This window comes from Colletes latitarsis, chromosome 8, assembly GCF_051014445.1.
Source record: "Colletes latitarsis isolate SP2378_abdomen chromosome 8, iyColLati1, whole genome shotgun sequence".
NCBI lineage: Eukaryota > Metazoa > Arthropoda > Insecta > Hymenoptera > Colletidae > Colletes > Colletes latitarsis.
The window spans coordinates 8,098,542-8,170,630 of record NC_135141.1 but is presented as its reverse complement, the minus strand read 5'-3'; positions in this window follow the sequence as shown (position 1 = coordinate 8,170,630).

Below are 72,089 nucleotides of genomic sequence, written 5' to 3'. Positions count from 1 at the left end.
GAGCGTGCTCACGGGATCCACCCATTTGGAGCTTTACAACCTCCATTTGGTGACCCGTCCGTGGCCAAGTCGCCCCCGACAGATACGAGTGAATTCTCTTCTGTTCAGGGCAAAAGTATCGCTGATAATTTCAATAAATAATTATCAGCGTACAAGTACAAATTTACAGTCCACTGATTCACGTTGAACGACAGCTGATTCCCCCCTCCCTGCGCACCGCTGGTCGCTAGGAGAGCGAGGCGAGCAGCTGACGAGCGTGTTTACGATACGTGTACGCACGTATTTAATCTGAACAAACCTTTGTTACAGCAACCAAGGTCCATCCCAACCGGGGCAACGCCGGTGAAGCCACACCCCTGGCTGGATTAAAATATAATTCTTTTTTTTGTAATTTATATTTTTTATTTTTTTCATTTTTTTTGTTAAATTTAAATAAACGGCTTGTCGCTTCGCGACAAGTGAAAATTACAAAATAAAAACTTATCAATCACTCTCCCTAGTATTTCCCTCGTCCGGACCCCGGTTAGAACCCTTAGTTTCTAACAAGGCATAATCAAGAGCCAGATGCGGGCATATCCCAGACGTAACACAGGCCTAACCGGTGTTATCCTATAAAATATTATTTGAAACCTGGTTTATTTGTCTGTTTCTGTGTGGTACCACATTACTACGCGATTCGAGCCAGATAAAACCCGGGATCTGACCAACAAGTATGCGGAAAAGGCAAAATCATGAGCCAGATGCGGGCATAACCCCGACCTAACCAAGACCTAACCGGTGTTATCCTATAAAATATTGATCGAAACCAGGTTTAATTGACTTCTTCAATGTGGTACCACATTACTACGTGATTGAAACCAGAAAACACACGGGATCTGGCCAACAAGTATGCGGGCAAGGCAAAATCATGAGCCAGATGCGGGCATATCCCAGACGTAACACAGAACTAACAGGTGTTATCCTTTAAAATATTCATCGAGACCAGGTTTAATTGACTTCTTCAGTGTGGTACCACATGATTACGTGATTCAAACCCGAAGAAACAGGATCTGGCCAACAAGTTTGCGAAAAAGGCAAAATCATGAGCCAGATGTGGGCATAACCCAGATCTAACCCAGACCTAACCGGTGTTATCATGTAAAATATTGATTGAAACCAGGTTTATTTGTCTGTTTCGGGGTGGTACCACATTACTACGTGATTGAAACCAGAACCAACACGGGATCTGGTCAAAAAGTCAGCGGACAAGGCAGAATCAGAAGCCAGATGCGGGCATATCCCAGACGTAACAAAGACCTAACCGGTGATATCCTATAAAATATTGGTCGAAACCAGGTTTAATTGACTTCTTCAGTGTGGTACCACATAATTACGTGATTCAAACCCGAAGAAACCCAGGATCTGGCCAACAAGTATGCGGAAAAAGCAAAATCATGAGCCAAATGCGGGCATGACCCAGACCTAACCCAGACCTAACCGGTGTTATCCTATAAAATATTGATTGAAACCAGGGTTATTTGTCTGTTTCTGTGTGGTACCACATTACTACGTTATTCAAACCAGAAAAAACCCGGGATCTGACCAACAAGTATGCGGAAAAAGCAAAATCATGAGCCAGATGCGGGCATAACCCAGACCTAACCCAGACCTAACCGGTGTCATCCTATAAAATATTGATCGAAACCAGGTTTAATTGACTTCCTGAGTGTGGTACCACATGACTACGTGATTCAAACCCGAAGAAACCCAGGATCTGGCCAACAAGTTTGCGAAAAAGGCAAAATCATGAGCCAGATGCGGGCATAAACGAGATCTAACCCAGACCTAACCGGTGTTATCCTATAAAATATTGATCGAAACCAGGTTTGATTGACTTCTTCAGTGTGGTACCACATTACTACGTGATTCAAACACGAAAAAACCCAGGATCAGGCCAACAAGTATGCGAAAAATGCAAAATCATGAGCCAGATGCGGGCATAACCCAGATCTAACCCAGACCTAACCGGTGTTATCCTATAAAATATTATTTGAAACCTGGTTTATTTGTCTGTATCAGTGTGGCACCACATTACTACGTGATCCGAACACGAAAAAACCCACGATCTGGCCAACAAGTATGCGAAGAAGACAAAATCATGAGCCAGATGCGGGCATATCCCAGACGTAACACAGACCTAACAGGTGTTATCCTGTAAAATATTGGTCGAAACCAGGTTTAATTGATTTCTTCAGTGTGGTACCACATGATTACGTGATTCAAACCCGAAGAAACCCAGGATCTGGCCAAGAAGTATGCGGAAAAAGCAAAATCATGAGCCAGATGCGGGCATGAACCAGACCTAACCCAGACCTATCCGGTGTTATCCTATAAAATATTGATCGAAACCAGGTTTAATTGACTGTTTCAATGTGGTACCACATTACTACGTGATCCAAACCCGAAGAAACCCTAGGATCTGGCCAACAAGTTTGCGAAAAAGGCAAAATCATGAGCCAGATGCGTGCATAACCCAGATCTAACCCAGACCTAACCGGTGTTATCCTATAAAATATTGATTGAAACCAGGTTTATTTGTCTGTTTCAGGGTGGTACCACATTACTACGTGATTGAAACCAGAACAAACACGGGATCTGGCCAAGAAGTATGCGGAAAAAGCAAAATCATGAGCCAGATGCGGGCATGAACCAGACCTAACCCAGACCTATCCGGTGTTATCCTATAAAATATTGATCGAAACCAGGTTTAATTGACTGTTTCAATGTGGTACCACATTACTACGTGATCCAAACCCGAAGAAACCCTAGGATCTGACCAACAAGTATGCGGAAAAGGCAAAATCATGAGCCAGATGCGGGCATAACCCAGGCCTAACCCAGACCTAACCGGTGTTATCCTATAAAATATTGATCGAAACCAGGTTTAATTGACTTCTTCAGTGTGGTACCACATGACTACGTGATTCAAGCCCGAGGAAACCCAGAATCTGGACAACAAGTTTGCGAAAAAGGCAAAAACATGAGCAGGATGCGGGCATGACCCAGACCTAACCCAGACCTAACCTGTGTTATCCTATAAAATATTGATTGAAACCAGGTTTATTTGGCTGTTTCAGTGTGGTACGACATTACTACGTGATTGAAACCAGAAAACACACGGGATCTGGCCAACAAGTATGCGGCCAAGGCAAAATCATGAGCCAGATGCGGGCATAATCCAGACCTAACCCAGACCTAACCGGTGTTATCCTATAAAATATTGATCGAAACCAGGTTTAATTGACTTCTTCAGTTTGGTACCACATGACTACGTGATTCAAGCCCGAGGAAACTCTGGATCTGGCCAACAAGTTTGCGAAAAAGACAAAATTATGAGCCAGATGCGGGCATAACCCAGATCTAACCCAGACCTAACCGGTGTTTCCTATAAAATATTGATTGAAACCAGGTTTATTTGTCTGTTTCAGGGTGGTACCACATTACTACGTGATTGAAACCAGAACAAACACGGGATCTGGCCAAAAAGTCTGCGGACAAGGCATAATGAAGAGCCAGATGCGGGCATATCCCAGAAGTAACACAGAAGTAACAGGTGTTATCCTATAAAATATTGGTCGAAACCAGGTTTGATTGACTTCTTCAGTGTGGCACCACATTACTACGTGATTCAAACACGAAATAACCCAGGATCAGGCCAACAAGTATGCGAAAAATGCAAAATCATGAGCCAGATGCGGGCATAACCCAGATCTTACCCAGACCTAACCGGTGTTATCCTATAAAATATTGATTGAAATCCAGTTTATTTGTCTGTATCAGGGTGGTACCACATTACTACGTGATTGAAACCAGAAAACACGCGGGATCTGGCCAACAAGTATGCGGACAAGGCAAAATCATGAGCCAGATGCGGGCATATCCCAGACCTAACACAGACATAACAGGTGTTATCCTATAAAATATTGATCGAAACCAGGTTTATTTGTCTGTTTCTGTGTGGTACCACATTACTACGCGCTTCGAGCCAGATAAATCCCGGGATCTGACCAACAAGTATGCGGAAAAGGCAAAATCATGAGACAGATGCGGGCATAACCCAGACCTAACCCAGACCTAACCGGTGTTATCCTATAAAATATTGATCGAAACCAGGTTTGATTGACTTCTTCAGTGTGGTGCCACATTACTACGTGATTCAAACACGAAAAAACCCAGGGTCAGGCCAACAAGTATGCGAAAAATGCAAAATCATGAGCCAGATGCGGGCATAACCCAGACCTAACACAGACCTAACCGGTGTCATCCTATAAAATATTGATCGAAACCAGGTTTATTTGTCTGTTTCTGTGTGGTACCACATTACTACGCGCTTCGAGCCAGATAAAGCCCGGGATCTGACCAACAAGTATGCGGAAAAGGCAAAATCATGAGCCAGATGCGGGCATAACCCAGATCTTACCCAGACCTAACCGGTGTTATCCTATAAAATATTGATTGAAATCAAGTTTATTTGTCTGTTTCAGGGTGGTACCACATTACTACGTGATTGAAACCAGAAAACACACGGGATCTGGCCAACAAGTATGCGGACAAGGCAAAATCATGAGCCAGATGCGGGCATATCCCAGACCTAACACAGACATAACAGGTGTTATCCTATAAAATATTGATCGAAACCAGGTTTATTTGTCTGTTTCTGTGTGGTACCACATTACTACGCGCTTCGAGCCAGATAAATCCCGGGATCTGACCAACAAGTATGCGGAAAAGGCAAAATCATGAGCCAGATGCGGGCATAACCCCGACCTAACCAAGACCTAACCGGTGTTATCCTATAAAATATTGATCGAAACCAGGTTTAATTGACTTCTTCAATGTGGTACCACATTACTACGTGATTGAAACCAGAAAACACACGGGATCTGGCCAACAAGTATGCGGGCAAGGCAAAATCATGAGCCAGATGCGGGCATATCCCAGACGTAACACAGAACTAACAGGTGTTATCCTTTAAAATATTCATCGAGACCAGGTTTAATTGACTTCTTCAGTGTGGTACCACATGATTACGTGATTCAAACCCGAAGAAACAGGATCTGGCCAACAAGTTTGCGAAAAAGGCAAAATCATGAGCCAGATGCGGGCATAACCCAGATCTAACCCAGACCTAACCGGTGTTATCATGTAAAATATTGATTGAAACCAGGTTTATTTGTCTGTTTCGGGGTGGTACCACATTACTACGTGATTGAAACCAGAACCAACACGGGATCTGGTCAAAAAGTCAGCGGACAAGGCAGAATCAGAAGCCAGATGCGGGCATATCCCAGACGTAACAAAGACCTAACCGGTGATATCCTATAAAATATTGGTCGAAACCAGGTTTAATTGACTTCTTCAGTGTGGTACCACATAATTACGTGATTCAAACCCGAAGAAACCCAGGATCTGGCCAACAAGTATGCGGAAAAAGCAAAATCATGAGCCAAATGCGGGCATGACCCAGACCTAACCCAGACCTAACCGGTGTTATCCTATAAAATATTGATTGAAACCAGGGTTATTTGTCTGTTTCTGTGTGGTACCACATTACTACGTTATTCAAACCAGAAAAAACCCGGGATCTGACCAACAAGTATGCGGAAAAAGCAAAATCATGAGCCAGATGCGGGCATAACCCAGACCTAACCCAGACCTAACCGGTGTCATCCTATAAAATATTGATCGAAACCAGGTTTAATTGACTTCCTGAGTGTGGTACCACATGACTACGTGATTCAAACCCGAAGAAACCCAGGATCTGGCCAACAAGTTTGCGAAAAAGGCAAAATCATGAGCCAGATGCGGGCATAAACGAGATCTAACCCAGACCTAACCGGTGTTATCCTATAAAATATTGATCGAAACCAGGTTTGATTGACTTCTTCAGTGTGGTACCACATTACTACGTGATTCAAACACGAAAAAACCCAGGATCAGGCCAACAAGTATGCGAAAAATGCAAAATCATGAGCCAGATGCGGGCATAACCCAGATCTAACCCAGACCTAACCGGTGTTATCCTATAAAATATTATTTGAAACCTGGTTTATTTGTCTGTATCAGTGTGGCACCACATTACTACGTGATCCGAACACGAAAAAACCCACGATCTGGCCAACAAGTATGCGAAGAAGACAAAATCATGAGCCAGATGCGGGCATATCCCAGACGTAACACAGACCTAACAGGTGTTATCCTGTAAAATATTGGTCGAAACCAGGTTTAATTGATTTCTTCAGTGTGGTACCACATGATTACGTGATTCAAACCCGAAGAAACCCAGGATCTGGCCAAGAAGTATGCGGAAAAAGCAAAATCATGAGCCAGATGCGGGCATGAACCAGACCTAACCCAGACCTATCCGGTGTTATCCTATAAAATATTGATCGAAACCAGGTTTAATTGACTGTTTCAATGTGGTACCACATTACTACGTGATCCAAACCCGAAGAAACCCTAGGATCTGGCCAACAAGTTTGCGAAAAAGGCAAAATCATGAGCCAGATGCGTGCATAACCCAGATCTAACCCAGACCTAACCGGTGTTATCCTATAAAATATTGATTGAAACCAGGTTTATTTGTCTGTTTCAGGGTGGTACCACATTACTACGTGATTGAAACCAGAACAAACACGGGATCTGGCCAAGAAGTATGCGGAAAAAGCAAAATCATGAGCCAGATGCGGGCATGAACCAGACCTAACCCAGACCTATCCGGTGTTATCCTATAAAATATTGATCGAAACCAGGTTTAATTGACTGTTTCAATGTGGTACCACATTACTACGTGATCCAAACCCGAAGAAACCCTAGGATCTGACCAACAAGTATGCGGAAAAGGCAAAATCATGAGCCAGATGCGGGCATAACCCAGGCCTAACCCAGACCTAACCGGTGTTATCCTATAAAATATTGATCGAAACCAGGTTTAATTGACTTCTTCAGTGTGGTACCACATGACTACGTGATTCAAGCCCGAGGAAACCCAGAATCTGGACAACAAGTTTGCGAAAAAGGCAAAAACATGAGCAGGATGCGGGCATGACCCAGACCTAACCCAGACCTAACCTGTGTTATCCTATAAAATATTGATTGAAACCAGGTTTATTTGGCTGTTTCAGTGTGGTACGACATTACTACGTGATTGAAACCAGAAAACACACGGGATCTGGCCAACAAGTATGCGGCCAAGGCAAAATCATGAGCCAGATGCGGGCATAATCCAGACCTAACCCAGACCTAACCGGTGTTATCCTATAAAATATTGATCGAAACCAGGTTTAATTGACTTCTTCAGTTTGGTACCACATGACTACGTGATTCAAGCCCGAGGAAACTCTGGATCTGGCCAACAAGTTTGCGAAAAAGACAAAATTATGAGCCAGATGCGGGCATAACCCAGATCTAACCCAGACCTAACCGGTGTTTCCTATAAAATATTGATTGAAACCAGGTTTATTTGTCTGTTTCAGGGTGGTACCACATTACTACGTGATTGAAACCAGAACAAACACGGGATCTGGCCAAAAAGTCTGCGGACAAGGCATAATGAAGAGCCAGATGCGGGCATATCCCAGAAGTAACACAGAAGTAACAGGTGTTATCCTATAAAATATTGGTCGAAACCAGGTTTGATTGACTTCTTCAGTGTGGCACCACATTACTACGTGATTCAAACACGAAATAACCCAGGATCAGGCCAACAAGTATGCGAAAAATGCAAAATCATGAGCCAGATGCGGGCATAACCCAGATCTTACCCAGACCTAACCGGTGTTATCCTATAAAATATTGATTGAAATCCAGTTTATTTGTCTGTATCAGGGTGGTACCACATTACTACGTGATTGAAACCAGAAAACACGCGGGATCTGGCCAACAAGTATGCGGACAAGGCAAAATCATGAGCCAGATGCGGGCATATCCCAGACCTAACACAGACATAACAGGTGTTATCCTATAAAATATTGATCGAAACCAGGTTTATTTGTCTGTTTCTGTGTGGTACCACATTACTACGCGCTTCGAGCCAGATAAATCCCGGGATCTGACCAACAAGTATGCGGAAAAGGCAAAATCATGAGACAGATGCGGGCATAACCCAGACCTAACCCAGACCTAACCGGTGTTATCCTATAAAATATTGATCGAAACCAGGTTTGATTGACTTCTTCAGTGTGGTGCCACATTACTACGTGATTCAAACACGAAAAAACCCAGGGTCAGGCCAACAAGTATGCGAAAAATGCAAAATCATGAGCCAGATGCGGGCATAACCCAGACCTAACACAGACCTAACCGGTGTCATCCTATAAAATATTGATCGAAACCAGGTTTATTTGTCTGTTTCTGTGTGGTACCACATTACTACGCGCTTCGAGCCAGATAAAGCCCGGGATCTGACCAACAAGTATGCGGAAAAGGCAAAATCATGAGCCAGATGCGGGCATAACCCAGATCTTACCCAGACCTAACCGGTGTTATCCTATAAAATATTGATTGAAATCAAGTTTATTTGTCTGTTTCAGGGTGGTACCACATTACTACGTGATTGAAACCAGAAAACACACGGGATCTGGCCAACAAGTATGCGGACAAGGCAAAATCATGAGCCAGATGCGGGCATATCCCAGACCTAACACAGACATAACAGGTGTTATCCTATAAAATATTGATCGAAACCAGGTTTATTTGTCTGTTTCTGTGTGGTACCACATTACTACGCGCTTCGAGCCAGATAAATCCCGGGATCTGACCAACAAGTATGCGGAAAAGGCAAAATCATGAGACAGATGCGGGCATAACCCAGACCTAACCGAGACCTAACCGGTGTTATCCTATAAAATATTGATCGAAACCAGGTTTGATTGACTTCTTCAGTGTGGTGCCACATTACTACGTGATTCAAACACGAAAAAACCCAGGGTCAGGCCAACAAGTATGCGAAAAATGCAAAATCATGAGCCAGATGCGGGCATAACCCAGACCTAACACAGACATAACAGGTGTTATCCTATAAAATATTGATCGAAACCAGGTTTATTTGTCTGTTTCTGTGTGGTACCACATTACTACGCGCTTCGAGCCAGATAAATCCCGGGATCTGACCAACAAGTATGCGGAAAAGGCAAAATCATGAGACAGATGCGGGCATAACCCAGACCTAACCCAGACCTAACCTGTGTTATCCCATAAAATATTGATTGAAACCTGGTTTATTTGTCTGTTTCAGTGTGGTACCACATTACTACGTGATTGAAACCAGAAAACACACGGGATCTGGCCAACAAGTATGCGGACAAGGCAAAATCATGAGCCAGATGCGGGCATATCCCAGACGTAACACAGACCTAACAGGTGTTATCCTATAAAATATTGATCGAAACCGGGTTTAATTGACTTCTTCAGTGTGTTACCACATGATTACGTGATTCAAACCCGAAGAAACCCTGGATCTGGCCAACAAGTTTGCGAAAAAGGCAAAATCATGAGCCAGATGCGGGCATAACCCAGACCTAACCCAGCCCTAACCGTTGTTATCCTATAAAATATTGATTGAAACCAGGTTTATTTGTCTGTTTCAGGGTGGTACCACATTACTACGTGATTGAAACCAGAACAAACACGGGATCTGGCCAAAAAGTCTGCGGACAAGGCATAATCAAGAGCCAGATGCGGGCATATCCCAGACGTAACACAGGCCTAACCGGTGTTATCCTATAAAATATTATTTGAAACCTGGTTTATTTGTCTGTTTCTGTGTGGTACCACATTACTACGCGATTCGATCCAGATAAAACCCGGGATCTGACCAACAAGTATGCGGAAAAGGCAAAATCATGAGCCAGATGCGGGCATAACCCAGATCTAACCCAGACCTAACCGGTGTTTCCTATAAAATATTGATTGAAACCAGGTTTATTTGTCTGTTTCAGGGTGGTACCACATTACTACGTGATTGAAACCAGAACAAACACGGGATCTGGCCAAAAAGTCTGCGGACAAGGCATAATGAAGAGCCAGATGCGGGCATATCCCAGAAGTAACACAGAAGTAACAGGTGTTATCCTATAAAATATTGGTCGAAACCAGGTTTGATTGACTTCTTCAGTGTGGCACCACATTACTACGTGATTCAAACACGAAATAACCCAGGATCAGGCCAACAAGTATGCGAAAAATGCAAAATCATGAGCCAGATGCGGGCATAACCCAGATCTTACCCAGACCTAACCGGTGTTATCCTATAAAATATTGATTGAAATCCAGTTTATTTGTCTGTATCAGGGTGGTACCACATTACTACGTGATTGAAACCAGAAAACACGCGGGATCTGGCCAACAAGTATGCGGACAAGGCAAAATCATGAGCCAGATGCGGGCATATCCCAGACCTAACACAGACATAACAGGTGTTATCCTATAAAATATTGATCGAAACCAGGTTTATTTGTCTGTTTCTGTGTGGTACCACATTACTACGCGCTTCGAGCCAGATAAATCCCGGGATCTGACCAACAAGTATGCGGAAAAGGCAAAATCATGAGACAGATGCGGGCATAACCCAGACCTAACCCAGACCTAACCGGTGTTATCCTATAAAATATTGATCGAAACCAGGTTTGATTGACTTCTTCAGTGTGGTGCCACATTACTACGTGATTCAAACACGAAAAAACCCAGGGTCAGGCCAACAAGTATGCGAAAAATGCAAAATCATGAGCCAGATGCGGGCATAACCCAGACCTAACACAGACCTAACCGGTGTCATCCTATAAAATATTGATCGAAACCAGGTTTATTTGTCTGTTTCTGTGTGGTACCACATTACTACGCGCTTCGAGCCAGATAAAGCCCGGGATCTGACCAACAAGTATGCGGAAAAGGCAAAATCATGAGACAGATGCGGGCATAACCCAGACCTAACCCAGACCTAACCTGTGTTATCCCATAAAATATTGATTGAAACCTGGTTTATTTGTCTGTTTCAGTGTGGTACCACATTACTACGTGATTGAAACCAGAAAACACACGGGATCTGGCCAACAAGTATGCGGACAAGGCAAAATCATGAGCCAGATGCGGGCATATCCCAGACGTAACACAGACCTAACAGGTGTTATCCTATAAAATATTGATCGAAACCGGGTTTAATTGACTTCTTCAGTGTGTTACCACAAGATTACGTGATTCAAACCCGAAGAAACCCTGGATCTGGCCAACAAGTTTGCGAAAAAGGCAAAATCGTGAGCCAGATGCGGGCATATCCCAGACGTAACACAGGCCTAACCGGTGTTATCCTATAAAATATTATTTGAAACCTGGTTTATTTGTCTGTTTTTGTGTGGTACCACATTACGACGCGATGCGAGCCAGATAAAACCCGGGATCTGACCAACAAGTATGCGGAAAAGGCAAAATCATGAGCCAGATGCGGGCATAACCCAGATCTTACCCAGACCTAACCGGTGTTATCCTATAAAATATTGATTGAAATCAAGTTTATTTGTCTGTTTCAGGGTGGTACCACATTACTACGTGATTGAAACCAGAAAACACACGGGATCTGGCCAACAAGTATGCGGACAAGGCAAAATCATGAGCCAGATGCGGGCATATCCCAGACCTAACACAGACATAACAGGTGTTATCCTATAAAATATTGATCGAAACCAGGTTTATTTGTCTGTTTCTGTGTGGTACCACATTACTACGCGCTTCGAGCCAGATAAATCCCGGGATCTGACCAACAAGTATGCGGAAAAGGCAAAATCATGAGACAGATGCGGGCATAACCCAGACCTAACCGAGACCTAACCGGTGTTATCCTATAAAATATTGATCGAAACCAGGTTTGATTGACTTCTTCAGTGTGGTGCCACATTACTACGTGATTCAAACACGAAAAAACCCAGGGTCAGGCCAACAAGTATGCGAAAAATGCAAAATCATGAGCCAGATGCGGGCATAACCCAGACCTAACACAGACATAACAGGTGTTATCCTATAAAATATTGATCGAAACCAGGTTTATTTGTCTGTTTCTGTGTGGTACCACATTACTACGCGCTTCGAGCCAGATAAATCCCGGGATCTGACCAACAAGTATGCGGAAAAGGCAAAATCATGAGACAGATGCGGGCATAACCCAGACCTAACCCAGACCTAACCTGTGTTATCCCATAAAATATTGATTGAAACCTGGTTTATTTGTCTGTTTCAGTGTGGTACCACATTACTACGTGATTGAAACCAGAAAACACACGGGATCTGGCCAACAAGTATGCGGACAAGGCAAAATCATGAGCCAGATGCGGGCATATCCCAGACGTAACACAGACCTAACAGGTGTTATCCTATAAAATATTGATCGAAACCGGGTTTAATTGACTTCTTCAGTGTGTTACCACATGATTACGTGATTCAAACCCGAAGAAACCCTGGATCTGGCCAACAAGTTTGCGAAAAAGGCAAAATCATGAGCCAGATGCGGGCATAACCCAGACCTAACCCAGCCCTAACCGTTGTTATCCTATAAAATATTGATTGAAACCAGGTTTATTTGTCTGTTTCAGGGTGGTACCACAGTACTACGTGATTGAAACCAGAACAAACACGGGATCTGGCCAAAAAGTCTGCGGACAAGGCATAATCAAGAGCCAGATGCGGGCATATCCCAGACGTAACACAGGCCTAACCGGTGTTATCCTATAAAATATTATTTGAAACCTGGTTTATTTGTCTGTTTCTGTGTGGTACCACATTACTACGCGATTCGATCCAGATAAAACCCGGGATCTGACCAACAAGTATGCGGAAAAGGCAAAATCATGAGCCAGATGCGGGCATAACCCCGACCTAACCCAGACCTAACCGGTGTTATCCTATAAAATATTGATTGAAACCTGGTTTATTTGTCTGTTTCAGTGTGGTACCACATTACTACGTGATTGAAACCAGAAAACACACGGGATCTGACCAACAAGTATGCGGAAAAAGCAAAATCATGAGCCAGATGCGGGCATATCCCAGACCTAACACAGACATAACAGGTGTTATCCTATAAAATATTGATCGAAACCAGGTTTATTTGTCTGTTTCTGTGTGGTACCACATTACTACGCGCTTCGAGCCAGATAAATCCCGGGATCTGACCAACAAGTATGCGGAAAAGGCAAAATCATGAGACAGATGCGGGCATAACCCAGACCTAACCGAGACCTAACCGGTGTTATCCTATAAAATATTGATCGAAACCAGGTTTGATTGACTTCTTCAGTGTGGTGCCACATTACTACGTGATTCAAACACGAAAAAACCCAGGGTCAGGCCAACAAGTATGCGAAAAATGCAAAATCATGAGCCAGATGCGGGCATAACCCAGACCTAACACAGACATAACAGGTGTTATCCTATAAAATATTGATCGAAACCAGGTTTATTTGTCTGTTTCTGTGTGGTACCACATTACTACGCGCTTCGAGCCAGATAAATCCCGGGATCTGACCAACAAGTATGCGGAAAAGGCAAAATCATGAGACAGATGCGGGCATAACCCAGACCTAACCCAGACCTAACCTGTGTTATCCCATAAAATATTGATTGAAACCTGGTTTATTTGTCTGTTTCAGTGTGGTACCACATTACTACGTGATTGAAACCAGAAAACACACGGGATCTGGCCAACAAGTATGCGGACAAGGCAAAATCATGAGCCAGATGCGGGCATATCCCAGACGTAACACAGACCTAACAGGTGTTATCCTATAAAATATTGATCGAAACCGGGTTTAATTGACTTCTTCAGTGTGTTACCACATGATTACGTGATTCAAACCCGAAGAAACCCTGGATCTGGCCAACAAGTTTGCGAAAAAGGCAAAATCATGAGCCAGATGCGGGCATAACCCAGACCTAACCCAGCCCTAACCGTTGTTATCCTATAAAATATTGATTGAAACCAGGTTTATTTGTCTGTTTCAGGGTGGTACCACATTACTACGTGATTGAAACCAGAACAAACACGGGATCTGGCCAAAAAGTCTGCGGACAAGGCATAATCAAGAGCCAGATGCGGGCATATCCCAGACGTAACACAGGCCTAACCGGTGTTATCCTATAAAATATTATTTGAAACCTGGTTTATTTGTCTGTTTCTGTGTGGTACCACATTACTACGCGATTCGATCCAGATAAAACCCGGGATCTGACCAACAAGTATGCGGAAAAGGCAAAATCATGAGCCAGATGCGGGCATAACCCCGACCTAACCCAGACCTAACCGGTGTTATCCTATAAAATATTGATCGAAACCAGGTTTAATTGACTTCTTCAATGTGGTACCACATTACTACGTGATTGAAACCAGAAAACACACGGGATCTGACCAACAAGTATGCGAAAAAAGCAAAATCATGAGCCAGATGCGGGCATAACCCAGACCTAACCCAGACCTAACCGGTGTCATCCTATAGAATATTGATCGAAACCAGGTTTAATTGACTTCCTGAGTGTGGTACCACATGACTACGTGATTCAAACCCGAAGAAACCCAGGATCTGGCAAACAAGTTTGCGAAAAAGGCAAAATCATGAGCCAGATGCGGGCATAAACCAGACCTAACACAGACATAACAGGTGTTATCCTATAAAATATTGATCGAAACCAGGTTTATTTGTCTCTTTCTGTGTGGTACCACATTACTACGCGCTTCGAGCCAGATAAATCCCGAGATCTGACCAACAAGTATGCGGAAAAGGCAAAATCATGAGACAGATGCGGGCATAACCCAGACCTAACCCAGACCTAACCGGTGTTATCCTATAAAATATTGATCGAATCCAGGTTTGATTGACTTCTTCAGTGTGGTGCCACATTACTACGTGATCCACACCCGAAAAAACCCGGGATCTGACCAACAAGTATGCGAAAAAAGCAAAATCATGAGCCAGATGCGGGCATAACCCAGACCTAACCCAGACCTAACCGGTGTCATCCTATAAAATATTGATCGAAACCAGGTTTAATTGACTTCCTGAGTGTGGTACCACATGACTACGTGATTCAAACCCGAAGAAACCCAGGATCTGGCCAACAAGTTTGCGGAAAAGGCAAAATCATGAGCCAGATGCGGGCATAAACCAGATCTAACTCAGACCTAACCGGTGTTATCCTATAAAATATTGATCGAAACCAGGTTTGATTGACTTCTTCAGTGTGGTACCACATTACTACCTGATTCAAGCCCGAAGAAACCCAGGATCTGGACAACAAGTTTGCGAAAAAGGCAAAAGCATGAGCCAGATGCGGGCATGACCCAGACCTAACCCAGACCTAACCTGTGTTATCCCATAAAATATTGATTGAAACCAGGTTTATTTTTCTGTTTCAGTGTGGTACCACATTACTACGTGATTGAAACCAGAAAACACACGGTATCTGGCCAACAAGTATGCGGACAAGGCAAAATCATGAGCCAGATGCGGGCATATCCCTGACGTAACACAGACCTAACAGGTGTTATCCTATAAAATATTGATCGAAACCAGGTTTAATTGACTTCTTCAGTGTGTTACCTCATGATTACGTGATTCAAACCCGAAGAAACCCTGGATCTGGCCAACAAGTTTGCGAAAAAGGCAAAATCATGAGCCAGATGCGGGCATAACCCAGATCTAACCCAGACCTAACCGGTGTTATCCTATAAAATATTGATTGAAACCAGGTTTATTTGTCTGTTTCAGGGTGGTACCACATTACTACGTGATTGAAACCAGAACCAACACGGGATCTGGTCAAAAAGTCAGCGGACAAGGCAGAATCAGAAGCCAGATACGGGCATATCCCAGACGTAACAAAGACCTAACCGGTGATATCCTATAAAATATTGGTCGAAACCAGGTTTAATTGACTTCTTCAGTGTGGTACCACATAATTACGTGATTCAAACCCGAAGAAACACAGGATCTGGCCAACAAGTATGCGGAAAAAGCAAAATCATGAGCCAGATGCGGGCATGACCCAGACCTAACCCAGACCTAACCGGTGTTATCCTATAAAATATTGATTGAAACCAGGGTTATTTGTCTGTTTCTGTGTGGTACCACATTACTGCGTTATTCAAACCAGAAAAAACCCGGGATCTGACCAACAAGTATGCGGAAAAAGCAAAATCATGAGCCAGATGCGGGCATAACCCAGACCTTACCCAGACCTAACCGGTGTTATCCTATAAAATATTGATTGAAACCAGGGTTATTTGTCTGTTTCTGTGTGGTACCACATTACTACGTTATTCAAACCAGAAAAAACCCGGGATCTGACCAACAAGTATGCGGAAAAAGCAAAATCATGAGCCAGATGCGGGCATAACCCAGACCTAACCGGTGTCATCCTATAAAATATTGATCGAAACCAGGTTTAATTGACTTCCTGAGTGTGGTACCACATGACTACGTGATTCAAACCCGAAGAAACCCAGGATCTGGCCAACAAGTTTGCGAAAAAGGCAAAATCATAAGTCAGATGCGGGCATAAACGAGATCTAACCCAGACCTAACCGGTGTTATCCTGTAAAATATTGATCGAAACCAGGTTTGATTGACTTCTTCAGTGTGGTACCACATTACTACGCGCTTCGAGCCAGATAAATCCCGGGATCTGACCAACAAGTATGCGCAAAAGGCAAAATCATGAGACAGATGCGGGCATAACCCAGACCTAACCCAGACCTAACCGGTGTTATCCTATAAAATATTGATCGAAACCAGGTTTGATTGACTTCTTCAGTGTGGAACCACATTACTACGTGATTCAAACACGAAAAAACCCAGGATCAGGCCAACAAGTATGCGAAAAATGCGAAATCATGAGCCAGATGCGGGCATAACCCAGATCTAACCCAGACCTAACCGGTGTTATCCTATAAAATATTGATTGAAACCAGGTTTAGTTGACTTCTTCAATGTGGTACCACATTACTACGGGATTGAAACCAGAAAACACACGGGATCTGGCCAACAAGTATGCGGAAAAGGCAAAATCATGAGACAGATGCGGGCATAACCCAGACCTAACCGAGACCTAACCGGTGTTATCCTATAAAATATTGATCGAAACCAGGTTTGATTGACTTCTTCAGTGTGGTGCCACATTACTACGTGATTCAAACACGAAAAAACCCAGGGTCAGGCCAACAAGTATGCGAAAAATGCAAAATCATGAGCCAGATGCGGGCATAACCCAGACCTAACACAGACATAACAGGTGTTATCCTATAAAATATTGATCGAAACCAGGTTTATTTGTCTGTTTCTGTGTGGTACCACATTACTACGCGCTTCGAGCCAGATAAATCCCGGGATCTGACCAACAAGTATGCGGAAAAGGCAAAATCATGAGACAGATGCGGGCATAACCCAGACCTAACCCAGACCTAACCTGTGTTATCCCATAAAATATTGATTGAAACCTGGTTTATTTGTCTGTTTCAGTGTGGTACCACATTACTACGTGATTGAAACCAGAAAACACACGGGATCTGGCCAACAAGTATGCGGACAAGGCAAAATCATGAGCCAGATGCGGGCATATCCCAGACGTAACACAGACCTAACAGGTGTTATCCTATAAAATATTGATCGAAACCGGGTTTAATTGACTTCTTCAGTGTGTTACCACATGATTACGTGATTCAAACCCGAAGAAACCCTGGATCTGGCCAACAAGTTTGCGAAAAAGGCAAAATCATGAGCCAGATGCGGGCATAACCCAGACCTAACCCAGCCCTAACCGTTGTTATCCTATAAAATATTGATTGAAACCAGGTTTATTTGTCTGTTTCAGGGTGGTACCACATTACTACGTGATTGAAACCAGAACAAACACGGGATCTGGCCAAAAAGTCTGCGGACAAGGCATAATCAAGAGCCAGATGCGGGCATATCCCAGACGTAACACAGGCCTAACCGGTGTTATCCTATAAAATATTATTTGAAACCTGGTTTATTTGTCTGTTTCTGTGTGGTACCACATTACTACGCGATTCGATCCAGATAAAACCCGGGATCTGACCAACAAGTATGCGGAAAAGGCAAAATCATGAGCCAGATGCGGGCATAACCCCGACCTAACCCAGACCTAACCGGTGTTATCCTATAAAATATTGATTGAAACCTGGTTTATTTGTCTGTTTCAGTGTGGTACCACATTACTACGTGATTGAAACCAGAAAACACACGGGATCTGACCAACAAGTATGCGGAAAAAGCAAAATCATGAGCCAGATGCGGGCATATCCCAGACCTAACACAGACATAACAGGTGTTATCCTATAAAATATTGATCGAAACCAGGTTTATTTGTCTGTTTCTGTGTGGTACCACATTACTACGCGCTTCGAGCCAGATAAATCCCGGGATCTGACCAACAAGTATGCGGAAAAGGCAAAATCATGAGACAGATGCGGGCATAACCCAGACCTAACCGAGACCTAACCGGTGTTATCCTATAAAATATTGATCGAAACCAGGTTTGATTGACTTCTTCAGTGTGGTGCCACATTACTACGTGATTCAAACACGAAAAAACCCAGGGTCAGGCCAACAAGTATGCGAAAAATGCAAAATCATGAGCCAGATGCGGGCATAACCCAGACCTAACACAGACATAACAGGTGTTATCCTATAAAATATTGATCGAAACCAGGTTTATTTGTCTGTTTCTGTGTGGTACCACATTACTACGCGCTTCGAGCCAGATAAATCCCGGGATCTGACCAACAAGTATGCGGAAAAGGCAAAATCATGAGACAGATGCGGGCATAACCCAGACCTAACCCAGACCTAACCTGTGTTATCCCATAAAATATTGATTGAAACCTGGTTTATTTGTCTGTTTCAGTGTGGTACCACATTACTACGTGATTGAAACCAGAAAACACACGGGATCTGGCCAACAAGTATGCGGACAAGGCAAAATCATGAGCCAGATGCGGGCATATCCCAGACGTAACACAGACCTAACAGGTGTTATCCTATAAAATATTGATCGAAACCGGGTTTAATTGACTTCTTCAGTGTGTTACCACATGATTACGTGATTCAAACCCGAAGAAACCCTGGATCTGGCCAACAAGTTTGCGAAAAAGGCAAAATCATGAGCCAGATGCGGGCATAACCCAGACCTAACCCAGCCCTAACCGTTGTTATCCTATAAAATATTGATTGAAACCAGGTTTATTTGTCTGTTTCAGGGTGGTACCACATTACTACGTGATTGAAACCAGAACAAACACGGGATCTGGCCAAAAAGTCTGCGGACAAGGCATAATCAAGAGCCAGATGCGGGCATATCCCAGACGTAACACAGGCCTAACCGGTGTTATCCTATAAAATATTATTTGAAACCTGGTTTATTTGTCTGTTTCTGTGTGGTACCACATTACTACGCGATTCGATCCAGATAAAACCCGGGATCTGACCAACAAGTATGCGGAAAAGGCAAAATCATGAGCCAGATGCGGGCATAACCCCGACCTAACCCAGACCTAACCGGTGTTATCCTATAAAATATTGATCGAAACCAGGTTTAATTGACTTCTTCAATGTGGTACCACATTACTACGTGATTGAAACCAGAAAACACACGGGATCTGACCAACAAGTATGCGGAAAAAGCAAAATCATGAGCCAGATGCGGGCATAACCCAGACCTAACCCAGACCTAACCGGTGTCATCCTATAGAATATTGATCGAAACCAGGTTTAATTGACTTCCTGAGTGTGGTACCACATGACTACGTGATTCAAACCCGAAGAAACCCAGGATCTGGCAAACAAGTTTGCGAAAAAGGCAAAATCATGAGCCAGATGCGGGCATAAACCAGACCTAACACAGACATAACAGGTGTTATCCTATAAAATATTGATCGAAACCAGGTTTATTTGTCTCTTTCTGTGTGGTACCACATTACTACGCGCTTCGAGCCAGATAAATCCCGAGATCTGACCAACAAGTATGCGGAAAAGGCAAAATCATGAGACAGATGCGGGCATAACCCAGACCTAACCCAGACCTAACCGGTGTTATCCTATAAAATATTGATCGAATCCAGGTTTGATTGACTTCTTCAGTGTGGTGCCACATTACTACGTGATCCACACCCGAAAAAACCCGGGATCTGACCAACAAGTATGCGAAAAAAGCAAAATCATGAGCCAGATGCGGGCATAACCCAGACCTAACCCAGACCTAACCGGTGTCATCCTATAAAATATTGATCGAAACCAGGTTTAATTGACTTCCTGAGTGTGGTACCACATGACTACGTGATTCAAACCCGAAGAAACCCAGGATCTGGCCAACAAGTTTGCGGAAAAGGCAAAATCATGAGCCAGATGCGGGCATAAACCAGATCTAACTCAGACCTAACCGGTGTTATCCTATAAAATATTGATCGAAACCAGGTTTATTTGTCTCTTTCTGTGTGGTACCACATTACTACGCGCTTCGAGCCAGATAAATCCCGAGATCTGACCAACAAGTATGCGGAAAAGGCAAAATCATGAGACAGATGCGGGCATAACCCAGACCTAACCCAGACCTAACCGGTGTTATCCTATAAAATATTGATCGAATCCAGGTTTGATTGACTTCTTCAGTGTGGTGCCACATTACTACGTGATCCACACCCGAAAAAACCCGGGATCTGACCAACAAGTATGCGAAAAAAGCAAAATCATGAGCCAGATGCGGGCATAACCCAGACCTAACCCAGACCTAACCGGTGTCATCCTATAAAATATTGATCGAAACCAGGTTTAATTGACTTCCTGAGTGTGGTACCACATGACTACGTGATTCAAACCCGAAGAAACCCAGGATCTGGCCAACAAGTTTGCGGAAAAGGCAAAATCATGAGCCAGATGCGGGCATAAACCAGATCTAACTCAGACCTAACCGGTGTTATCCTATAAAATATTGATCGAAACCAGGTTTGATTGACTTCTTCAGTGTGGTACCACATTACTACCTGATTCAAGCCCGAAGAAACCCAGGATCTGGACAACAAGTTTGCGAAAAAGGCAAAAGCATGAGCCAGATGCGGGCATGACCCAGACCTAACCCAGACCTAACCTGTGTTATCCCATAAAATATTGATTGAAACCAGGTTTATTTTTCTGTTTCAGTGTGGTACCACATTACTACGTGATTGAAACCAGAAAACACACGGTATCTGGCCAACAAGTATGCGGACAAGGCAAAATCATGAGCCAGATGCGGGCATATCCCTGACGTAACACAGACCTAACAGGTGTTATCCTATAAAATATTGATCGAAACCAGGTTTAATTGACTTCTTCAGTGTGTTACCTCATGATTACGTGATTCAAACCCGAAGAAACCCTGGATCTGGCCAACAAGTTTGCGAAAAAGGCAAAATCATGAGCCAGATGCGGGCATAACCCAGATCTAACCCAGACCTAACCGGTGTTATCCTATAAAATATTGATTGAAACCAGGTTTATTTGTCTGTTTCAGGGTGGTACCACATTACTACGTGATTGAAACCAGAACCAACACGGGATCTGGTCAAAAAGTCAGCGGACAAGGCAGAATCAGAAGCCAGATACGGGCATATCCCAGACGTAACAAAGACCTAACCGGTGATATCCTATAAAATATTGGTCGAAACCAGGTTTAATTGACTTCTTCAGTGTGGTACCACATAATTACGTGATTCAAACCCGAAGAAACACAGGATCTGGCCAACAAGTATGCGGAAAAAGCAAAATCATGAGCCAGATGCGGGCATGACCCAGACCTAACCCAGACCTAACCGGTGTTATCCTATAAAATATTGATTGAAACCAGGGTTATTTGTCTGTTTCTGTGTGGTACCACATTACTGCGTTATTCAAACCAGAAAAAACCCGGGATCTGACCAACAAGTATGCGGAAAAAGCAAAATCATGAGCCAGATGCGGGCATAACCCAGACCTTACCCAGACCTAACCGGTGTTATCCTATAAAATATTGATTGAAACCAGGGTTATTTGTCTGTTTCTGTGTGGTACCACATTACTACGTTATTCGAACCAGAAAAAACCCGGGATCTGACCAACAAGTATGCGGAAAAAGCAAAATCATGAGCCAGATGCGGGCATAACCCAGACCTAACCGGTGTCATCCTATAAAATATTGATCGAAACCAGGTTTAATTGACTTCCTGAGTGTGGTACCACATGACTACGTGATTCAAACCCGAAGAAACCCAGGATCTGGCCAACAAGTTTGCGAAAAAGGCAAAATCATAAGTCAGATGCGGGCATAAACGAGATCTAACCCAGACCTAACCGGTGTTATCCTATAAAATATTGATCGAAACCAGGTTTGATTGACTTCTTCAGTGTGGTACCACATTACTACGCGCTTCGAGCCAGATAAATCCCGGGATCTGACCAACAAGTATGCGCAAAAGGCAAAATCATGAGACAGATGCGGGCATAACCCAGACCTAACCCAGACCTAACCGGTGTTATCCTATAAAATATTGATCGAAACCAGGTTTGATTGACTTCTTCAGTGTGGAACCACATTACTACGTGATTCAAACACGAAAAAACCCAGGATCAGGCCAACAAGTATGCGAAAAATGCGAAATCATGAGCCAGATGCGGGCATAACCCAGATCTAACCCAGACCTAACCGGTGTTATCCTATAAAATATTGATTGAAACCAGGTTTAGTTGACTTCTTCAATGTGGTACCACATTACTACGGGATTGAAACCAGAAAACACACGGGATCTGGCCAACAAGTATGCGGACAATGCAAAATCATGAGCCAGTTGCGGGCATATCACAGTCGTAACACAGACCTATCCGCTGTTATCCTCTGAAGTATGGATCGAAACCTGGTTTAATTGACTGTTTCAATGTGGTACCACATTACTTCGTGATTCAAACCCGAAGAAACCCCGGGATCTGGCCAACAAGTTTTCGAAAAAGGCGGAAGTATAAGCCAGATGCGGGCATATCCCAGTCGTATCACAGACCTATCCGGTGTTATCCTATAAAATATGCATCGAAACCTGGTTTAATTGACTGTTTCAATGTGGTACCACATTACTACGTGATCCAAACACGAAGAAACCCCAGGATCTCGCCAACAAGTTTTCGAAAAAGGCGAAAGTATAAGCCAGATGCGGGCATATCCCAGACCTAACCCAGACCTAACCGGTGTTATCCTATAAAATATTGATTGAAACCGGGTTTATTTGTCTGTATCAGTGTGGCACCACATTACTACGTGATCCGAACACGAAAAAACCCACGATCTGGCCAACAAGTATGCGAAGAAGACAAAATCATGAGCCAGATGCGGGCATATCCCAGACGTAACACAGACCTAACTGGTGTTATCCTGTAAAATATTGGTCGAAACCAGGTTTAATTGATTTCTTCAGTGTGGTACCACATGATTACGTGATTCAAACCCGAAGAAACCCAGGATCTGGCCAAGAAGTATGCGGAAAAAGCAAAATCATGAGCCAGATGCGGGCATGACCCAGACCTAACCCAGACCTAACCGGTGTTATCCTATAAAATATTGATCGAAACCAGGTTTAATTGACTGTTTCAATGTGGTACCACATTACTACGTGATCCAAACCCGAAGAAACCCCAGGATCTGGCCAACAAGTTTGCGAAAAAGGCAAAATCATGAGCCAGATGCGTGCATAACCCAGATCTAACCCAGACCTAACCGGTGTTATCCTATAAAATATTGATCGAAACCAGGTTTATTTGTCTGTTTCTGTGTGGTACCACATTACTACGCGCTTCGAGCCAGATAAATCCCGGGATCTGACCAACCAGTATGCGGAAAAGGCAAAATCATGAGACAGATGCGGGCATAACCCAGACCTAACCCAGACCTAACCGGTGTTATCCTATAAAATATTGATCGAAACCAGGTTTGATTGACTTCTTCAGTGTGGTGCCACATTACTACGTGATTCAAACACGAAAAAACCCAGGATCAGGCCAACAAGTATGCGAAAAATGCAAAATCATGAGCCAGATGCGGACATAACCCAGACCTAACACAGACATAACAGGTGTTATCCAATAAAATATTGATCGAAACCAGGTTTATTTGTCTGTTTCTGTGTGGTACCACATTACTACGCGCTTCGAGCCAGATAAATCCCGGGATCTGACCAACAAGTATGCGGAAAAGGCAAAATCATGAGACAGATGCGGGCATAACCCAGACCTAACCCAGACCTAACCTGTGTTATCCCATAAAATATTGATTGAAACCTGGTTTATTTGTCTGTTTCAGTGTGGTACCACATTACTACGTGATTGAAACCAGAAAACACACGCGATCTGGCCAACAAGTATGCGGACAAGGCAAAATCATGAGCCAGATGCGGGCATATCCCAGACGTAACACAGACCTAACAGGTGTTATCCTATAAAATATTGATCGAAACCGGGTTTAATTGACTTCTTCAGTGTGTTACCACATGATTACGTGATTCAAACCCGAAGAAACCCTGGATCTGGCCAACAAGTTTGCGAAAAAGGCAAAATCATGAGCCAGATGCGGGCATAACCCAGACCTAACCCAGGCCTAACCGTTGTTATCCTATAAAATATTGATCGAAACCAGGTTTATTTGTCTGTTTCAGGGTGGTACCACATTACTACGTGATTGAAACCAGAACAAACACGGGATCTGGCCAAAAAGTCTGCGGACAAGGCATAATCAAGAGCCAGATGCGGGCATATCCCAGACGAAACACAGGCCTAACCGGTGTTATCCTATAAAATATTATTTGAAACCTGGTTTATTTGTCTGTTTCTGTGTGGTACCACATTACTACGCGATTCGAGCCAGATAAAACTCGGGATCTGACCAACAAGTATGCGGAAAAGGCAAAATCATGAGCCAGATGCGGGCATAACCCCGACCTAACCCAGATCTAACCGGTGTTATCCTATAAAATATTGGTCGAAACCAGGTTTAATTGACTTCTTCCGTGTGGTTCCACATAATTACGTGATTCAAACCAGAAAAAACCCGGGATCTGACCAACAAGTATGCGGACAATGCAAAATCATGAGCCAGATGCGGGCATAACCCAGACCTAACCCAGACCTAACCGGTGTCATCCTATAAAATATTGATCGAAACCACGTTTAATTGACTTCCTGAGTGTGGTACCACCTGACTACGTGATTCAAACCCGAAGAAACCCAGGATATGGCAAACAAGTTTGCGAAAAAGGCAAAATCATGAGCCAGATGCGGGTATAAACCAGACCTAGCACAGACATAACAGGTGTTATCCTATAAAATATTGATCGAAATCAGGTTTATTTGTCTCTTTCTGTGTGGCACCACATTACTACGCGCTTCGAGCCAGATAAATCCCGGGATCTGACCATCAAGTATGCGGAAAAGGCAAAATCATGAGACAGATGCGGGCATAACCCAGACCTAACCCAGACCTAACCGGTGTTATCCTATAAAATATTGATCGAAACCAGGTTTGATTGACTTCTTCAGTGTGGTGCCACATTACTACGTGATCCAAACACGAAAAAACCCGGGATCTGACCAACAAGTTTGCGAAAAAGGCAAAATCATGAGCCAGATGCGGGCATAACCCAGATCTAACCCAGACCTAACCGGTGTTATCCTATAAAATATTGATTGAAACCAGGTTTATTTGTCTGTTTCAGGGTGGTACCACATTACTACGTGATTGAAACCAGAACAAACACGGGATCTGGCCAAAAAGTCTGCGGACAAGGCATAATCAAGAGCCAGATGCGGGCATATCCCAGACGTAACACAGGCCTAACCGGTGTTATCCTATAAAATATTATTTGAAACCTGGTTTATTTGTCTGTTTCTGTGTGGTACCACATTACTACGCGATTCGAGCCAGATAAAACCCGGGATCTGACCAACAAGTATGCGGAAAAGGCAAAATCATGAGCCAGATGCGGGCATAACCCCGACCTAACCCAGACCTAACCGGTGTTATCCTATAAAATATTGATCGAAACCAGGTTTATTTGGCTGTTTCAGTGTGGTACGACATTACTACGTGATTGAAACCAGAAAACACACGGGATCTGGCCAACAAGTATGCGGGCAAGGCAAAATCATGAGCCAGATGCGGGCATATCCCAGACGTAACACAGAACTAACAGGTGTTATCCTTTAAAATATTCATCGAGACCAGGTTTAATTCACTTCTTCAGTGTGGTACCACATGATTACATGATTCAAACCCGAAGAAACAGGATCTGGCCAACAAGTTTGCGAAAAAGGCAAAATCATGAGCCAGATGCGGGCATAACCCAGATCTAACCCAGACCTAACCGGTGTTATCATGTAAAATATTGATTGAAACCAGGGTTATTTGTCTGTTTATGTGTGGTACCACATTACTACGTTATTCAAACCAGAAAAAACCCGGGATCTGACCAACAAGTATGCGGAAAAAGCAAAATCATGAGCCAGATGCGGGCATAACCCAGACCTAACCCAGACCTAACCGGTGTCATCCTATAAAATATTGATTGAAACCAGGTTTATTTGTCTGTTTCAGGGTGGTACCACATTACTACGTGATTGAAACCAGAACCAACACGGGATCTGGTCAAAAAGTCAGCGGACAAGGCAGAATCAGAAGCCAGATGCGGGCATATCCCAGACGTAACAAAGACCTAACCGGTGATATCCTATAAAATATTGGTCGAAACCAGGTTTAATTGACTTCTTCAGTGTGGTACCACATAATTACGTGATTCAAACCCGAAGAAACCCAGGATCTGGCCAACAAGTATGCGGAAAAAGCAAAATCATGAGCCAGATGCGGGCATGACTCAGACCTAACCCAGACCTAACCGGTGTTATCCTATAAAATATTGATTGAAACCAGGGTTATTTGTCTGTTTCTGTGTGGTACCACATTACTGCGTTATTCAAACCAGAAAAAACCCGGGATCTGACCAACAAGTATGCGGAAAAAGCAAAATCATGAGCCAGATGCGGGCATAACCCAGACCTAACCCAGACCTAACCGGTGTTATCCTATAAAATATTGATTGAAACCAGGGTTATTTGTCTGTTTCTGTTCGGTACCACATTGCTACGTTATTCAAACCAGAAAAAACCCGGGATCTGACCAACAAGTATGCGGAAAAAGCAAAATCATGAGCCAGATGCGGGCATAACCCAGACCTAACCCAGACCTAACCGGTGTCATCCTATAAAATATTGATCGAAACCAGGTTTAATTGACTTCCTGAGTGTGGTAACACATGACTACGTGATTCAAACCCGAAGAAACCCAGGATCTGGCCAACAAGTTTGCGAAATAGGCAAAATCATGAGCCAGATGCGGGCATAAACGAGATCTAACCCTGACCTAACCGGTGTTATCCTATAAAATATTGATCGAAACCAGGTTTGATTGACTTCTTCAGTGTGGTACCACATTACTACGTGATTCAAACACGAAAAAACCCAGGATCAGGCCAACAAGTATGCGAAATATGCAAAATCGTGAGCCAGATGCGGGCATAACCCAGATCTAACCCAGACCTAACCGGTGTTATCCTACAAAATATTGATTCAAATCAAGTTTATTTGTCTGTTTCAGGGTGGTACCACATTACTACGTGATTGAAACCAGAAAACACACGGGATCTGCCCAACAAGTATGCGGACAAGGCAAAATCATGAGCCAGATGCGGGCATATCCCAGACCTAACACAGACATAACAGGTGTTATCCTATAAAATATTGATCGAAACCAGGTTTATTTGTCTGTTTCTGTGTGGTACCACATTACTACGCGCTTCGAGCCAGATAAATCCCGGGATCTGACCAACAAGTATGCGCAAAAGGCAAAATCATGAGACAGATGCGGGCATAACCCAGACCTAACCCAGACCTAACCGGTGTTATCCTATAAGATATTGATCGAAACCAGGTTTGATTGACTTCTTCAGTGTGGTACCACATTACTACGTGATTCAAACACGAAAAAACCCAGGATAAGGCCAACAAGTATGAAGAAAAATGCGAAATCATGAGCCAGATGCGGGCATAACCCAGATCTAACCCAGACCTAACCGGTGTTATCCTATAAAATATTGATTGAAACCAGGTTTAGTTGACTTCTTCAATGTGGTACCACATTACTACGTGATTGAAACCAGAAAACACACGGGATCTGGCCAACAAGTATGCGGACAATGCAAAATCATGAGCCAGTTGCGGGCATATCACAGTCGTAACACAGACCTATCCGCTGTTATCCTCTGAAATATGGATCGAAACCTGGCTTAATTGACTGTTTCAATGTGGTACCACATTACTTCGTGATTCAAACCCGAAGAAACCCCGGGATCTGGCCAACAAGTTTTCGAAAAAGGCGAAAGTATAAGCCAGATGCGGGCATATCCCAGACCTAACCCAGACCTAACCGGTGTTATCCTATAAAATATTGATTGAAACCAGGTTTATTTGTCTGTATCAGTGTGGCACCACATTACTACGTGATCCGAACACGAAAAAACCCACGATCTGGCCAACAAGTATGCGAAGAAGACAAAATCATGAGCCAGATGCGGGCATATCCCAGACGTAACACAGACCTAACAGGTGTTATCCTGTAAAATATAAGTCGAAACCAGGTTTAATTGATTTCTTCAGTGTGGTACCACATGATTACGTGATTCAAACCCGAAGAAACCCTGGATCTGGCCAACAAGTTTGCGAAAAAGGCAAAATCATGAGCCAGATGCGGGCATGACCCAGACCTAACCCAGACCTATCCGGTGTTATCCTATAAAATATTGATCGAAACCAGGTTTAATTGAATGTTTCAATGTGGTACCACATTACTACGTGATCCAGACCCGAAGAAACCCCAGGGTCTGGCCAACAAGTTTGCGAAAAAGGCAAAATCATGAGCCAGATGCGGGCATAACCCAGACCTAACCCAGACCTAACCGGTGTTATCCTATAAAATATTTATTGAAACCAGGTTTAATTGACTTCTTCAGTGTGGTACCACATTACTTCGTGATTCAAACCCGAAGAAACCCCGGGATCTGGCCAACATGTTTTCGAAAAAGGCGGAATTATAAGCCAGATGCGGGCATATCCCAGTCGTATCACAGACCTATCCGGTGTTATCCTATAAAATATTGATTGAAACCAGGTTTATTTGTCTGTATCAGTGGGGCACCACATTACTACGTGATCCGAACACGAAAAAACCCACGATCTGGCCAACAAGTATGCGAAGAAGACAAAATCATGAGCCAGATACGGGCATATCCCAGACGTAACACAGACCTAACAGGTGTTATCCTGTAAAATATTGGTCGAAACCAGGTTTAATTGATTTCTTCAGTGTGGTACCACATGATTACGTGATCCAAACCCGAAGAAACCCAGGATCTGGCCAAGAAGTATGCGGAAAAAGCAAAATCATGAGTCAGATGCGGGCATGAACCAGACCTAACCCAGACCTATCCGGTGTTATCCTATAAAATATTGATCGAAACCAGGTTTAATTGACTGTTTCAATGTGGTACCACATTACTACATGATCCAAACCCGAAGAAACCCTAGGATCTGGCCAACAAGTTTGCGAAAAAGGCAAAATCATGAGCCAGATGCGTGCATAACCCAGATCTAACCCGTAACCTAACCGGTGTCATCCTATAAAATATTGATTGAAACCAGGTTTATTTGTCTGTTTCAGGGTGGTACCACATTACTACTTGATTGAAACCAGAACAAACACGGGATCTGGCCAAAAAGTATGCGGAAAAGGCAAAATCATGAGCCAGATGCGGGCATAACCCAGACCTAACCCAGACCTAACCGGTGTTATCCTATAAAATATTGATCGAAACCAGGTTTAATGACTTCTTCAGTTTGGTACCACATGCCTTCGTGATTCAAACCCGAAGAAACCCCGGGATCTGGCCAACAAGATTTCGAAAAAGGCGGAAGTATAAGCCAGATGCGGGCATATCCCAGTCGTATCACAGACCTATCCGGTGTTATCCTATAAAATATTGATTGAAACCAGGTTTATTTGTCTGTATCAGTGTGGCACCACATTACTACGTGATCCGAACACGAAAAAACCCACGATCTGGCCAACAAGTATGCGAAGAAGACAAAATCATGAGCCAGATGCGGGCATATCCCAGACGTAACACAGACCTAACAGGTGTTATCCTGTAAAATATTGGTCGAAACCAGGTTTAATTGATTTCTTCAGCGTGGTACCACATGATGACCTGATTCAAACCCGAAGAAACCCACGATCTGGCCAAGAAGAATGCGGAAAAAGCAAAATCATAAGCCAGATGCGGGTATGAACCAGACCTAACCCAGACCTATCCGGTGTTATCCTATAAAATATTGATCGAAACCAGGTTTAGTTGACTGTTTCAATGTGGTACCACATTACTACGTGATCCAAACCCAAAGAAACCCCAGGATCTGGCCAACAAGTTTGCGAAAAAGGCAAAGTCAAGAGCCAGATGCGGGCATATCCCAGACGTAACACAGGCCTAACCGGTGTTATCCTATAAAATATTATTTGAAACCTGGTTTATTTGTCTGTTTCTGTGTGGTACAACATTACTACGCGATTCGAGCCATATAAAACTCGGGATCTGACCAACAAGTATGCGGAAAAGGCAAAATCATGAGCCAGATGCGGGCATAACCCAGACCTAACCCAGACCTAACCGGTGTTATCCTATAAAATATTGATCGAAACCAGGTTTAATTGACTTCTTTAGTGTGGTACCACATGACTACGTGATTCAAGCCCGAGGAAACCCAGAATCTGGACAACAAGTTTGCGAAAAAGGCAAAAACATGAGCCAGATGCGTGCATGACCCAGACCTAACCCAGACCTAACCTGTGTTATCCAATAAAATATTGATTGAAACCAGGTTTATTTGTCTGTTTCAGTGTGGTACCACATTACTACGTGATTGAAACCAGAAATCACACGGGACCTGGCCAACAAGTATGCGGACAAGGCAAAATCATGAGCCAGATGCGGGCATATCGCAGACGTAACACAGACCTAACAGGTGTTATCCTATAAAATATTGATCGAAACCGGGTTTAATTGACTTCTTCAGTGTGTTACCACATGATTACGTGATTCAAACCCGAAGAAACCCTGGATCTGGCCAACAAGTTTGCGAAAAAGGCAAAATCATGAGCCAGATGCGGGCATATCCCAGACGTAACACAGACCTAACAGGTGTTATCCTGTAAAATATTGGTCGAAACCAGGTTTAATTGATTTCTTCAGTGTGGTACCACATGATGACCTGATTCAAACCCGAAGAAACCCACGATCTGGCCAAGAAGTATGCGGAAAAAGCAAAATCATAAGCCAGATGCGGGCATGAACCAGACCTAACCCAGACCTAACCGGTGTTATCCTATAAAATATTGATTGAAACCAGGTTTAGTTGACTTCTTCAATGTGGTACCACATTACTACGTGATTGAAACCAGAAAACACACGGGATCTGGCCAACAAGTATGCGGACAATGCAAAATCATGAGCCAGTTGCGGGCATATCACAGTCGTAACACAGACCTATCCGCTGTTATCCTCTGAAATATGGATCGAAACCTGGTTTAATTGACTGTTTCAATGTGGTACCACATTACTTCGTGATTCAAACCCTAAGAAACCCCGGGATCTGGCCAACAAGTTTTCGAAAAAGGCGGAAGTATAAGCCAGATGCGGGCATATCCCAGTCCTATCACAGACCTATCCGGTGTTATCCTATAAAATATGCATCGAAACCTGGTTTAATTGACTGTTTCAACGTGGTACCACATTACTACGTGATCCAAACACGAAGAAACCCCGAGATCTCGCCAACAAGTTTTCGAAAAAGGCGAAAGTATAAGCCAGATGCGGGCATATCCCAGACCTAACCCAGACCTAACCGGTGTTATCCTATAAAATATTGATTGAAACCAGGTTTATTTGTCTGTTTCTGTGTGGTACAACATTACTACGCGATTCGAGCCAGATAAAACCCGGGATCTGACCAACAAGTATGCGGAAAAGGCAAAATCATGAGCCAGATGCGGGCATAACCCAGACCTAACCCAGACCTAACCGGTGTTATCCTATAAAATATTGATCGAAACCAGGTTTAATTGACTTCTTTAGTGTGGTACCACATGACTACGTGATTCAAGCCCGAGGAAACCCAGGATCTGGCCAAGAAGTATGCGGAAAAAGCAAAATCATGCGCCAGATGCGGGCATGACCCAGACCTAACCCAGACCTATCCGGTGTTATCCTATAAAATATTGATCGAAACCAGGTTTAATTGACTGTTTCAATGTGGTACCACATTACTACGTGATCCAAACCCGAAGAAACCCCAGGATCTGGCCAACAAGTTTGCGAAAAAGGCAAAATCATGAGCCAGATGCGGGCGTATCCCAGACGTAACACAGACCTAACAGGTGTTATCCTGTAAAATATTGGTCGAAACCACGTTTAATTGATTTCTTCAGTGTGGTACCACATGATTACGTGATTCAAACCCGAAGAAACCCAGGATCTGGCCAAGAAGTATGCGGAAAAAGCAAAATCATGCGCCAGATGCGGGCATGACCCAGACCTAACCCAGACCTATCCGGTGTTATCCTATAAAATATTGATCGAAACCAGGTTTAATTGACTGTTTCAATGTGGTACCACATTACTACGTGATCCAAACCCGAAGAAACCCCAGGATCTGGCCAACAAGTTTGCGAAAAAGGCAAAATCATGAGCCAGATGCGTGCATAACCCAGATCTAACCCAGACCTAACCGGTGTTATCCAATAAAATATTGATTGAAACCAGGTTTATTTGTCTGTTTCAGGGTGGTACCACATTACTACGTGATTGAAACTAGAACAAACACGGGATCTGGCCAAAAAGTCTGCCGACATGGCAAAATCAAGAGCCAGATGCGGGCATATCCCAGACGTAACACAGGCCTAACCGGTGTTATCCTATAAAATATTATTTGAAACCTGGTTTATTTGTCTGTTTCTGTGTGGTACAACATTACTACGCGATTCGAGCCAGATAAAACCCGGGATCTGACCAACAAGTATGCGGAAAAGGCAAAATCATGAGCCAGATGCGGGCATAACCCAGACCTAACCCAGACCTAACCGGTGTTATCCTATAAAATATTGATCGAAACCAGGTTTAATTGACTTCTTCAGTGTGGTACCACATTACTTCGTGATTCAAACCCGAAGAAACCCCGGGATCTGGCCAACAAGTTTTCGAAAAAGGCGGAAGTATAAGCCAGATGCGGGCATATCCCAGTCGTATCACAGACCTATCTGGTGTTATCCTATAAAATATTGATTGAAACCAGGTTTATTTGTCTGTATCAGTGGGGCACCACATTACTACGTGATCCGAACACGAAAAAACCCACGATCTGGCCAACAAGTATGCGAAGAAGACAAAATCATGAGCCAGATGCTGGCATATCCCAGACGTAACACAGACATAACAGGTGTTATCCTGTAAAATATTGGTCGAAACCAGGTTGAATTGATTTCTTCAGTGTGGTACCACATGATTACGTGATTCAAACCCGAGGAAACCCAGGATCTGGCCAAGAAGTATGCGGAAAAAGCAAAATCATGAGTCAGATGCGGGCATGAACCAGACCTAACCCAGACCTATCCGGTGTTATCCTATAAAATATTGATCGAAACCAGGTTCAATTGACTGTTTCAATGTGGTACCACATTGCTACGTGATCCAAACCCGAAGAAACCCTAGGATCTGGCCAACAAGTTTGCGAAAAAGGCAAAATCATGAGCCAGATGCGTGCATAACCCAGATCTAACCCAGACCTAACCGGTGTTATCCTATAAAGTATTGATTGAAACCAGGTTTATTTGTCTGTTTCAGGGTGGTACCACATTACTACGTGATTGAAACCAGAACAAACACGGGATCTGGCCAAAAAGTATGCGGAAAAGGCAAAATCATGAGCCAGATGCGGGCATAACCCAGACCTAACCCAGACCTAACCGGTGTTATCCTATAAAATATTGATCGAAACCAGGTTTAATTGACTTCTTCAGTGTGGTACCACATTCCTTCGTGATTCAAACCCGAAGAAACCCCGGGATCTGGCCAACAAGTTTTCGAAAAAGGCGGAAGTATAAGCCAGATGCGGGCATATCCCAGTCGTATCACAGACCTATCCGGTGTTATCCTATAAAATATTGATTGAAACCAGGTTTATTTGTCTGTATCAGTGTGGCACCACATTACTACGTGATCCGAACACGAAAAAACCCACGATCTGGCCAACAAGTATGCGAAGAAGACAAAATCATGAGCCAGATGCGGGCATATCCCAGACGTAAAACAGACCTAACAGGTGTTATCCTGTAAAATATTGGTCGAAACCAGGTTTAATTGATTTCTTCAGTGTGGTACCACATGATGACCTGATTCAAACCCGAAGAAACCCAGGATCTGGCCAAGAAGTATGCGGAAAAAGCAAAATCATGAGTCAGATGCGGGCATGAACCAGACCTAACCCAGACCTATCCGGTGTTATCCTATAAAATATTGATCGAAACCAGGTTTAATTGACTGTTTCAATGTGGTACCACATTACTACGTGATCCAAACCCGAAGAAACCCCAGGATCTGGCCAACAAGTTTGCGAAAAAGGCAAAATCAAGAGCCAGATGCGGGCATATCCCAGGCGTAACACAGGCCTAACCGGTGTTATCCTATAAAATATTATTTGAAACCTGGTTTATTTGTCTGTTTCTGTGTGGTACAACATTACTACGCGATTCGAGCCAGATAAAACCCGGGATCTGACCAACAAGTATGCGGAAAAGGCAAAATCATGAGCCAGATGCGGGCATAACCCAGACCTAACCCAGACCTAACCGGTGTTATCCTATAAAATATTGATCGAAACCAGGTTTAATTGACTTCTTTAGTGTGGTACCACATGACTACGTGATTCAAGCCCGAGGAAACCCAGAATCTGGACAACAATTTTGCGAAAAAGGCAAAAACATGAGCCAGATGCGTGCATGACCCAGACCTAACCCAGACCTAACCTGTGTTATCCAATAAAATATTGATTGAAACCAGGTTTATTTGTCTGTTTCAGTGTGGTACCACATTACTACGTGATTGAAACCAGAAATCACACGGGACCTGGCCAACAAGTATGCGGACAAGGCAAAATCATGAGCCAGATGCGGGCATATCGCAGACGTAACACAGACCTAACAGGTGTTATCCTATAAAATATTGATCGAAACCGGGTTTAATTGACTTCTTCAGTGTGTTACCACATGATTACGTGATTCAAACCCGAAGAAACCCTGGATCTGGCCAACAAGTTTGCGAAAAAGGCAAAATCATGAGCCAGATGCGGGCATATCCCAGACGTAACACAGACCTAACAGGTGTTATCCTGTAAAATATTGGTCGAAACCAGGTTGAATTGATTTCTTCAGTGTGGTACCACATGATTACGTGATTCAAACCCGAAGAAACCCAGGATCTGGCCAAGAAGTATGCGGAAAAAGCAAAATCATGAGTCAGATGCGGGCATGAACCAGACCTAACCCAGACCTATCCGGTGTTATCCTATAAAATATTGATCGAAACCAGGTTTAATTGACTGTTTCAATGTGGTACCACATTACTACGTGATCCAAACCCGAAGAAACCCTAGGATCTGGCCAACAAGTTTGCGAAAACGGCAAAATCATGAGCCAGATGCGTGCATAACCCGGATCTAACCCAGACCTAACCGGTGTTATCCTATAAAATATTGATTGAAACCAGGTTTATTTGTCTGTTTCAGGGTGGTACCACATTACTACGTGATTGAAACCAGAACAAACACGGGATCTGGCCAAAAAGTATGCGGAAAAGGCAAAATCATGAGCCAGATGCGGGCATAACCCAGACCTAACCCAGACCTAACCGGTGTTATCCTATAAAATATTGATCGAAACCAGGTTTAATTGACTTCTTCAGTGTGGTACCACATTCCTTCGTGATTCAAACCCGAAGAAACCCCGGGATCTGGCCAACAAGTTTTCGAAAAAGGCGGAAGTATAAGCCAGATGCGGGCATATCCCAGTCGTATCACAGACCTATCCGGTGTTATCCTATAAAATATTGATTGAAACCAGGTTTATTTGTCTGTATCAGTGTGGCACCACATTACTACGTGATCCGAACACGAAAAAACCCACGATCTGGCCAACAAGTATGCGAAGAAGACAAAATCATTAGCCAGATGCGGGCATATCCCAGACGTAACACAGACCTAACAGGTGTTATCCTGTAAAATATTGGTCGAAACCAGGTTTAATTGATTTGTTCAGTGTGGTACCACATGATGACGTGATTCAAACCCGAAGAAACCCACGATCTGGCCAAGAAGTATGCGGAAAAAGCAAAATCATAAGCCAGATGCGGGCATGAACCAGACCTAACCCAGACCTATCCGGTGTTATCCTATAAAATATTGATCGAAACCAGGTTTAATTGACTGTTTCAATATGGTACCACATTACTACGTGATCCAAACCCGAAGAAACCCCAGGATCTGGCCAACAAGTTTGCGAAAAAGGCAAAATCAAGAGCCAGATGCGGGCATATCCCAGACGTAACACAGGCCTAACCGGTGTTATCCTATAAAATATTATTTGAAACCTGGTTTATTTGTCTGTTTCTGTGTGGTACAACATTACTACGCGATTCGAGCCAGATAAAACCCGGGATCTGACCAACAAGTATGCGGAAAAGGCAAAATCATGAGCCAGATGCGGGCATAACCCAGACCTAACCCAGACCTAACCGGTGTTATCCTATAAAATATTGATCGAAACCAGGTTTAATTGACTTCTTCAGTGTGGTACCACATGACTACGTGATTCAAGCCCGAGGAAACCCAGAATCTGGACAACAAGTTTGCGAAAAAGGCAAAAACATGAGCCAGATGCGGGCATGACCCAGACCTAACCCAGACCTAACCTGTGTTATCCAATAAAATATTGATTGAAACCAGGTTTATTTTTCTGTTTCAGTGTGGTACCACATTACTACGTGATTGAAACCATAAATCACACGGGATCTGACCAACAAGTATGCGGACAAGGCAAAATCATGAGCCAGATGCGGGCATATCCCAGACGTAACACAGACCTAACAGGTGTTATCCTATAAAATATTGATCGAAACCGGGTTTAATTGACTTCTTCAGTGTGTTACCACATGATTACGTGATTCAAACCCGAAGAAACCCTGGATCTGGCCAACAAGTTTGCGAAAAAGGCAAAATCATGAGCCAGATGCGGGCATAACCCAGATCTAACCCAGACCTAACCGGTGTTATCCTATAAAATATTGATTGAAACCAGGTTTATTTGTCTGTTTCAGGGTGGTACCACATTACTACGTGATTGAAACCAGAACAAACACGGGATCTGGCCAAAAAGTCTGCGGACAAGGCAAAATCAAGAGCCAGATGCGGGCATATCCCAGACGTAACACAGGCCTAACCGGTGTTATCCTATAAAATATTATTTGAAACCTGGTTTATTTGCCTGTTTCTGTGTGGTACAACATTACTACGCGATTCGAGCCAGATAAAACCCGGGATCTGACCAACAAGTATGCGGAAAAGGCAAAATCATGAGCCATATGCGGGCATAACCCAGACCTAACCCAGACCTAACCGGTGTTATCCTATAAAATATTGATTGAAACCAGGTTTATTTGGCTGTTTCTGTGTGGTACGACATTACTATGTGAACCGAACACGAAAAAACCCACGATCTGGCCAACAAGTATGCGGCCAAGGCAAAATCATGAGCCAGATGCGGGCATATCCCAGACGTAACACAGAACTAACAGGTGTTATCCTATAAAATATTGGTCGAAACCAGGTTTAATTGACTTCTTCCGTGTGGTTCCACATAATTACGTGATTCAAACCAGAAAAAACCCGGGATCTGACAAACAAGTATGCGGAAAAAGCAAAATCATGAGCCAGATGCGGGCATAACCCAGACCTAACCCAGACCTAACCGGTGTCATCCTATAAAATATTGATCGAAACCAGGTTTAATTGACTTCCTGAGTGTGGTACCACATGACTACGTCATTCAAACCCGAAGAAACCCAGGATCTGGCAAACAAGTTTGCGAAAAAGGCAAAATCATGAGCCAGATGCGGGCATAACCCAGATCTAACCCAGACCTAACCGGTGTTATCCTATAAAATATTGATTGAAACCAGGTTTATTTGTCTGTTTCAGGGTGGTACCACATTACTACGTGATTGAAACCAGAACAAACACGGGATCTGGCCAAAAAGTCTGCGGACAAGGCATAATGAAGAGCCAGATGCGGGCATATCCCAGACGTCACACAGGCCTAACCGGTGTTATCCTATAAAATATTATTTGAAACCTGGTTTATGTGTCTGTTTCTGTGTGGTACCACATTACTACGCGATTCGAGCCAGATAAAACCCGGGATCTGACCAACAAGTATGCGGAAAAGGCAAAATCATGAGCCAGATGCGGGCATAACCCCGACCTAACCCAGACCTAACCGGTGTTATCCTATAAAATATTGATCGAAACCAGGTTTAATTGACTTCTTCAATGTGGTACCACATGACTACGTGATTCAAACCCGAAGAAACCCAGGATATGGCAAACAAGTTTGCGAAAAAGGCAAAATCATGAGCCAGATGCGGGTATAAACCAGACCTAGCACAGACATAACAGGTGTTATCCTATAAAATATTGATTGAAACCAGGTTTATTTGGCTGTTTCAGTGTGGTACGACATTACTACGTGATTGAAACCAGAAAACACACGGGATCTGGCCAACAAGTATGCGGCCAAGGCAAAATCATGAGCCAGATGCGGACATATCCCAGACGTAACACAGAACTAACAGGTGTTATCCTATAAAGTATTGGTCGAAACCAGGTTTAATTGACTTCTTCCGTGTGGTTCCACATAATTACGTGATTCAAACCAGAAAAAACCCGGGATCTGACCAACAAGTATGCGGAAAAAGCAAAATCATGAGCCAGATGCGGGCATAACCCAGACCTAACCCAGACCTAACCGGTGTCATCCTATAAAATATTGATCGAAACCAGGTTTAATTGACTTCCTGAGTGTGGTACCACATGACTACGTGATTCAAACCCGAAGAAACCCAGGATCTGGCAAACAAGTTTGCGAAAAAGGCAAAATCATGAGCCAGATGCGGGCATAAACCATACCTAACACAGACATAACAGGTGTTATCCTATAAAATATTGATCGAAACCAGGTTTATTTGTCTGTTTCTGCGTGGTACCACATTACTACGCGCTTCGAGCCAGATAAATCCCGGGTTATCCTATAAAATATTGATCGAAACCAGGTTTGATTGACTTCTTCAGTGTGGTGCCACATTACTACGTGATTCAAACACGCAAAAACACGGGATCTGACCAACAAGTATGCGAAAAAAGCGAAATCATGAGCCAGATAACCCAGACCTAACCCAGACCTAACCGGTGTCATCCTATAAAATATTGATCGAAACCAGGTTTAATTGACTTCTTGAGTGTGGTACCACATGACTACGTGATTCAAACCCGATGAAACCCAGGATCTGGCCAACAAGTTTGCGAAAAAGGCAAAATCAAGAGCCAGATGCGGGCATAAACCAGATCTAACCCAGACCTAACCGGTGTTATCCTATAAAATATTGATCGAAACCAGGTTTGATTGACTTCTTCAGTGTGGTACCACATTACTACGTTATTCAAGCCCGAAGAAACCCAGGATCTGGACAACAAGTTTGCGAAAAAGGCAAAAACATGAGCCAGATGCGGGCATGACCCAGACCTAACCCAGACCTAACCTGTGTTATCCCATAAAATATTGATTGAAACCAGGTTTATTTGTCTGTTTCAGTGTGGTACCACATTACTACGTGATTGAAACCAGAAAACACACGGGATCTGGCCAACAAGTATGCGGACAAGGCAAAATCATGAGCCAGATGCGGGCATATCCCTGACGTAACACAGACCTAACAGGTGTTATCCTATAAAATATTGATCGAAACCAGGTTTATTTGGCTGTTTCAGTGTGGTACGACATTACTACGTGATTGAAACCAGAAAACACACGGGATCTGGCCAACAAGTATGCGGGCAAGGCAAAATCATGAGCCAGATGCGGGCATATCCCAGACGTAACACAGAAGTAACAGGTGTTATCCTATAAAATATTGGTCGAAACAAGGTTTAATTGACTACTTCAGTGTGGTACCACATAATTACGTGATTCAAACCCGAAGAAACCCAGGATCTGGCCAACAAGTATGCGGAAAAATCAAAATCATGAGCCAGATGCGGGCATGACCCAGACCTAACCCAGACCTAACCGGTGTTATCCTATAAAATATTGATTGAAACCAGTGTTATTTGTCTGTTTCTGTGTGGTACCACATTACTACGTTATTCAAACCAGAAAAAACCCGGGATCTGACCAACAAGTATGCGGAAAAAGCAAAATCATGAGCCAGATGCGGGCATAACCCAGACCTAACCCAGACCTAACCGGTGTGATCCTATAAAATATTGATCGAAACCAGGTTTAATTGACTTCCTGAGTGTGGTACCACATGACTACGTAATTCAAACCCGAAGAAACCCAGGATCTGGCCAACAAGTTTGCGAAAAAGGCAAAATCCTGAGCCAGATGCGGGCATAAACCAGATCTAACCCAGACCTAACCGGTGTTATCCTATAAAATATTGATCGAAACCAGGTTTGATTGACTTCTTCAGTGTGGCACCACATTACTATGTGATTCAAACACGAAATAACCCAGGATCAGGCCAACAAGTATGCGAAAAATGCAAAATCATGAGCCAGATGCGGGCATAACCCAGATCTTACCCAGACCTAACCGGTGTTATCCTATAAAATATTGATTGAAATCAAGTTTATTTGTCTGTTTCAGGGTGGTACCACATTACTACGTGATTGAAACCAGAAAACACACGGGATCTGGCCAACAAGTATGCGGACAAGGCAAAATCATGAGCCAGATGCGGGCATATCCCAGACCTAACACAGACATAACAGGTGTTATCCTATAAAATATTGATCGAAACCAGGTTTATTTGTCTGTTTCTGTGTGGTACCACATTACTACGCGCTTCGAGCTAGATAAATCCAGGGATCTGACCAACAAGTATGCGGAAAAGGCAAAATCATGAGACAGTTGCGGGCATAACCCAGGCCTAACCCAGACCTAACCGGTGTTATCCTATAAAATATTGATCGAAACCAGGTTTGATTGACTTCTTCAGTGTGGTGCCACATTACTACGTGATTCAAACACGAAAAAACCCAGGATCAGGCCAACAAGTATGCGAAAAATGCAAAATCATGAGCCAGATGCGGGCATAACCCAGATCTAACCCAGACCTAACCGGTGTTATCCTATAAAATATTGATTGAAATCAAGTTTATTTGTCTGTTTCAGGGTGGTACCACATTACTACGTGATTGAAACCAGAACAAACACGGGATCTGGCCAAAAAGTATGCGGAAAAGGCAAAACCATGAGCCAGATGCGGGCATAACCCAGACCTAACCCAGACCTAACGGGTGTTATCCCATAAAATATTGATTGAAACCAGGTTTATTTGTCTGTTTCAGTGTGGTACCACATTACTACGTGATTGAAACCAGAAAATACACGGGATCTGGCCAAAAAGTATGCGGACAAGGCAAAATCATGAGCCAGATGCGGGCATATCCCAGACTTAACACAGACCTAACAGGTGTTATCCTGTAAAATATTGATCGAAACCACGTTTAATTGACTTCTCCAGTGTGGTACCACAAGATTACGTGATACAAACCCGAAGAAACCCAGGATCTGGCCAACAAGTTTGCGAAAAAGGCAAAACCATGAGCCAGATGCGGGCATAACCCAGATCTAACCCAGACCTAACCGGTGTTGTCCTATAAAATATTGAATGAAACCAGGTTTATTTGTCTGTATCAGTGTGGCACCACATTACTACGTGATCCAAACACGAAAAAACCCACGATCTGACCAACAAGTATGCGAAGAAGACAAAATCATGAGCCAGATGCGGGCATATCCCAGACGTAACACAGACCTAACAGGTGTTATCCTGTAAAATAGTGGTCGAAACCAGGTTTAATTGACTTCCTCAGTGTGGTACCACATGATTACGTGATTCAAACCCGAAGAAACCCAGGATCTGGCCAACAAGTATGCGGAAAAAGCAAAACCATGAGCCAGATGCGGGCATGACCCAGACCTAACCCAGACCTATTCGGTGTTATCCTATAAAATATTGATCGAAACCAGGTTTAATTGACTGTTTCAATGTGGTACCACATTACTACGTGATCCAAACCCGAAGAAACCCCGGGATCTGGCCAACAAGTTTTCGAAAAAGGCGGAAGTATAAGCCAGATGCGGGCATATCCCAGTCGTAACACAGACCTATCCGGTGTTATCCTCTAAAATATGCATCGAAACCTGGTTTAATTGACTGTTTCAATGTGGTACCACATTACTACGTGATCCAAACCCGAAGAAACCCCGGGATCTGGCCAACAAGTTTTCGAAAAACGCGAAAGTATAAGCCAGATGCGGGCATATCCCAGACCTAACCCAGACCTAACCGGTGTTATCCTATAAAATATTGATTGAAACCAGGTTTATTTGTCTGTTTCTGTGTGGTACCACATTACTACGTTATTCAACCCAGAAAAAACCCGGGATCTGACCAACAAGTATGCGGAAATAGCAAAATCATGAGCCAGATGCAGGCATAACCCAGACCTAACCCAGAGCTAACCGGTGTTATCCTATAAAATATTGATCGAAACCAGGTTTTATTGACTTCCTGAGTGTGGTACCACATGACTACGTGATTCAAACCCGAAGAAACCCAGGATATGGCCAACAAGTTTGCGAAAAAGGCAAAATCATGAGCCAGATGCGGGCATAACCTCGACCTAACCCAGACCTAACCGGTGTTATCCTATAAAATATTGATCGAAACCTGGTTTAATTGACTTCTTCAATGTGGTACCACATTACTACGTGATTGAAACCAGAAAACACACGGGATCTGGCCAACAAGTATGCGGACAATGCAAAATCATGAGCCAGATGCGGGCATAACCCAGATCTAACCCTGACCTAACTGGTGTTAACCTATACAATATTGATTGAAACCAGGTTTATTTGGCTGTTTCAGTGTGGTACGACATTACTACGTGATTGAAACCAGAAAACTCACGGGATCTGGCCAACAAGTATGCGGCCAAGGCAAAATCATGAGCCAGATGCGGACATATCCCAGACGTAACACAGAACTAACAGGTGTTATCCTATAAAATATTGGTCGAAACCAGGTTTAATTGACTTCTTCCGTGTGGTTCCACATAATTACGTGATTCAAACCAGAACAAACACGGGATCTGGCCAAAAAGTCTGCGGACAAGGCAAAATCAAGAGCCAGATGCGGGCATATCCCAGACGTAACACAGAAGTAACAGGTGTTATCCTATAAAATATTGGTCGAAACCAGGTTTAATTGACTTCTTCAGTGTGGTACCACATTACTACGTGATTGAAACCAGAAAACACACGGGATCTGACCAACAAGTATGCGGAAAAAGCAAAATCATGAGCCAGATGCGGGCATAACCCAGACCTAACCCAGACCTAACCGGTGTCATCCTATAAAATATTGATCGAAACCAGGTTTAATTGACTTCCTGAGTGTGGTACCACATGACTACGTGATTCAAACCCGAAGAAACCCAGGATCTGGCAAACAAGTTTGCGAAAAAGGCAAAATCATGAGCCAGATGCGGGCATAAACCAGACCTAACACAGACATAACAGGTGTTATCCTATAAAATATTGATCGAAACCAGGTTTATTTGGCTGTTTCAGTGTGGTACGACATTACTACGTGATTGAAACAAGAAAACACACGGGATCTGGCCAACAAGTATGCGGGCCAGGCTAAATCATGAGCCAGATGCGGGCATATCCCAGACGTAACACAGAAGTAACAGGTGTTATCGTATAAAATATTGGTCGAAACCAGGTTTAATTGACTTCTTCAGTGTGGTACCACATAATTACGTGATTCAAACCCGAAGAAACCCAGGATCTGGCCAACAAGTATGCGGAAAAAGCAAAATCATGAGCCAGATGCGGGCATGACCCAGACCTAACCCAGACCTAACCGGTGTTATCCTATAAAATATTGATTGAAACCAGTGTTATTTGTCTGTTTCTGTGTGGTACCACATTACTACGTTATTCAAACCAGAAAAAACCCGGGATCTGACCAACAAGTATGCGGAAAAAGCAAAATCATGAGCCAGATGCGGGCATAACCCAGACCTAACCCAGACCTAACCGGTGTGATCCTATAAAATATTGATCGAAACCAGGTTTAATTGACTTCCTGAGTGTGGTACCACATGACTACGTAATTCAAACCCGAAGAAACCCAGGATCTGGCCAACAAGTTTGCGAAAAAGGCAAAATCATGAGCCAGATGCGGGCATAAACCAGATCTAACCCAGACCTAACCGGTGTTATCCTATAAAATATTGATCGAAACCAGGTTTGATTGACTTCTTCAGTGTGGCACCACATTACTATGTGATTCAAACACGAAATAACCCAGGATCAGGCCAACAAGTATGCGAAAAATGCAAAATCATGAGCCAGATGCGGGCATAACCCAGATCTTACCCAGACCTAACCGGTGTTATCCTATAAAATATTGATTGAAATCAAGTTTATTTGTCTGTTTCAGGGTGGTACCACATTACTACGTGATTGAATCCAGAAAACACACGGGATCTGGCCAACAAGTATGCGGACAAGGCAAAATCATGAGCCAGATGCGGGCATATCCCAGACCTAACACAGACATAACAGGTGTTATCCTATAAAATATTGATCGAAACCAGGTTTATTTGTCTGTTTCTGTGTGGTACCACATTACTACGCGCTTCGAGCTAGATAAATCCAGGGATCTGACCAACAAGTTTGCGGAAAAGGCAAAATCATGAGACAGATGCGGGCATAACCCAGGCCTAACCCAGACCTAACCGGTGTTATCCTATAAAATATTGATCGAAACCAGGTTTGATTGACTTCTTCAGTGTGGTGCCACATTACTACGTGATTCAAACACGAAAAAACCCAGGATCAGGCCAACAAGTATGCGAAAAATGCAAAATCATGAGCCAGATGCGGGCATAACCCAGATCTTACCCAGACCTAACCGGTGTTATCCTATAAAATATTGATTGAAATCAAGTTTATTTGTCTGTTTCAGGGTGGTACCACATTACTACGTGATTGAAACCAGAACAAACACGGGATCTGGCCAAAAAGTATGCGGAAAAGGCAAAACCATGAGCCAGATGCGGGCATAACCCAGACATAACCCAGACCTCACCGGTGTTATCCTATAAAATATTAATTGAAACCTGGTTTATTTGTCTGTTTCTGTGTGGTACCACATTACTACGTGATTGAAACCAGAACAAACACGGGATCTGACCAACAAGTATGCGGAAAAGGCAAAATCATGAGCCAGATGCGGGCATATCCCAGACGTAACACAGACCTAACAGGTGTTATCCTGTAAAATATTGGTCGAAACCAGGTTTAATTGACTTCCTCAGTGTGGTACCACATGATTACGTGATTCAAACCCGAAGAAACCCAGGATCTGGCCAACAAGTATGCGGAACAAGCAAAATCATGAGCCAGATGCGGGCATGACCCAGACCTAACCCAGACCTATCCGGTGTTATCCTATAAAATATTGATCGAAACCAGGTTTAATTGACTGTTTCAATGTGGTACCACATTACTACGTGATCCAAACCCGAAGAAACCCCGGGATCTGGCCAACAAGTTTTCGAAAAAGGCGGAAGTATAAGCCAGATGCGGGCATATCCCAGTCGTAACACAGACCTATCCGGTGTTATCCTCTAAAATATGCATCGAAACCTGGTTTAATTGACTGTTTCAATGTGGTACCACATTACTACGTGATCCAAACCCGAAGAAACCCCGGGATCTGGCCAACAAGTTTTCGAAAAACGCGAAAGTATAAGCCAGATGCGGGCATATCCCAGACCTAACCCAGACCTAACCGGTGTTATCCTATAAAATATTGATTGAAACCAGGTTTATTTGTCTGTTTCTGTGTGGTACCACATTACTACGTTATTCAACCCAGAAAAAACCCGGGATCTGACCAACAAGTATGCGGAAATAGCAAAATCATGAGCCAGATGCAGGCATAACCCAGACCTAACACAGAGCTAACCGGTGTTATCCTATAAAATATTGATCGAAACCAGGTTTTATTGACTTCCTGAGTGTGGTACCACATGACTACGTGATTCAAACCCGAAGAAACCCAGGATATGGCCAACAAGTTTGCGAAAAAGGCAAAATCATGAGCCAGATGCGTGCATAACCCAGATCTAACCCAGACCTAACCGGTGTTATCGTATAAAATATTGATTGAAACCAGGTTTATTTGTCTGTTTCTGTGTGGTACCAAATTACTACGTTATTCAAACCAGAAAACACACGGGATCTGGCCTACAAGTATGCGAACAAGGCAAAATCATGAGCCAGATGCGGGCATATCCCAGACGTAACACAGACCTAACAGGTGTTATCCTATAAAATATTGATCGAAACCAGGTTTAATTGACTACTTCAGTGTGGTACCACATAATTACGTGATTCAAACCCGAAGAAACCCAGGATCTGGCCAACAAGTATGCGGAAAAATCAAAATCATGAGCCAGATGCGGGCATGACCCAGACCTAACCCAGACCTAACCGGTGTTATCCTATAAAATATTGATTGAAACCAGTGTTATTTGTCTGTTTCTGTGTGGTACCACATTACTACGTTATTCAAACCAGAAAAAACCCGGGATCTGACCAACAAGTATGCGGAAAAAGCAAAATCATGAGCCAGATGCGGGCATAACCCAGACCTAACACAGAGCTAACCGGTGTTATCCTATAAAATATTGATCGAAACCAGGTTTTATTGACTTCCTGAGTGTGGTACCACATGACTACGTGATTCAAACCCGAAGAAACCCAGGATATGGCCAACAAGTTTGCGAAAAAGGCAAAATCATGAGCCAGATGCGTGCATAACCCAGATCTAACCCAGACCTAACCGGTGTTATCGTATAAAATATTGATTGAAACCAGGTTTATTTGTCTGTTTCTGTGTGGTACCAAATTACTACGTTATTCAAACCAGAAAACACACGGGATCTGGCCTACAAGTATGCGAACAAGGCAAAATCATGAGCCAGATGCGGGCATAACCCAGATCTTACCCAGACCTAACCGGTGTTATCCTATAAAATATTGATTGAAATCAAGTTTATTTGTCTGTTTCAGGGTGGTACCACATTACTACGTGATTGAAACCAGAAAACACACGGGATCTGGCCAACAAGTATGCGGACAAGGCAAAATCATGAGCCAGATGCGGGCATATCCCAGACCTAACACAGACATAACAGGTGTTATCCTATAAAATATTGATCGAAACCAGGTTTATTTGTCTGTTTCTGTGTGGTACCACATTACTACGCGCTTCGAGCTAGATAAATCCAGGGATCTGACCAACAAGTATGCGGAAAAGGCAAAATCATGAGACAGATGCGGGCATAACCCAGGCCTAACCCAGACCTAACCGGTGTTATCCTATAAAATATTGATCGAAACCAGGTTTGATTGACTTCTTCAGTGTGGTGCCACATTACTACGTGATTCAAACACGAAAAAACCCAGGATCAGGCCAACAAGTATGCGAAAAATGCAAAATCATGAGCCAGATGCGGGCATAACCCAGACGTAACACAGACCTAACCGGTGTTATCCTATAAAATATTAATTGAAACCTGGTTTATTTGTCTGTTTCTGTGTGGTACCACATTACTACGTGATTGAAACCAGAACAAACACGGGATCTGACCAACAAGTATGCGGAAAAGGCAAAATCATGAGCCAGATGCGGGCATATCCCAGACGTAACACAGACCTAACAGGTGTTATCCTGTAAAATATTGGTCGAAACCAGGTTTAATTGACTTCCTCAGTGTGGTACCACATGATTACGTGATTCAAACCCGAAGAAACCCAGGATCTGGCCAACAAGTATGCGGAACAAGCAAAATCATGAGCCAGATGCGGGCATGACCCAGACCTAACCCAGACCTATCCGGTGTTATCCTATAAAATATTGATCGAAACCAGGTTTAATTGACTGTTTCAATGTGGTACCACATTACTACGTGATCCAAACCCGAAGAAACCCCGGGATCTGGCCAACAAGTTTTCGAAAAAGGCGGAAGTATAAGCCAGATGCGGGCATATCCCAGTCGTAACACAGACCTATCCGGTGTTATCCTCTAAAATATGCATCGAAACCTGGTTTAATTGACTGTTTCAATGTGGTACCACATTACTACGTGATCCAAACCCGAAGAAACCCCGGGATCTGGCCAACAAGTTTTCGAAAAACGCGAAAGTATAAGCCAGATGCGGGCATATCCCAGACCTAACCCAGACCTAACCGGTGTTATCCTATAAAATATTGATTGAAACCAGGTTTATTTGTCTGTTTCTGTGTGGTACCAAATTACTACGTTATTCAAACCAGAAAACACACGGGATCTGGCCTACAAGTATGCGAACAAGGCAAAATCATGAGCCAGATGCGGGCATATCCCAGACGTAACACAGACCTAACAGGTGTTATCCTATAAAATATTGATCGAAACCAGGTTTAATTGACTACTTCAGTGTGGTACCACATAATTACGTGATTCAAACCCGAAGAAACCCAGGATCTGGCCAACAAGTATGCGGAAAAATCAAAATCATGAGCCAGATGCGGGCATGACCCAGACCTAACCCAGACCTAACCGGTGTTATCCTATAAAATATTGATTGAAACCAGTGTTATTTGTCTGTTTCTGTGTGGTACCACATTACTACGTTATTCAAACCAGAAAAAACCCGGGATCTGACCAACAAGTATGCGGAAAAAGCAAAATCATGAGCCAGATGCGGGCATAACCCAGACCTAACACAGAGCTAACCGGTGTTATCCTATAAAATATTGATCGAAACCAGGTTTTATTGACTTCCTGAGTGTGGTACCACATGACTACGTGATTCAAACCCGAAGAAACCCAGGATATGGCCAACAAGTTTGCGAAAAAGGCAAAATCATGAGCCAGATGCGTGCATAACCCAGATCTAACCCAGACCTAACCGGTGTTATCGTATAAAATATTGATTGAAACCAGGTTTATTTGTCTGTTTCTGTGTGGTACCAAATTACTACGTTATTCAAACCAGAAAACACACGGGATCTGGCCTACAAGTATGCGAACAAGGCAAAATCATGAGCCAGATGCGGGCATAACCCAGATCTTACCCAGACCTAACCGGTGTTATCCTATAAAATATTGATTGAAATCAAGTTTATTTGTCTGTTTCAGGGTGGTACCACATTACTACGTGATTGAAACCAGAAAACACACGGGATCTGGCCAACAAGTATGCGGACAAGGCAAAATCATGAGCCAGATGCGGGCATATCCCAGACCTAACACAGACATAACAGGTGTTATCCTATAAAATATTGATCGAAACCAGGTTTATTTGTCTGTTTCTGTGTGGTACCACATTACTACGCGCTTCGAGCTAGATAAATCCAGGGATCTGACCAACAAGTATGCGGAAAAGGCAAAATCATGAGACAGATGCGGGCATAACCCAGGCCTAACCCAGACCTAACCGGTGTTATCCTATAAAATATTGATCGAAACCAGGTTTGATTGACTTCTTCAGTGTGGTGCCACATTACTACGTGATTCAAACACGAAAAAACCCAGGATCAGGCCAACAAGTATGCGAAAAATGCAAAATCATGAGCCAGATGCGGGCATAACCCAGATCTAACCCAGACCTAACCGGTGTTATCCTATAAAATATTGATTGAAATCAAGTTTATTTGTCTGTTTCAGGGTGGTACCACATTACTACGTGATTGAAACCAGAACAAACACGGGATCTGGCCAAAAAGTATGCGGAAAAGGCAAAACCATGAGCCAGATGCGGGCATAACCCAGACCTAACCCAGACCTAACCGGTGTTATCCCATAAAATATTGATTGAAACCAGGTTTATTTGTCTGTTTCAGTGTGGTACCACATTACTACGTGATTGAAACCAGAAAATACACGGGATCTGGCCAAAAAGTATGCGGACAAGGCAAAATCATGAGCCAGATGCGGGCATATCCCAGACTTAACACAGACCTAACAGGTGTTATCCTGTAAAATATTGGTCGAAACCAGGTTTAATTGACTTCCTCAGTGTGGTACCACATGATTACGTGATTCAAACCCGAAGAAACCCAGGATCTGGCCAACAAGTATGCGGAAAAAGCAAAACCATGAGCCAGATGCGGGCATGACCCAGACCTAACCCAGACCTATTCGGTGTTATCCTATAAAATATTGATCGAAACCAGGTTTAATTGACTGTTTCAATGTGGTACCACATTACTACGTGATCCAAACCCGAAGAAACCCCGGGATCTGGCCAACAAGTTTTCGAAAAAGGCGGAAGTATAAGCCAGATGCGGGCATATCCCAGTCGTAACACAGACCTATCCGGTGTTATCCTCTAAAATATGCATCGAAACCTGGTTTAATTGACTGTTTCAATGTGGTACCACATTACTACGTGATCCAAACCCGAAGAAACCCCGGGATCTGGCCAACAAGTTTTCGAAAAACGCGAAAGTATAAGCCAGATGCGGGCATATCCCAGACCTAACCCAGACCTAACCGGTGTTATCCTATAAAATATTGATTGAAACCAGGTTTATTTGTCTGTTTCTGTGTGGTACCACATTACTACGTTATTCAACCCAGAAAAAACCCGGGATCTGACCAACAAGTATGCGGAAATAGCAAAATCATGAGCCAGATGCAGGCATAACCCAGACCTAACCCAGAGCTAACCGGTGTTATCCTATAAAATATTGATCGAAACCAGGTTTTATTGACTTCCTGAGTGTGGTACCACATGACTACGTGATTCAAACCCGAAGAAACCCAGGGTATGGCCAACAAGTTTGCGAAAAAGGCAAAATCATGAGCCAGATGCGGGCATAACCTCGACCTAACCCAGACCTAACCGGTGTTATCCTATAAAATATTGATCGAAACCTGGTTTAATTGACTTCTTCAATGTGGTACCACATTACTACGTGATTGAAACCAGAAAACACACGGGATCTGGCCAACAAGTATGCGGACAATGCAAAATCATGAGCCAGATGCGGGCATAACCCAGATCTAACCCTGACCTAACTGGTGTTAACCTATACAATATTGATTGAAACCAGGTTTATTTGGCTGTTTCAGTGTGGTACGACATTACTACGTGATTGAAACCGGAAAACTCACGGGATCTGGCCAACAAGTATGCGGCCAAGGCAAAATCATGAGCCAGATGCGGACATATCCCAGACGTAACACAGAACTAACAGGTGTTATCCTATAAAATATTGGTCGAAACCAGGTTTAATTGACTTCTTCCGTGTGGTTCCACATAATTACGTGATTCAAACCAGAACAAACACGGGATCTGGCCAAAAAGTCTGCGGACAAGGCAAAATCAAGAGCCAGATGCGGGCATATCCCAGACGTAACACAGAAGTAACAGGTGTTATCCTATAAAATATTGGTCGAAACCAGGTTTAATTGACTTCTTCAGTGTGGTACCACATTACTACGTGATTGAAACCAGAAAACACACGGGATCTGACCAACAAGTATGCAGAAAAAGCAAAATCATGAGCCAGATGCGGGCATAACCCAGACCTAACCCAGACCTAACCGGTGTCATCCTATAAAATATTGATCGAAACCAGGTTTAATTGACTTCCTGAGTGTGGTACCACATGACTACGTGATTCAAACCCGAAGAAACCCAGGATCTGGCAAACAAGTTTGCGAAAAAGGCAAAATCATGAGCCAGATGCGGGCATAAACCAGACCTAACACAGACATAACAGGTGTTATCCTATAAAATATTGATCGAAACCAGGTTTATTTGGCTGTTTCAGTGTGGTACGACATTACTACGTGATTGAAACCAGAAAACACACGGGATCTGGCCAACAAGTATGCGGGCCAGGCTAAATCATGAGCCAGATGCGGGCATATCCCAGACGTAACACAGAAGTAACAGGTGTTATCGTATAAAATATTGGTCGAAACCAGGTTTAATTGACTTCTTCAGTGTGGTACCACATAATTACGTGATTCAAACCCGAAGAAACCCAGGATCTGGCCAACAAGTATGCGGAAAAAGCAAAATCATGAGCCAGATGCGGGCATGACCCAGACCTAACCCAGACCTAACCGGTGTTATCCTATAAAATATTGATTGAAACCAGTGTTATTTGTCTGTTTCTGTGTGGTACCACATTACTACGTTAGTCAAACCAGAAAAAACCCGGGATCTGACCAACAAGTATGCGGAAAAAGCAAAATCATGAGCCAGATGCGGGCATAACCCAGACCTAACCCAGACCTAACCGGTGTGATCCTATAAAATATTGATCGAAACCAGGTTTAATTGACTTCCTGAGTGTGGTACCACATGACTACGTAATTCAAACCCGAAGAAACCCAGGATCTGGCCAACAAGTTTGCGAAAAAGGCAAAATCATGAGCCAGATGCGGGCATAAACCAGATCTAACCCAGACCTAACCGGTGTTATCCTATAAAATATTGATCGAAACCAGGTTTGATTGACTTCTTCAGTGTGGCACCACATTACTATGTGATTCAAACACGAAATAACCCAGGATCAGGCCAACAAGTATGCGAAAAATGCAAAATCATGAGCCAGATGCGGGCATAACCCAGATCTTACCCAGACCTAACCGGTGTTATCCTATAAAATATTGATTGAAATCAAGTTTATTTGTCTGTTTCAGGGTGGTACCACATTACTACGTGATTGAATCCAGAAAACACACGGGATCTGGCCAACAAGTATGCGGACAAGGCAAAATCATGAGCCAGATGCGGGCATATCCCAGACCTAACACAGACATAACAGGTGTTATCCTATAAAATATTGATCGAAACCAGGTTTATTTGTCTGTTTCTGTGTGGTACCACATTACTACGCGCTTCGAGCTAGATAAATCCAGGGATCTGACCAACAAGTTTGCGGAAAAGGCAAAATCATGAGACAGATGCGGGCATAACCCAGGCCTAACCCAGACCTAACCGGTGTTATCCTATAAAATATTGATCGAAACCAGGTTTGATTGACTTCTTCAGTGTGGTGCCACATTACTACGTGATTCAAACACGAAAAAACCCAGGATCAGGCCAACAAGTATGCGAAAAATGCAAAATCATGAGCCAGATGCGGGCATAACCCAGATCTAACCCAGACCTAACCGGTGTTATCCTATAAAATATTGATTGAAATCAAGTTTATTTGTCTGTTTCAGGGTGGTACCACATTACTACGTGATTGAAACCAGAACAAACACGGGATCTGGCCAAAAAGTATGCGGAAAAGGCAAAACCATGAGCCAGATGCGGGCATAACCCAGACATAACCCAGACCTCACCGGTGTTATCCTATAAAATATTAATTGAAACCTGGTTTATTTGTCTGTTTCTGTGTGGTACCACATTACTACGTGATTGAAACCAGAACAAACACGGGATCTGACCAACAAGTATGCGGAAAAGGCAAAATCATGAGCCAGATGCGGGCATATCCCAGACGTAACACAGACCTAACAGGTGTTATCCTGTAAAATATTGGTCGAAACCAGGTTTAATTGACTTCCTCAGTGTGGTACCACATGATTACGTGATTCAAACCCGAAGAAACCCAGGATCTGGCCAACAAGTATGCGGAACAAGCAAAATCATGAGCCAGATGCGGGCATGACCCAGACCTAACCCAGACCTATCCGGTGTTATCCTATAAAATATTGATCGAAACCAGGTTTAATTGACTGTTTCAATGTGGTACCACATTACTACGTGATCCAAACCCGAAGAAACCCCGGGATCTGGCCAACAAGTTTTCGAAAAAGGCGGAAGTATAAGCCAGATGCGGGCATATCCCAGTCGTAACACAGACCTATCCGGTGTTATCCTCTAAAATATGCATCGAAACCTGGTTTAATTGACTGTTTCAATGTGGTACCACATTACTACGTGATCCAAACCCGAAGAAACCCCGGGATCTGGCCAACAAGTTTTCGAAAAACGCGAAAGTATAAGCCAGATGCGGGCATATCCCAGACCTAACCCAGACCTAACCGGTGTTATCCTATAAAATATTGATTGAAACCAGGTTTATTTGTCTGTTTCTGTGTGGTACCACATTACTACGTTATTCAACCCAGAAAAAACCCGGGATCTGACCAACAAGTATGCGGAAATAGCAAAATCATGAGCCAGATGCAGGCATAACCCAGACCTAACACAGAGCTAACCGGTGTTATCCTATAAAATATTGATCGAAACCAGGTTTTATTGACTTCCTGAGTGTGGTACCACATGACTACGTGATTCAAACCCGAAGAAACCCAGGATATGGCCAACAAGTTTGCGAAAAAGGCAAAATCATGAGCCAGATGCGTGCATAACCCAGATCTAACCCAGACCTAACCGGTGTTATCGTATAAAATATTGATTGAAACCAGGTTTATTTGTCTGTTTCTGTGTGGTACCAAATTACTACGTTATTCAAACCAGAAAACACACGGGATCTGGCCTACAAGTATGCGAACAAGGCAAAATCATGAGCCAGATGCGGGCATATCCCAGACGTAACACAGACCTAACAGGTGTTATCCTATAAAATATTGATCGAAACCAGGTTTAATTGACTTCTTCAGTGTGGTACCACATGACTACGTGATTCAAACCCGAAGAAACCCAGGATATGGCCAACAAGTTTGCGAAAAAGGCAAAATCATGAGCCAGATGCGTGCATAACCCAGATCTAACCCAGACCTAACCGGTGTTATCCTATAAAATATTGATCGAAACCAGGTTTAATTGACTTCTTCAGTGTGGTACCACATGATTACGTGATTCAAACCCGATGAAACCCAGGATCTGGCCAACTAGTTTGCGAAAAAGGCAAAATCATGAGCCAGATGCGGGCATAACCCAGACCTAACCCAGACCTATCCGGTGTTATCCTATAAAATATTGATTGAAACCAGATTTATTTGTCTGTTTCTGTGTGGTACCACATTACTACGTTATTCAAACCAGAAAACACACGGGATCTGGCCAACAAGTTTGCGAAAAAGGCAAAACCATGAGCCAGATGCGGGCATAACCCAGATCTAACCCAGACCTAACCGGTGTTATCCTATAAAATATTGATTGAAACCAGGTTTAGTTGACTTCTTCAATGTGGTACCACATTACTACGTGATTGAAACCAGAAAACACACGGGATCTGGCCAACAAGTTTGCGAAAAAGGCAAAACCATGAGCCAGATGCGGGCATAACCCAGATCTAACCCAGACATAACCGGTGTAATCATATAAAATATTGATTGAAACCAGGTTTATGTGTCTGTTTCAGTGTGGCACCACATTACTACGTGATTGAAACCAGAAAAAACCCGGGATCTGACCAACAAGTATGCGGAAAAGGCAAAATCATGAGCCAGATGCGGGCATAACCCAGACCTAACCCAGACCTAACCGGTGTTATCCTATAAATGATTGATCGAAACCAGGTTTAATTGACTTCTTCAGTGTGGTACCACATTACTACGTGATTCAAACACGAAAAAACCCAGGATCAGGCCAACAAGTATGCGGAAAATGCAAAATCATGAGCCAGATGCGGGCATAACCCAGATCTAACCCAGACCTAACCGGTTGATTGATTGAGACCAGGTTTATTTGGCTGTTTCAGTGTGGTACGACATTACTACGTGATTGAAACCAGAAAACACACGGGATCTGGCCAACAAGTATGCGGACAAGGCAAAATCATGAGCCAGATGCAGGCATATCCCAGACGTAACACAGAACTAACAGGTGTTATCCTATAAAATATTCAACGAGACCAGGTTTAATTGACTTCTTCAGTGTGGTACCACATGATTACGTGATTCAAACCCGACGAAACAGGATCTGGCCAACAAGTTTGCGAAAGAGGCAAAATCATGAGCCAGATGCGGGCATAACCCAGATCTAACCGAGACCTAACCGGTGTTATCATATAAAATATTGTTTGAAACCAGGTTTATTTGTCTGTTTCAGGGTGGTACCACATTACTACGTGATTGAAACCAGAACAAACACGGGATCTGGTCAAAAAGTCTGCGGACAAGTCAAAATCAGAAGCCAGATGCGGGCATATCCCAGACGTAACACAGACCTAACCGGTGATATCCTATAAAATATAAATTGAAACCCGGTTTATTTGTCTGTTTCTGTGTGGTAACACATTACTACGCGATTCAAACCAGAAAAAACCCGGGATCTGTCCAACAAGTCTGCGGACAAGGCAAAATCAAGAGCCAGATGCGGGCATATCCCAGACGTAACACAGGCCTAGCCGGTGTTATCCTATAAAATATTATTTGAAACCTGGTTTATTTGTCTGTTTCTGTGTGGTACCACATTACTACGCGATTCGAGCCAAATAAAACCCGGGATCTGACCAACAAGTATGCGGAAAAGGCAAAATCATGAGCCAGATGCGGGCATAACCCAGACCTAACCCAGACCTAACCGGTGTTATCCTATAAAATATTGATCGAAACCAGGATTAATTGACTTCTTGAGTGTGGTACCACATTACTACGTGATTCAAACACGAAAAAACCCAGGATCAGGCCAACAAGTATGCGAAAAATACAAAATCATGAGCCAGATGCGGGCATAACCAAGATCTAACCCAGACCTAACCGGTGTTATCCTATAAAGTATTGATTGAAACCAGGTTTATTTGTCTGTTTCAGTGTGGTACCACATTACTACGTGATTGAAACCAGAAAAAACCCGGGATCTGACCAACAAGTATGCGGAAAAGGCAAAATCATGAGCCAGATGCGGGCATAACCCAGACCTAACCCAGACCTAACCGGTGTTATCCTTTAAAATGTTGATCGAAACCAGGTTTAATTGACTTCTTCAGTGTGGTACCACATGACTACGTGATTCAAGCCCGAAGAAACCGAGGAACTGGACAACCAGTTTGCGAAATAGGCAAAAACATGAGCCAGATGCGGGCATGACCCAGACCTAACCCAGACCTAACCTGTGTTATCCCATAAAATATTGATTGATACCAGGTTTGTTTGTCTGTTTCAGTGTGGTACCACATTACTACGTGATTGAAACCAGAAAACACACGGGATGTGGCCAACAAGTATGCGGACAAGGCAAAATCATGAGCCAGATGCGGGCATAACCCAGACTTAACACAGACCTAACAGGTGTTATCCTATAAAATATTGATCGAAACCAGGTATATTTGTCTGTTTCTGTGTGGTACCACATTACCACGCGATTCGAGCCAGATAAAACCCGGGATCTGACCAACAAGTATGCGGAAAAGGCAAAATCATGAGACAGATGCGGGCATAACCCAGACCTAACCCAGACCTAACCGGTGTTATCCTATAAAATATTGATCGAAACCAGGTTTAATTGACTTCTTCAGTGTGGTACCACATTACTATGTGATTCAAACACGAAAAAACCCAGGATCAGGCCAACAAGTATGCGAAAAATGCAAAATCATGAGCCAGATGCGGGCATAACCCAGATCTAACCCAGACCTAACCGGTGTTATCCTATAAAATATTGATTGAAATCAAGTTTATTTGTCTGTTTCAGGGTGGTACCACATTACTACGTGATTGAAACCAGAACAAACACGCGATCTGGTCAAAATGTCTGCGGACAAGGCAAAATCAGAAGCCAGATGCGGGCATATCCCAGACGTAACACAGACCTAACCGGTGATATCCTATAAAATATAAATTGAAACCTGGTTTATTTGTCTGTTTCTGTGTGGTACCACATTACTACGCGATTCAAACCAGAAAAAACCCGGGATCTGTCCAACAAGTATGCGGAAAAGGCAAAATCATGAGCCAGATGCGGGCATAACCCAGACCTAACCCAGACCTAACCTGTGTTATCCCATAAAATATTGATTGAAACCAGGTTTAATTGACTGTTTCAGTGCGGTACCACATTACTTTGTGATTCAAACCCGAAAGAACCCAGGTCCTGTCCAACAAGTATGCGAAGAAGGCAAAATCATGAGCCAGATGCGGGCATAACCCAGACCTAACCCAGACCTAACCGGTGTTACCGACTAAAATACTGACCGAATCCAGGTTTAATTGACTGTTACTGTGTGGTACCTTATTACTACGTGATTCAAACCCGAAAAAACCCGGGATCTGTCCAACAAGTATGCGGAAAAGGCAAAATCATGAGCCTTTTGCGGGCATAACCCAGACCTAACCCAGACCTAACCGGTGTTATCCTATAAAATATTGATCGAAACCAGGTTTAATTGACTTCTTCAGTGTGGTACCACATGACTACGTGATTCAAGCCCGAAGAAACCCAGGAACTGGACAACAAGTTTGCGAAAAAGGCAAAAACATGAGCCAGATGCGGGCATATCCCAGACGTAACACAGACCTAACAGGTGTTATCCTGTAAAGTATTGATCGAAACCACGTTTAATTGACTTCTCCAGTGTGGTACCGGAAGATTACGTGATTCAAACCCGAAGAAACCCAGGATCTGGACAACAAGTTTGCGAAAAAGGCAAAAACATGAGCCAGATGCGGGCTTGACCCAGACCTAACCCAGACCTAACCTGTGTTATCCCATAAAATATTGATTGAAACCAGGTTTTTTTGTCTGTTTCAGTGTGGTACCACATTACTACGTGATTGAAACCAGAAAACACACGGGATCTGGCCAAAAAGTATGCAGACAAGGCAAAATCATGAGCCAGATGCGGGCATATCCCAGACGTAACACAGAACTAACAGGTGTTATCCTATAAAATATTGATCGAGACCAGGTTTAGGTCTGGGTTAGGTCTGGGTTAAAATATTGATCGAGACCAGGTTTAATTGACTTCTTCAGTGTGGTACCACATGATTACGTGATTCTAACCCGAAGAATCAGGATCTGGCCAACAAGTTTGCGAAAAAGGCAAAATCATGAGCCAGATGCGGGCATAACCCAGATCTAACCCAGACCATACCGTTGTTATCCTATAAAATATTGATCGAAACCAGGTTTAATTGACTTCCTGAGTGTGGTACCACATGACTACGTGATTCAAACCAGAAAAAACACGGGATCTGACCAACAAGTATGCGGAAAAGGCAAAATCATGAGCCAGATGCGGGCATAACACAGACCTAACCCAGACCTAACCGGTGTTATCCTATAAAATATTGGTCGAAACCAGGTTTAATTGACTTCTTCAGTGTGGTACCACATGATTACGTGATTCAAACCCGAAGAAACAGGATCTGGCCAACAAGTTTGCGAAAAAGGCAAAATCATGAGCCAGATGCGGGCATAACCCAGATCTAACCCAGACCAAACCGGTGTTATCCTATAAAATATTGATTGAAACCAGGTTTATTTGGCTGTTTCAGTGTGGTACGACATTACTACGTGATTGAAACCAGAAAACACACGGGATTTGGCCAAGAAGTATGCGGACAAGGCAAAATCATGAGCCAGATGCAGGCATAACCCAGACCTAACCCAGACCTAACCGGTGTTATCCTATAAAATATTTATCGAAACCAGGTTTAATTGACTTCCTGAGTGTGGTACCACATGACTACGTGATCCAAACCCGAAGAATCCCTGGGACCTGGCCAACAAGTTTTCGAAAAAGGCGAAAGTATAAGCCAGATGCGGGCATATCCCAGACCTAACCCAGACCTAACCGGTGTTATCCTATAAAATATTGATTGAAACCTGGTTTATTTGTCTGTTTCTGTGTGGTACCACATTGCTACGTTATTCAAACAAGAAAAAACCCGGGATCTGACCAACGAGTATGCGGAAAAAGCAAAATCATGAGCCAGATGCAGGCATAACCCAGACCTAACCCAGACCATACCGGTGTTATCCTATAAAATATTGATCGAAACCAGGTTTAATTGACTTCCTGAGTGTGGTACCACATGTCTACGTGATTCAAACCCGAAGAAACCCAGGATCTGGCCAACAAGTTTGCGAAAAAGGCAAAATCATGAGCCAGATGCGGGCATATCCCAGGCGTAACACAGAACTAACAGGTGTTATCCTATAAAATATTGATTGAATCCAGGTTTATTTGTCTGTTTCAGGGTGGTACCACATTACTACGTGATTGAAACCAGAACAAACACGGGATCTGGCCAAAAAGTCTGCGGACAAGGCAAAATCAAGAGCCAGATGCGGGCATATCCCAGACGTAACAAGGAACTAACAGGTGTTATCCTATAAAATATTGATCGAGACCAGGTTTAATTGACTTCTTCAGTGTGGTACCACATGATTACGTGATTCTAACCCGAAGAATCAGGATCTGGCCAACAAGTTTGCGAAAAAGGCAAAATCATGAGCCAGATGCGGGCATAACCCAGATCTAACCCAGACCTAACCGGTGTTATCCTATAAAATATTGATTGAAACCAGGTTTATTTGGCTGTGTCAGTGTGGTACGACATTACTACGTGATTGAAACCAGAAAACACACGGGATCTGGCCAACAAGTATGCGGACAAGGCAAAAGCATGAGCCAGATGCAGGCATATCCCAGACGTAACACAGAACTAACAGGTGTTATCCTATAAAATATTGATCGAGACCAGGTTTAATTGACTTCTTCAGTGTGGTACCACATGATTACGTGATTCTAACCCGAGGAATCAGGATCTGGCCAACAAGTTTGCGAAAAAGGCAAAATCATGAGCCAGATGCGGGCATAACCCAGATCTAACCCAGACCTAACCGGTGTTATCATATAAAATATTGATTGAAACCAGGTTTATTTGTCTGTTTCAGGGTGGTACCACATTACTACGTGATTGAGACCAGAACAAACACGGGATCTGGTCAAAAAGTCTGCGGACAAGGCAAAATCAGAAGCCAGATGCGGGCATATCCCAGACGTAACACAGACCTAACCGGTGTTATCCTATAAAATATTGATTGAAACCAGGGTTATTTGTCTGTTTCTGTGTGGTACCACATTACTACGTGATTGAAACCAGAACAAACACGGGATCTGACCAATAAGTATGCGGAAAAGGCATAATCATGAGCCAGATGCGGGCATATCCCAGTCGTAACACAGACCTATCCGGTGTTATCCTCTAAAATATGCATCGAAACCTGGTTTAATTGACTGTTTCAATGTGGTACCACATTACTACGTGACCCAAACCCGAAGAAACCCCGGCATCTGGCCAACAAGTTTTCGAAAAAGGCGAAAGTATAAGCCAGATGCGGGCATATCCCAGACCTAACCGTTGTTATCCTATAAAATATTGATTGAAACCGAGTTTATTTGTCTGGATCAGTGTGGCACCACATGATTTCGTGATTCAAACCCGATGAAACCCAGGATCTGGCCAACAAGTTTGCGAAAAAGGCAAAATCATGAGCCAGATGCGGGCATAACCCAGATCTAACCCAGACCTAACCGGTGTTATCCTATAAAACATTGATCCAAACCAGGTTTAATTGACTTCTTCAGTGTGGTACCACATTACTACGTGATTCAAACACGAAAAAACCCAGGATCAGGCCAACAAGTATGCGGACAATGCAAAATCATGAGCCAGATGCGGGCATAACGCAACCCTACCCAGACCTAACCGGTGTTATCCTATAAAATATTGATTGAAACCAGGGTTATTTGGCTGTGTCAGTGTGGTACGACATTACTACGTGATTGAAACCAGAAAACACACGGGATCTGGCCAACAAGTATGCGGACAAGGCAAAATCATGAGCCAGATGCGGGCATATCCCAGACGTAACACAGAACTAACTGGTGTTATCCTATAAAATATTGATCGAGACCAGGTTTAATTGACTTCTTCAGTGTGGTACCACATGATTACGTGATTCTAACCCGAAAAAAAACAGGATCTGGCCAACAAGTTTGCGAAGAAGGCAAAATCATGAGCCAGATGCGGGTATAACCCAGATCTAACCCAGACCTAACCGGTGTTATCATATAAAATATTGATTGAAACCAGGTTTATTTGTCTGTTTCAGTGTGGTACCACATTACTATGTGATTGAAACCAGAAAACACACGGGATCAGGCCAACAAGTTTGCGAAAAAGGCAAAACCATGAGCCAGATGCGGGCATAACCCAGATCTAACCCAGACCTAACCGGTGTTATCCTATAAAATATTGATTGAAACCAGGGTTATTTGTCTGTCTCTGTGTGGTACCACATTACTACGTTATTCAAACCAGAAAAAACCCGGGATCTGACCAATATGTATGCGGAAAAAGCAAAATCATGAGCCAGATGCGGGCATAACCCAGACCTAACCCAGACCTAACCGGTGTTATCCTATAAAATATTGATTGAAACCAGGTTTAATTGACTTCTTCAGTGTGGTACCACATTACTACGTGATTCAAACACGAAAAAACCCAGGATCAGGCCAACAAGTATGCGAAAAATGCAAAATCGTGGGCCAGATGCGGGCATAACCCAGATCTAACCCAGACCTAACCGGTGTTATCCTATAAAATATTGATCGAAGCCAGGTTTAATTGACTTCTTCAGTGTGGTACCACATGACAACGTGATTCAAGCCCGAAGAAACCCAGGATCTGGACAACAAGTTTGCGAAAAAGGCAAAAACATGAGCCAGATGCGGGCATGACCCAGACCTAACCCAGACCTAACCTGTGTTATCCCATAAAATATTGATTGAAACCAGGTTTATATGTCTGTTTCAGTGTAGTACCACATTACTACGTGACTGAAACCAGAAAACACACGGGATCTGGCCAACAAGTATGCGGACAAGGCAAAATCATGAGCCAGGTGCGGGCATATCCCTGACGTAACACAGACCTAACAGGTGTTATCCTATAAAATATTGATTGAAACCAGGGTTATTTGGCTGTGTCAGTGTGGTACGACATTACTACGTGATTGAAACCAGAAAACACACGGGATCTGGCCAACAAGTATGCGGACAAGGCAAAATCATGAGCCAGATGCGGGCATATCCCAGACGTAACACAGAACTAACTGGTGTTATCCTATAAAATATTGATCGAGACCAGGTTTAATTGACTTCTTCAGTGTGGTACCACATGATTACGTGATTCTAACCCGAAAAAAAACAGGATCTGGCCAACAAGTTTGCGAAGAAGGCAAAATCATGAGCCAGATGCGGGTATAACCCAGATCTAACCCACACCTAACCGGTGTTATCATATAAAATATTGATTGAAACCAGGTTTATTTGTCTGTTTCAGTGTGGTACCACATTACTACGTGACTGAAACCAGAAAACACACGGGATCTGGCCAACAAGTATGCGGACAAGGCAAAATCATGAGCCAGATGCGGGCATATCCCAGTCGTAACACAGACCTAACAGGTGTTATCCTATAAAATATTGATCGAAACCAGGTTTAATTGACTTCTTCAGTGTGTTACCACATGATTACGTGATTCAAACCCGAAGAAACCCAGGATCTGGCCAACAAGTTTGCGAAAAAGGCAAAATCATGAGCCAGATGCGGGCATAACCCAGATCTAACCCAGACCTAACCGGTGTTATCCTATAAAATATTGATTGAAACCAGGTTTATTTGGCTGTTTCAGTGTAGTACGAGATTACTACGTGATTGAAACCAGAAAACACACGGGATCTGGCCAACAAGTATGCGGACAAGGCAAAATCATGAGCCAGATGCGGGCATATCCCAGACGTAACACAGAACTAACAGGTGTTATCCTATAAAATATTGATCGAGACCAGGTTTAATTGACTTCTTCAGTGTGGTACCACATGATTACGTGATTCTAAACCGAAAAAAAACAGGATCTGGCCAACAAGTTTGCGAAAAAGGCAAAATCATGAGCCAGATGCGGGCATATCCCAGACGTAACACAGAGCTAACCGGTGATAACCTATAAAATATCATTTGAAACCTGGTTTATTCGTCTGTTTCTGTGTGGTACCACATTACTACGCGATTCGAGCCAGATAAAACCCGGGATCTGACCAACAAGTATGCGGAAAAGGCAAAATCATGAGCCAGATGCGGGCATAACCCAGACCTAACCCAGACCTAACCGGTGTTATCCTATAAAATACTGATCGAAACCAGGTTTAATTGACTTCTTCAGTGTGGTACCACATTACTACGTGATTCAAACACGAAAAAACCCAGGAACAGGCCAACAAGTATGCGAAAAATGCAAAGTCGTGAGCCAGATGCGGGCATAACGCAGACCTAACCCAGACCTAACCGGTGTTATCCTATAAAATATTGATCGAAACCAGGTTTAATTGACTTCTTCAGTGTGGTACCACATGATTACGTGATTCTAACCCGAAGAAACAGGATCTGGCCAACAAGTTTGCGAAAAAGGCAAAATCATGAGCCAGATGCGGGCATAACCCAGATCTAACCCAGACCTAACCGGTGTTATCATATAAAGTATTGATTGAAACCAGGTTTATTTGTCTGTTTCAGGGTGGTACCACATTACTACGTGATTGAGAAAAGAACAAACACGGGATCTGGTCAAAAAGTCTGCGGACAAGGCAAAATCAGAAGCCAGATGCGGGCATATCCCAGACGTAACACAGAGCTAACCGGTGATATCCTATAAAATATTATTTGAAACCTGGTTTATTCGTCTGTTTCTGTGTGGTACCACATTACTACGCGATTCGAGCCAGATAAAACCCGGGATCTGACCAACAAGTATGCGGAAAAGGCAAAATCATGAGCCAGATGCGGGCATAACCCAGACCTAACCCAGACCTAACCGGTGTTATCCTATAAAATACTGATCGAAACCAGGTTTAATTGACTTCTTCAGTGTGGTACCACATTACTACGTGATTCAAACACGAAAAAACCCAGGAACAGGCCAACAAGTTTGCGAAAAAGGCAAAATCATGAGCCAGATGCGGGCATAACCCAGATATAACCCAGACCTATCCGGCGTTATCCTATAAAATATTGATTGAAACTAGATTTATTTGTCTGTTTGAGGGTGGTACCACATTACTACGTGATTGAAACCAGAACAAACACGGGATCTGGCTAAAAAGTCTGCGGATAAGGCAAAATCAAGAGCCAGATGCGGGCATATCCCAGACGTAACACAGACCTAACCGGTGTTATCCTATAAAATATCATTTGAAACCTGGTTTCTTTGTCTGTTTCTGTGTGGTACCACATTCCTACGCGATTCAAACCAGAAAAAACCAATGATCTGGCCAACAAGTATGCGGAAAAGGCAAAATCATGAGCCAGATGCGAGCATATCCCAGTCGTAACACCGACCTATCCGGTGTTATACTCTAAAATATGCATCGAATCCTGGTTTAATTGACTGTTTCAATGTGGTACCACATTACTACGTGACCCAAACCCGATGAAACCCCGGGATCTGGCCAACAAGTTTTGAAAAAGGCGAAAGTATAAGCCAGATGCGGGCATATCCCAGACCTAACCGGTGTTATCCTATAAAATATTGATTGAAACCATGTTTATTTGTCTGTTTCTGTGTGGTACCACATTACTACGTTATTCAAACCAGAAAAAACCCGGGATCTGACCAACAAGTATGCGGTAAAAGCAAAATCATGAGCCAGATGTGGGCATAACCCAGATCTAACCCAGACCTAACCGGTGTTATCCTATAAAATATTGATCGAAACCACGTTTATTGGTCTGTTTCTGTGTGGTACCACATTACTACGTTATTCAAACCAGAAAAAACCCGGGATCTGACCAACAAGTATGCGGTAAAAGCAAAATCATGAGCCAGATGTGGGCATAACCCAGATCTAACCCAGACCTAACAGGTGTTATCCTATAAAATATTGATTGAAACCAGGTTTATTTGTCTGTTTCAGGGTGGTACCACATTACTACGTGATTGAAACCAGAACAAACACGGGATCTGGCCAAAAAGTCTGCGGACAAGGCAAAATAAAGAGCCAGATGCGGGCATATCCCAGACGTAACACAGGCCTAACCGGTGTTATCCTATAAAATATTATTTGAAACCTGGTTTATTTGTCTGTTTCTGTGTGGTACCACATTACTACGCGATTCGAGCCAGATAAAACCCGGGATCTGACCAACAAGTATGCGGAAAAGGCAAAATCATGAGCCAGATGCGGGCATAACCCAGACCTAACCCAGACCTAACCGGTGTTATCCTATAAAATATTGATCGAAACCAGGTTTAATTGACTTCTTCAGTGTGGTACCACATTACTACGTGATTCAAACACGAAAAAACCCAGGATCAGCCCCAACAAGTATGCGAAAAATGCAAAATCATGAGCCAGATGCGGGCATAACCCAGACCTAACCGGTGTTATCCTATAAAATATTGATTGAAACCAGGTTTATTTGGCTGTTTCAGTGTGGTACGACATTACTACGTGATTGAAACCAGAAAACACACGGGATCTGGCCAACAAGTATGCGGACAAGGCAAAATCATGAGCCAGATGCGGGCATATCCCAGACGTAACACAGAACTAACTGGTGTTATCCTATAAAATATTGATCGAGACCAGGTTTAATTGACTTCTTCAGTGTGGTACCACATGATTACGTGATTCTAACCCGAAAAAAAACAGGATCTGGCCAACAAGTTTGCGAAGAAGGCAAAATCATGAGCCAGATGCGGGTATAACCCAGATCTAACCCAGACCTAACCGGTGTTATCATATAAAATATTGATTGAAACCAGGTTTATTTGTCTGTTTCAGTGTGGTACCACATTACTATGTGATTGAAACCAGAAAACACACGGGATCAGGCCAACAAGTTTGCCAAAAAGGCAAAACCATGAGCCAGATGCGGGCATAACCCACATCTAACCCAGACCTAACCGGTGTTATCCTATAAAATATTGATTGAAACCAGGGTTATTTGTCTGTCTCTGTGTGGTACCACATTACTACGTTATTCAAACCAGAAAAAACCCGGGATCTGACCAATATGTATGCGGAAAAAGCAAAATCATGAGCCAGATGCGGGCATAACCCAGACCTAACCCAGACCTAACCGGTGTTATCCTATAAAATATTGATTGAAACCAGGTTTAATTGACTTCTTCAGTGTGGTACCACATTACTACGTGATTCAAACACGAAAAAACCCAGGATCAGGCCAACAAGTATGCGAAAAATGCAAAATCGTGGGCCAGATGCGGGCATAACCCAGATCTAACCCAGACCTAACCGGTGTTATCCTATAAAATATTGATCGAAGCCAGGTTTAATTGACTTCTTCAGTGTGGTACCACATGACAACGTGATTCAAGCCCGAAGAAACCCAGGATCTGGACAACAAGTTTGCGAAAAAGGCAAAAACATGAGCCAGATGCGGGCATGACCCAGACCTAACCCAGACCTAACCTGTGTTATCCCATAAAATATTGATTGAAACCAGGTTTATATGTCTGTTTCAGTGTAGTACCACATTACTACGTGACTGAAACCAGAAAACACACGGGATCTGGCCAACAAGTATGCGGACAAGGCAAAATCATGAGCCAGGTGCGGGCATATCCCTGACGTAACACAGACCTAACAGGTGTTATCCTATAAAATATTGATTGAAACCAGGGTTATTTGGCTGTGTCAGTGTGGTACGACATTACTACGTGATTGAAACCAGAAAACACACGGGATCTGGCCAACAAGTATGCGGACAAGGCAAAATCATGAGCCAGATGCGGGCATATCCCAGACGTAACACAGAACTAACTGGTGTTATCCTATAAAATATTGATCGAGACCAGGTTTAATTGACTTCTTCAGTGTGGTACCACATGATTACGTGATTCTAACCCGAAAAAAAACAGGATCTGGCCAACAAGTTTGCGAAGAAGGCAAAATCATGAGCCAGATGCGGGTATAACCCAGATCTAACCCACACCTAACCGGTGTTATCATATAAAATATTGATTGAAACCAGGTTTATTTGTCTGTTTCAGTGTGGTACCACATTACTACGTGACTGAAACCAGAAAACACACGGGATCTGGCCAACAAGTATGCGGACAAGGCAAAATCATGAGCCAGATGCGGGCATATCCCAGACGTAACACAGACCTAACAGGTGTTATCCTATAAAATATTGATCGAAACCAGGTTTAATTGACTTCTTCAGTGTGTTACCACATGATTACGTGATTCAAACCCGAAGAAACCCAGGATCTGGCCAACAAGTTTGCGAAAAAGGCAAAATCATGAGCCAGATGCGGGCATATCCCAGACGTAACACAGACCTAACCGGTGTTATCCTATAAAATATCATTTGAAACCTGGTTTCTTTGTCTGTTTCTGTGTGGTACCACATTCCTACGCGATTCAAACCAGAAAAAACCAATGATCTGACCAACAAGTATGCGGAAAAGGCAAAATCATGAGCCAGATGCGAGCATATCCCAGTCGTAACACCGACCTATCCGGTGTTATCCTCTAAAATATGCATCGAATCCTGGTTTAATTGACTGTTTCAATGTGGTACCACATTACTACGTGACCCAAACCCGATGAAACCCCGGGATCTGGCCAACAAGTTTTGAAAAAGGCGAAAGTATAAGCCAGATGCGGGCATATCCCAGACCTAACCGGTGTTATCCTATAAAATATTGATTGAAACCATGTTTATTTGTCTGTTTCTGTGTGGTACCACATTACTACGTTATTCAAACCAGAAAAAACCCGGGATCTGACCAACAAGTATGCGGTAAAAGCAAAATCATGAGCCAGATGTGGGCATAACCCAGATCTAACCCAGACCTAACCGGTGTTATCCTATAAAATATTGATCGAAACCACGTTTATTTGTCTGTTTCTGTGTGGTACCACATTACTACGTTATTCAAACCAGAAAAAACCCGGGATCTGACCAACAAGTATGCGGTAAAAGCAAAATCATGAGCCAGATGTGGGCATAACCCAGATCTAACCCAGACCTAACAGGTGTTATCCTATAAAATATTGATTGAAACCAGGTTTATTTGTCTGTTTCAGGGTGGTACCACATTACTACGTGATTGAAACCAGAACAAACACGGGATCTGGCCAAAAAGTCTGCGGACAAGGCAAAATAAAGAGCCAGATGCGGGCATATCCCAGACGTAACACAGGCCTAACCGGTGTTATCCTATAAAATATTATTTGAAACCTGGTTTATTTGTCTGTTTCTGTGTGGTACCACATTACTACGCGATTCGAGCCAGATAAAACCCGGGATCTGACCAACAAGTATGCGGAAAAGGCAAAATCATGAGCCAGATGCGGGCATAACCCAGACCTAACCCAGACCTAACCGGTGTTATCCTATAAAATATTGATCGAAACCAGGTTTAATTGACTTCTTCAGTGTGGTACCACATTACTACGTGATTCAAACACGAAAAAACCCAGGATCAGCCCCAACAAGTATGCGAAAAATGCAAAATCATGAGCCAGATGCGGGCATAACCCAGACCTAACCGGTGTTATCCTATAAAATATTGATTGAAACCAGGTTTATTTGGCTGTTTCAGTGTGGTACGACATTACTACGTGATTGAAACCAGAAAACACACGGGATCTGGCCTACAAGTATGCGGACAAGGCGAAATCATGAGCCAGATGCGGGCATATGCCAGACGTAACACAGAACTAACAGGTGTTATCCTATAAAATATTGATCGAGACCAGGTTTAATAGACTTCTTCAGTGTGGTACCACATGATTACGTGATTCTAACCCGAAAAAAAATAGGATCTGGCCAACAAGTTTGCGAAAAAGGCAAAATCATGAGCCAGATGCGGGCATAACCCAGATCTAACCCAGACCTAACCGGTGTTATCATATAAAATATTGATTGAAACCAGGTTTATTTGTCTGTTCCTGTGCGGTACCACATTACTACGTTATTCAAACTAGAAAAAGCCGGGATCTGACCAACAAGTTTGCGAATAAGGCAAAATCATGAGCCAGATGCGGGCATAACCCAGATCTAACCCAGACCTAACCGGTGTTATCCTATAAAATATCGATTGAAACCAGGTTTAGTTGACTTCTTCAATGTGGTACCACATTACTACGTGATTGAAACCAGAAAACACAAGGGATCTGGCCAACAAGTATGCGGACAATGCAAAATCATGAGCCAGATACGAGCATGACCCAGACCTAACCCAGACCTAACCGGTGTTATCCTATAAAATATTGATTGAAACCAGGGTTATTTGTCTGTTTCTGTGTGGTACCACATTACTACGTTATTCAAACCAGAAAAAGCCGGGATCTGACCAATAAGTATGCGGAAAAAGCAAAATCATGAGCCAGATGCGGGCATAACCCAGACCTAGCCCAGACCTAACCGGTGTTATCCTATAAAATATTGATCGAAACCAGGTTTAATTGACTTCCTGAATGTGGCACCACATGACTACGTGATTCAAACACGAAGAAACCCAGGATCTGGCCAACAAGTTTGCGAAAAAGGCAAAATCATGAGCCAGATGCGGGCATAAACCAGATCTAACCCAGACCTAACCGGTGTTATCCTGTAAAATATTGATTGAAACCAGGTTTATTTGTCTGTTTGAGTGTGGTACCACATTACTACGTGATTGAAACCAGAAAACACACGCGATCTGGCCAACAAGTATGCGGACAAGGCAAAATCATGAACCAGATGCGGGCATATCCCAGACGTAACACAGACCTAACAGGTGTTATCCTATAAAATATTGATCGAAACCAGGTTTATTTGGCTGTTTCTGTGTGGTACCACATTACTACGCGATTCGAGCCAGATAAAACCCGGGATCTGACCAACAAGTATGCGGAAATCCAAATCATGAGCCAGATGCGGGTATAACCCAGACCTAACCCAGACCTAACCGGTGTTATCCTATAAAATATTGATCGAAACCGGGTTTTATTGACTTCTTCAGTGTGGTACCACATTACTACGTGATTCAAACACGAAAAAACCCAGGATCAGGCCAACAAGTATGCGAAAAAGGCAAAACCATGAGCCAGATGCGGGCATAACCCAGATCTAACCCAGACCTAGCCGGTGTTATCCTATAAAATATTGATTGAAACCAGGTTTATTTGGCTGTTTCAGTGTGGTACGAGATTACTACGTGATTGAAACCAGAAAACACACGGGATCTGGCCAACAAGTATGCGGACCAGGCAAAATCATGAGCCAGATGCGGGCATATCCCAGACGTAACACAGAACTAACAGGTGTTATCCTATAAAATATTGATCGAGACCAGGTTTAATTGACTTCTTCAGTGTGGTACCACATGATTACGTGATTCTAAACCGAAAAAAAACAGGATCTGGCCAACAAGTTTGCGAAAAAGGCAAAATCATGAGCCAGATGCGGACATAACCC